Consider the following 68,802-nt stretch of genomic DNA (forward strand, 5'->3'; position numbering starts at 1 on the left):
CTTAAAGAAAAATCCAATAAAACTAACTTTTAATAATCCTGAGGTTGGTTTTTGAAACAATAGATACAATCATTTACTCTAAGCATCTGGTTATGACTTTGAATCAGTAATACATACTGTCTCGACCCTTTTTTTTTTCATGGAAACAGACGTTTCACCTAGAAAACCCCAAAACAGTGACTTTTTTTTTTTAAGACAGGGTGTCGCTCTGTCACCCAGGCTGCAGTGGAGTGGTGGATCTCAGCTCACTGCAGCCTCGACCTCCCACCTCAGCCTCCCGAGTAGCTGGGACAACAGGCACCACCGTGCCTGGCTAATTATTGTATTTTTTGTACAGATGCTATTTTGCCATGTTGCCCAGGGTGGTCTCAAACTTCTAGGCTCAAGCCATTCACCCACTTCAGCCTCCCAAAATGCTGTGTCCACAGGTGCAAGCCACTGTGCCCAACCTGTAGTGACTTTTTGTAACATAAGTTCGAGCATCTCTTCTTAACTCTTTTAATTGGAGGTATCTCTTCTCTCATTCTCCTCATCTTTGGTGTTCCCCCAGAGTTCACTGCTGTCTGGGTGTACAACATATGTTTCAAAGTCAAGCCTGGGTGTGGTGGCTCATGCCTATAATCCTAGCACTTTGGGAGACCAGGGCTCCAGATCACTTGAGTCCAGGAGTTCCAGACCAGCGTGGGCAACACGGCGAAACCCTGCTTATATTAAAAATACAAAAAACTGGGCGTTTCCGGGAGTGCCGCATGGAGTTGGTGTCAGCCACTTTTGGCATGGTGGCCTTTTCCAGCCTGGGTGGGCCTATCCTGTCACTGAACCCGCAGGTAGTTGCTGAGTTTCAGAAGGAGGTGGCACGGGTTTGCAAGCGCATAGCCCGATGAAAAAAAGAAGAACAACTGGCTGGTCGCGGTGGCTCACGCTTGTAATCCCAGCACTTTGGGAGGCTGAGGCAAGCAGATCACCTGAGGTTAAGAGTTTGAGACAAGCCTGACCAACATGGAGAAACCCCGTCTCTCCTAAAAATACAAAAATTAGCCAGGTGTGGTGGCACATGCCTGTAATCTCAGCTGCTCAGGAGGCTGAGGCAGGAGAATCGCTTGAACCCAGGAGGCAGAGGTTGAGGTGAGTTGAGATCTTGCCATTGCACTCCAGCCTGGGCAACAAGAGTGAAACTCTGTCTTAAAAAAAAAAAAAAAAAAAAAGAACAACTGTCTCCTGGAGTAGCCTATGTGCGCCACCTACCTAACCTACTGAATGAAACCCAGATCCTTTCCTATTTCTCCCAGTGTGGCACTGTTACAAGGTTCAGACTATCCAGAAAGAAAAGGACTGGAAATAGCAAAGGCTATGCATTTGTGGAGTTTGAGTCTGAGGATGCTGCCAAGATAGTTGCTGAAACAACGAACAACTACCTGTTTGGTGAAAGACTCTTGGAGAGTCATTTTATGCCACCTGAAAAAGTACAGAAAGAACTCTTTCAAGACTAGAATATTCCATTTAAACAGCAATCATATCCATCAGTGAAACGTATAATCAGAATCGGCACTTACACAAGAGCTACGGATGGAAGAGTGGTTTAAAAAGAAAGAAGGATTACTCGGGAAGAAATTAGCTTAAAAAGGAATTGATTATGATTTTCCTTCTTTGATTTTACAGAAAATGGAAAGTATTTCAAAAACAAATCATCAGACGTCTACAAAAGGCCAGGTTTTATGTAAGAAGAAGAAAAAGGTTTTAGGCACTCCTGACACTCCTGAGAAGACCATGGATACCCAGGGCCCCACACCGGTTTGTACATCAACATTTTTAAAGAGACGAAAATCTGAAGTGGTTGAAATGAATGATGATGATGAAGATAATGAAATAGTTTTCAAACAGCCCATATCCTGTTTGATAAGAAGACATACAAGAGACTCAAACACCTACACATTCACAGAAAAGAAGACGAAGAAAAGGCAATCAGTGATTTTCAATGTATTATATATAAGATTTCTTCTGGACAACATTTTTATGAGAAAAATACAAAAAATTAGCTGGGCATGGTGGCTCATGCCTGTAGTCCCAGCTACTCGGGAGGCTGAAGTGGATCACCTGAGCCCAGGAAGTTGAGGCTACAGTGAACCGTGATCGCGCCACTGCACTCCAGCCAAGTCAAGTCATTACATTTATCTTAACCTATTCTAGGCTGGCTTAAGTGGGATTTGTATTAAGAATAAAATAGGCAACCTCACAGACATCTAAGTACAGAACTCAAAATAGGACCACACCATGGAAGGACTGGGCTGGGCGGTGATTTTTCTCTCCTGCATGCCTTCACTCTGGACTTCTGCTCCATGCTTGTGCTTTGCTCTGCAGATGAACGTTCGGCATGTGCTCCAGGCTCCTCCAGCCTCTGAGACTTTGGCTTGCCCTCCCAGTACCCCTGGTCCCAGTGTTACTGGACTTTCCATACAGATGCTCCTCTGCAAAAAATCTATCGAACACTCTGTGTGTCATTTCCAATGAGCAGGATAGAGAATCTGATCTGCCTGGCAGTGGGGGTGGGAGTTCCCTAGTTGTCCCTGGATTTGTAGTGCTGCCCTTTCCAGAGACTCGAGGAGGGGCCGGATATCCAAAAAGAGGGTGTGGGTGGGAATCAGTAATACAGTCTACTTCAACAAGAAAGTATAAAGTAGAGGCGGCGGCTCATACCTGTAATGCCAGCACTTTAGGAGGCTGAGGCAGGCAGATCACTTAAGCTCAGGAGTTTGAGACCAGACTGGGCAACATGGTAAAACCCCATTTCTACTAATAATACAAAAAATTAGCTGGGCATGGTGGCACATGCCTGTAGTCCCAGGTAGTTAGGAGGCTGAAGTGGGCATATTGCTTGAGCCCAGGAAGTAGAGGCTGCAGTGAGCCAAGATCATGATGTCACTGCACTCCAGCCTGGGCAACAGAGTGGGACTCTGTCTCGAAAAAAAAAAAGTATAAAGTGGCAGCATCTGTATGCATGATTGAAGTCATGCTTTCCATCTATTTTCTTCCACCTTTCCTGTTTTCTCTCTCAAACACAATATCTTAAGATTTTCGTCATGTTTTCAAGTACTCATAAGCATTATTTGAATGGCTGTATCATAATCCATTATCTGGACTCATTGTCATTTATCCATCTGCAGTTGCTGGAGATACTGCCCTTTCTGCCACTGTCAGTCACCCTTCTGACCTTGCACTGTGTCCAGTTATCTACTAATACACATACCGGTCATTTAGGACTTAAAGTTAAGAATAAATAGTTACCATGGTTTCTAACACTTCAAAAAGAATGTATCTTCCTAAAAATAGAAAGGCTTTGTGGTTATGATAATTTTAAAGCAAAATAGACAAATCGATGTTGAAATTAATGTTTTGTTTTATTCTTGTATCTATTTTTCACTTCTCTGTCATTTTGATGGATAAAGTTTCAATTGGAAGGATTTTTACTTCAAAATGGAAATAGCATATGACATGAGAATGGGAACTCTGAAAGGTTCAACTTTCTAGTTTACTAAGATTGTCACAAAAGCTACTGACAGTCGATCATGATTGGTCTGTATTGAAAGTGAGTTAACATTATGTACAACTTAAGCCGTATACTTTCTATCAGATATAGAGAAATAGGTGGTGTGTTTGGAAAAGTATTGGGCTAGGAGTCAGGAAGCTTGACTGTTAGTCCCAATCCTGCTTCTTCAGCTGAGCACCCCGAGGCAATAATTCAGCAGCTATTTCTTAAATACCTAATGAATTTCAGGCTTTGTAGTCGGGCTGGGAATATAGACATAGATACTGCATTCATGATTCTCCAAGGCTCCCTTCCTCACCCCGGCTCACAGTGAGCTTTCTTATGCATTGTGTAAATTTGTCTCCTAACCGGCCCCAACTCTCTCTCCAACCTGCTTTCCAGGGCAGTTGTGAGGATCAAATGAGAGAGAATATGTGTGAAAGCAAATTCTAAATGATTTTAAAATGTAATAGAAGTATGACCCATGGAAAATTATTTAAAGATCCTTAGAATTTTAGATAAACAGTACGTTAACCTGAGTTCTCTATGGTTTTTATTTTAAATGGGTATGAAAGTTTTACAATGGACCACTGATATGGTTGAAAATCTTGGCTTGATTTTTCTCTAAGAAAATGACAGTGTGATTAATTGTCTAAAATTGCCAGCCAAAAAAAACCAAAACCTTTTTTGAGTTGATTGACTGGATCAGTCAAAGGAACGTTGACTGTATAATGGAGAAATGTTTTCTGTGTTCACTAAAAGCTTGCCTTTGTTTGATTCCAGCTGCAGCACATCGTGAGTGATGAGATCTGTGTGCAGGTGACTGATCTTTACCTGGCAGAAAATAATAATGGGGCCACGAGAGGCCAGCTGAACACACAGAACTCAAGGAGCCTCCTGGAGTCAATGTATCAGTGGAAAGCTGAGCAGCTAATGTCAGATGAGAATTGCTTTGAGGTGAGAGTTGCTCAGGTAGTCAAAGACCTTGCTGGTGACAATGTCAGTTGTTAGGATTCTCTGAACCAGAAGTTAAAGCCAGGGTACTTTGACCCGTGATTCTACTCCTGGACCTTTTAATGAGTTCACCAGAGAAATACAAAGTGGAAGTAACTATCTTCCTGGACAATCTACTTTCTTTCTTGCCTTTAAAACAAACAAACAAACAAACAAAAAACCAAACTAGTTATATATGGTTTTTACAATTTTGTATTCTTCTTTTTCTCTGAACATTTTTCATAGTATGCTTTGTAAATATTACTGTTAGAAAAATGGTGGTACATGAAATCCATGGTCATGATCATTATAGAAAAGAAGACAGGCCCAGCACACATGGCTCACACTTGTAATCCCAGCACACTGGGAGGCTGAGGTGGGCGGATCACGTGAAACCAGCTTGGGCAACATGGCAAAACTCCATCTTTGCAAAAAATACAATAATACAAAACTTAGCCAGGTGTGGTAGTGTGCACCTGTAGTCCCAGCTACTCAGGAGACTGAGGTGGGAGGATCGCTTAAGCCTGGGAGGTCAAGACTGCAGTTAGCTCTGATCACGTCACTGCACTCCAGCCTGGGTGACAGAGGTGACCCTATGTCAAAAAAATAAAAGAAAAAAAATGCAGATAACCAAAAAAAGTCACCTTAGAATTCTTTCCTGAAATCACCATTGACATTTCTAGACTTTTCTATGCTTGAGTATATAATTTGAAAGAATTTATACTGTACAGACAGTCTTTAACTTTTTCATTTTTTGAGACAGGGTCATGCTTTGTTGCACAGGCTGGAGTGCGGTGGTGCAATCTTAACTCACTGCAACCTCTGCCTCCTGGGTTCAAGCGATCATCGTGCCTCAGCCACCCTAGTGGCTGGAATTACAGGCATGTGCCACCACATCAGCTAATTTTTGTATTTTTGGTAGAGATGTGTGTCAGATCCCGGGGTCCAGGTCCAGCCCAGGCTGAAGTCTGAGGAAAGTGGGTGGGTGAGCGGCAAGAACACTCAAGGGGCCGTAGGCAGGTGAAAGATAGTTTTATTCAGCAGCAGCTCTCATTAACAGCTTTCTTACACTATCCTTCTTATTAGCAGCTTACCGTTCACCCTGTCTTGGCGGCTTGAGCCAGCTGCCCCCACACACAGCTGCGCAGCCGGCTCTCCCTCACCTTCAGGGTCAGCGGCTTAACTCTTTCTCTCTCTGGGCATGAGCAAGCCCAGCTGCGTCCTGGCTCCCTCCCATCCGTCGGCAAGATGGACAGTTTTGGCGCGCTCTCTCTTTCCCTGGGCGCCAGTGCGCCTGCCATGTCAAGCCATGTTGAGCCGAGACCAGCCAAGCCCCCAAGAGCCCTGTCCCTTATGCACAACGTCAACAGGGCAGTTATACCTTTTACAGACAATAGCGGCATAAAGCCAAGTATGAACTTACACAAACAGGTTATATTACAAGTGGAGGTGTGCGTTTGCACACCAAACTCCTGAGTCACGCAGGCCTGGATATCCGCCTCAGCCTATTCCTTGACCAAAGCACATCCATGTACCTTACAATGTGGTTTTGCCATGTTGGCCAGGCTTGTCTCAAACTCCTGGCCTCAAGTGATCTGCCCGCCTTAGCCTCCCAAAGTGCTGGGATTACAGGTATGAGCCTCTGCATCTGAACTGAAATGGTCTTTAATGTATTTTTGCTCAATTAGCAACACTTCTGGGTCTTTAATGTCCCTTTAACGGCTATTTGACATTCACTTTTTAGAGAATTAATGCCTGTATTGTTGGACATTTAGGTTGTTTCCAATTTTTCACCATTATAATGGATAATTATAAAAGCAAATAGTTGGAAACAACCTAGACGTCCAACCCACTATGGGGAATGGTTGATGACATCCTGTTATGAATATTGGAGACAGATTTTGCAATTCTCAAATTATAAATTGTGAAAAGGCAGAGTCTGCCACACCCCAACCCCAAGATCTATTTTGGAAATAACTGTATTTGTGTGTATATGTTATTGTCAGGTTGTAAGCTTTACTAGCAGAGAGCAATTTTTAAAGCTTTAAAAGAAAAGAACACTGAGCTAGATCTAGCTTCTGGCTCTGCGTGTTTATTGATTAGTGGTATGCCTTGAGCAACCAGAACTCTCTGAATTTCAGTTTTGTCTCTGTGTAAAATGAAGAAGGTTGAAATAAAAATTCTCAGGTTTCCTTCCAGTCTCTGGTCCTCTCCATGTGATTCTGATAGTTACCTTGTTTGCAGAAAGCCCTTAGGAGACTGAGAATCTCAGGGTTCTGAAAGGGGAGTTCCACGTGCCATCACCATTGATGGTTGTTTTGTGCAAAACATGGTTTGCTTGCCTCTATTGGTGTGTTGCTTTTAAGTATGGAATTTTTTTTAATCACACAAATAATATTAGTGGAAGTCAGAATTTCAGGAACTTCATATACAATTGGTGCCATTATAGCAACACTTTTTTTGTTTTGTTTTTGAGACAGGGTCTCACTGTGTTGCCCAGGCTGGAGTGCAGCGGTATGCATGAATGCCATCAGTTTTTAGCTAACACAACAGATCCCTGGAGGTCAAGGCATCCTGGCTATCACTCTAGCCTTCCTACCAATTAAGTTAATTACATCCACCTTGTTGATGATGGTGAAGTGCCACCACCTGGCATCCGCTGTTTTCGCCTTCCACCATTCCCAATGACACCATGAAGCCTGGTCTCATGGCAGCATCTCCTCTTGTCGATCCTGGCCTACCAAGGATAGTGCCACTGGGTCTCTCAAATATTCAGGTGCCCTTCTCACTAGTGCCTTCCTTGTTAGCCTAGAGAGAGGAGTTCCTGTGAGCCCTCCAAGGGCACATAGTCAAGTGGTGGATTCCGAATCTGCTGGCATGTAACGAACCATTCCAACATTCCTACCTCCCTGTACCTTCCGGCTTCTTTGATGCTGTGCGAATGCAGTTCTATAATCTCCTCCTAATTCACTGCAGCAACTGTTCCATCCACATTTGAAGGAGCCACTCCAGCAGCGTGTTGGAGCCCCAGGTGTCCTTGCCAAGCCATTAAATCCTGAGACTGCTCCCAGGTGAGTGTATATTCTTGTGTATACAGCCTTTACTCTCCCCCTGATCCAACACCCTTATGTCCACTCCTCCACCTCCTCTCCCAGATTCTGCCAGTACTCACTCGGCAGATCCTGCAACATTTTTGGCAAAAAAAAAAAAAAAAAAAAATCATTCTCCCAGAGCAGATTGTGCTTGTGACCTTGGGCCATGATGAGGAATGACCATAGCCTGGTGTCAATGTGGGGCAGCAATGACGACACACCTCATCCTGCTGTAAGGCCTTGTTGGAGGCTCTTTGCCCAGTCTCCAGGCAAGAGGCAGCTGCCCTTCTCTTAGCAGGGAAAGGGGGCTACTTCTTTTAGCCCAGAGCAGTTAGTGGAAACTGGTGGTTCAAAGTTCTCAGATGTATCCACTTAAGTTTCTCCATATCGGATATCAGGATCCCTTTTCTTTTCTTTTCTTTTCTTTATTTTGAGACGGGATCTCACTCTGTCACCCAAGCTGGAGTGCAGTGGCGTGTTCTCAACTGACTACAACCTCCACCTCCCAGACTCAAGCGATCCTCCCACCTCAGCCTCTTGAATAGCTGGGACCACAGGTGCACAACATCATGCCTGGCTAATTTTTTGTATTTTTGGTAGAGATGGGGTTTTGCCATGTTGCCCAGTCTGGCCTCAAACTCCTGAACTCAAGAGATCCACCCACCTTGGCCTCCCAAAGTGTTGGGTTACCAGTGTGAGCCACTGTGCCCAGCCCTTTCTTTGTCTTCTTCTTTTTTTTTTTTTTTGGACATGAGGTCTCTCTCTGTTACCCCGGCTGGAATGTAGTGGCGTGATCATGGCTTGCTGCAGCCTCAACCTCCTGGGCTCAAGCAATCCTCCCACCTCAGCCTCCTGAGTAGCTGGAACGACAGGCATGTGCCACCACACCTAGCTAATTTTTAAATATTTTGTGGACAGGGTCTACCTATGTTGCCCAGGCTGGTCTCCAATGCCAGGTCTCAAGTGATTCTCCCACCTTGGCATCCTCAAAATGTTGAGATTATAGGCATAAGCCACCATGCCTGGCCCCAGTACTTTTCTATCAGAGGCCCTGAATTTAGCATAAGTGGCCCATTACACTTGACCCTTTGCAGTTCTACCATCCTTACAGTTCAATTCCATGTCTGATTTTCAGCCTGTTCTGCTCTGGGCAGAAGAAGAGCGTTTCTGGCTTCCATAACATGCTCTGAGCTGACGGGTTTAAGCCTGTCATTCCCTTTCTTCAAGGTGTCTAAAGAAATCAACGTAAGTCAACAATTCCACAATCCTTATAATTACAGTTGCCTCCATACTGTTCAAGTGTGAGCACAGTGTTTTTCAAATTTTAGCATGTGTAAGAATAATGTTGAGGGCTTGTTAAGACACAAATTGATGGCCTCACTCCTAGAATCTCTGATTGTAAGTCTAAGGTGGTGTTTGAGAATTTGCATTTCTAAGTTGATATGAAGTGCCAGCAGTGCTGCTGCTGATGATCCAGGAACCGGATTTGGAGAACTTTGTTCTAGTGCTACTGCATCAGCCATGCCTGCCCTTCCACCTGTACCATATCCCAATCCACAGTAGGTGAGTTTCCTAGTGATGGTATTGCTATAGCACACCAGCACATCACTACCCCACTTACCACCAGCAATGGATCCTGTTGTCACCTGTTTGGTGAGTTCCAGAATCCTGTTCTAAAAGTCTACTCTCTAGGGCTACTTTTTAAATTTTTTAAAGATTTTTATTTTATTTTTATTATTATTTTTGAGATGGAGTCTCACTCTGTCACCCAGGCTGGAGTACAGTGGCATGATCTCAGCTCACTGCAACCTCCACCTCCCAGGTTCAAGTGATTCTCCTGCCTCAGCCTTCCGAGTAGCTGGGACTACACCACATGCCACCATGGCTGGCTAATTTTTGTATTTTTAGTAGAGATGGGGTTTCACCATATTGGTCAGGCTGGTCTCGAACTCCTGACATCAGGCGATTCACCCACCTCAGCCTCCCAAAGTGCTGGGATTACAGGCATGAGCCACCACACCTAGCCCGAATATCTTTGTCTTCTTATCTGACAGATGTTTTCACTAAGAATGGAACTTGAGGCTCGCAGTTATTTTCTTTTGGCACATTGAAGGTGTCATTCCATGGTCTTCTGGTTCCTGAGGTTTCTGTTGACTGTCAGCCTAATTGTTGCTCCTTTGAAGGTAATCTGAATTTTTTCTCAGATACTTTTTTTTGGTAGGGGACCAAAAAAAGGGGTTATGCACTCCCAAAGTGCTGGATTACAGGGTCTCACTTTGTCAGCCAGGTTGAAGTGCAGTGGTGCAATCTCAGCTCACTGCAGCCCAGACCTCCTGGGCTCAAGCAATCCTTCAACCCCAGCACTTCAAGTAGCTGGGACTCCAGGCATACACCACCATACCTGACTAATTTTTTGTATTTTTTGTAGAGACAGGGTTTCACCATGTTACCTAGGCCGGCCTTTAACTCCTGAGCTCAAGCAAACCACCCACTTCAGCCTCTCAAAGTGCTGGCATTACAGGCATGAGCCAGCATGCCTGGCTCAGATACTTTTAAGATTACAAAATGTTTTTGCCTTTAGTTTTCTGCAATTCTACCGTAATGTGTCTACGTGTACTATTATTTTTATTTGTCCTGCTTGGCGTTCATGAGGCTTCTTAAATCTGTGAACTATTGTTTTTCATAATTTAAAAAGTATTCTCTGTCATTATTTAAAAAAAAATATTGCTTCTGCCTCATTATCTTTTCCATTCCTTTATTTTATTTATTTATTTATTTTGAGACAGGGTCTTGCTCTGTTGCCCAGGCTGGAGTGCTCACTGCAGCCTAGAGCTCCCAGGCCCAAGTGATGCTCCCAGATCAGCCTCTCTAGTAGCTGGGACCACAGGAGTGCCACACCTGGCTAATTTTCATATTTTTTGTAGAGTCGGGGTTACACCATGTTGCCCAGGCTAGTATTGAACTCCTGTGCTCAGGCGATCTGCCTGCTTTGGCCTCCCAAAGTGCTGGGATTGTGTGAGCCACTGTGCTTGGCCCCTCTTTCCTTTTTTTCTGGGATGCTGATTAAAGGTATATTTGGCCTAGTCAAATATGTGGTGGTGTGCACCTGGAGTCCCAGCTACTTGAAGGGCTAAGGTGGAAGCATTGCTTCGGCCCAGGAGATCCAGGTTGCAGTGAGCCGAGATCGCACCACTACACTCCAGCCTGGGTGACAAAGTGAGACCCTGTAATCCAGCACTCTGGGAGTGTATGACCCCTTTTTTGTCCCCCCCACCCCCACCCCAGAAGTATCTGAGAAAAAATTCAGGTTGCCTTCAAAGGAGCAATAATTAGGCTGACAGTCAACTTCTCAACAGAAACCTCAGGAACCAGAAGACCATGGAATGACACCTTCAATGTACCAAAAGAAAATAACTGCCAGCCTCAAGTTCTATTCTTAGCGAAAATATCTGTCAGATAAAAAGACAAAATAAAGATATTTGGACCATGTGTGATGGCTCATGCCTGTAATCTTAGTACTATTTTTTTTAAAATAATGACAGAATATTTTTTAAATTATGAAAATATACCTATAGAGGATCCCTAGTGTATCCTCTGTATCACTTACTTTCTCTTCTGTGTGTTTTATTTTTTTTTTTTTGTCACTTCATGTTTCATTCTGAATATTTTCTTCTGAATTACTAGGTTGGTGCAAAAGTAATTGCGGTTTTTGCCATTACTTTTATTCTTTTTTTTTTTTTTTTTTTGAGATAGAGTTTTACTCTGTTGCCCAGGCTGGAGTGCAGTGGCACAATCTCGGCTCACTGCAACCTCCACCTCCCGGGTTCGAGCGATTCTCCTGCCTCAGTCTCCTGAGTAGCTGTGAGTACAGGCTTGTGCCACCACTACTGGCTAATTTTTGTATTTTTAGTAGAGATGGGGTTTCACCATGTTGGCCAGGCTGGTCTTGAACTTCCGACCTCAGGTGATCTGCCCACCTCTGTCTCCCAAACTGCTGGGATTACAGGCATGAGCCACAATGCCTGGCCAGCCATTACTTTTAATATCTTCCAGTTCATTAATTCTCTCTCAACTGTGTCTAACTGGCTCTGGAAATCGTGAATGGAATTATTAATTTTGGTTATTGTATTTTGTCTTTCTTTCTTTTTCTAACAGACAGTCTTCTTACCACCCAGGATGGAGTATAGTGGTACGATCATAGCTCAATGTAACCTCAAACTTCTGGTCTTAGGTGATCCTCCCACCTCACCCTCCTGAGTGTCCATACCTATAGGCAGACCACCAAACCTGACTAAGTCTTTGACTTTTGTAGAGATGGGGCCTCGCTGTGTTGCCCAGGCTGGTCTCAAATTCCTGGGCCTCAAGCAGTACCCCTGCCTCGGCCTCCCAAAGTATTGGAATTATAGGCATGAGCCACTGCGCCCCAAGTTAATGCTATTGTACTTTTCAATTTAGAATTTACTTTTTAAATACCTGTGGTGCTATTTTTTTTTTGTAGTTTTCTAAACTCTTGCATCTTATATTTTACTTCCTTGAACATATTAACTATAGTTATTTTGTAGCCTGTGTCTGATTCCAATATCTGGAATCTCCGAGTATGTTTCTATCATTGCTTCTTTCTGATAGTTCTTGGTTCATGTTGTGTTGTGTCCTACTGAGTCTAGCTACCTTAGTTGTTTGCCAAACATTTTTAAAAAATCAGTTCGTAATGTTTTGAGGCTTACGATAATATCTTCCTCCAGAGACAATTCTGTTTTCCCATTCCACATACCTGAATGCACTAGCAATCCAAAAATTTTAAATTCAGTTTTGGGGATTGAGGCCGGGTGCAGTGGCTCACACCTGTAATCTCAGCACTTTGGGAGGCTGAGGCAGGTGGATCACCTGAGGTCAGGAGTTCGAGACCAGTCTGGCCAATATGGTGAAACCCTGTCTCTACTAAAAATACCAAAAAATTAGCTGGGCATGGTGGCAGGTGCCTGTAGTCCCAGCTACTCGGGAGGCTGACGCAGGAGCATCACTTGAACTTGGGAGGTGGAGGTTGCAGTGAGCTGAGATTGTGTCACTACACTCCAGCCTGGGCAATAGAGTGAGACTCTGTCTCAAAAATAATAATAAAATAAACATAAAAAATTGGGGGAATTGAGACTCAAAGCTGGACTGCAGTCTCTGTGATGTTCAGTTTACTTTCAGAATACCCTAACTCTCAAGGTACAGCCTTTCATTGTCCCCACCTAATGGTCTGTGGGTTTATGAGAGCTACACACAATACCCCACCCCAGGGTTTGGCAGTCCCTGGACTCGAACTTTTGTCCCCGTTGCACCTAGAGGCTGTTCAACGTGTACTGCCCAGCTTCTCAGCCACCTTTTTAGAGGTGGGAAACATCCGCATGTGAAAAGTAGCTCCGAGTGCTGAGTTACCTCTCTGGATTGCTGTCTCTTCCTGTGTCTTAGTCTAGAAATTCTTCACTATTGTGTTAACTCTTTGATGTCTTCAAACAGATTTTGGGGTTTTTTTGTAGCCAGTTTTTATTAAAGGTAAAAATTGCATAGCTTTTCCCATTTTTTTCCTTGGTTAAGTCTATTCATACTGCCTGCTCCTTGAGTCAGAAGCAAAAGCATGGAGGTTGGAATGAGCCTGGGAAGAATGAGGGGTCCCCTCGTCTGGCGTGAAGGGTGTTCACTCCAGACATGGAGAAGGGTAAAGAAAAGAAAATCATGAAAGGCCAAGAAGGCTTGGAAGGGTAGGCTGACTGGAAGGGACTGCCTGCCCACTGACTGCCCTCTGCCTCCACTGAGTGAGTCCTACTTGCGTCGGCTGAGTTGGGTGCTGCCAAGCTGGGGCAGGGGTGTGCGTCAGGCATGACTTCTGCCCTGCATGGATGTATAAATCAGGCGAGGACAGGGAAGAACAGAAAGCCCCAAATAATAGTGGCTCAAATGAGAGAGAAGTTTATTTCTCTCTCACATCAAAACAAGTCTGAAGGTGGCAGTTCACAATTGGTAAGGTGACTTAACAACGATGTCTAGTGCACTTACAGCCTCATGACACTTTATCCTATTGGCCAGAACTGCGTCACACAGGCACACCCACCTACAAGGGAGGCTGGGGAATATAGTCTTTATTCTAGAGCACCATGTGCCCAGTTAAATGCAGGAACACTGTTACTAACTAAGGATGTGTTAAAAGATAAACATGGCCAGGCGCAGTGGCTCATGCCTATAATCCCAGCACTTTGGGAGGCCAAGGCAGGCAGATCACTTTGAGGTCAGGAGTTCAAGACCAGCCTGGCCAACATGGCGAAACCCCGCCTCTACTGAAAATATAAAAATTAGCTGGGCGTGGTGGCACATGCATGTAATCTCAGCTACTTGGGAGGCTGAGACAGGAGAATCGCTTGAACTGGGGAGGTGGAAGTTGCAGCGAGCCAAGATCGTGCCATTGCACTCCAGCCTGGGGGACAAGAGTGAAATTCTGTCTCAAAAAAAAAAAAAGAAAGAAAGATAAACTTAAGCACTTAGAATTTTAGGAGTTTGAGCAGACAGTGATTCAAGAATCAGGCAGTGCCAGACGGCAAGTGGTTTGGAGCTCAAGGGGAAAGCTTGTCTAAGGTGCACACAAAAGCAAGGCAAAGAAAACATTTGATTAATTAAAGTGGAGCAGTGGCCTTAATGTCCTTAGAAGTCAGTAGGTGGTTTCTGATTGGTGAAGTCCTTAATGATTAGTGGGTGATTTCTGATTGGTGAACTCCCCAGTTAGAGGTTAGTTGGTGGTTTCTGATTGGTAAAATCCCTAGAGGATAGTTGGTGTTTGCTGATTGGTGAAGACCCTAGTGAGAGGTTAGTTGGCAGTTTCTGATTGGTGAAGTCCCTAGTTAGAGGTTAGTTGGTGGTTTCTGATTGGTGAAGTCCCTTGTTAGAGGTTAGTTGGTGGTTTCTGATTGGTGAAGTCCCTAGATAGAGGTTAGTTGGCAGTTTCTGATTTTGTAAAATTTTGTTTCCTAGGATATGGCGTTCATGATGAGTGGGGATTCAGTTTGCTTACAAAAGAACCTAGAGTATGGCCAGGCATGGTGGCTCATACCTGTAATCCTAGCACTTTGGAAAGCTGAGGCAGGAGGATCACTTGAGGCCAGGAGTTCAAGACCATCCTGGGCGACAGAGTGAGACCCTGTTTCAATTTTTTTTAATAATAAAAAAAAGAACTCAGAGTACTAGAGCCACCTTAGTCATGCTCTCAATTAATTATTTTAATGAACAAGAGGATTACTTGGGGACAATTAGTGATTCTGCTAGTCCCTCTCCTCTCCTCCCTTATCTTCTCTTCCTCGAGGAAGCCTGCCCTGACATCTCCAATACTTCCTAAGTCCCTCTTCCTCTGCCCCACAGCTCAGAGAGACAGACCACTGTAAGAAAATTTGGAATAAGAAAAAAAATTATTGGATGTCTCCAATGGAAAACTGTGTTGTTTTGATTAGAGCACACCCTTCTGACTAATGATTCTAGCCCTTCATTGCCTACAACTCTGTACCTTGCAGATGACAGATCGCAATGCAAAATAATTCATCTCTATAATCATGCAAAGAAATGGTCCAGTGGAGGTTAAATTGACTCCCTCCCCCAAGTAAAAAAGCCAGCTTTACATCTATTTGTAAATTTATTTCAACATTTCTTGACTCCATATAAATATATGCTTCTTTGACTTCTCCTTTGAACCTGTTGTAACATCTCCAGGTTCCCTCATTAATAATGAGTTAAATACAATCTTTTACATACGTTCAATTTTTATCTATATGAGATAAAGGGAAAGTCTTGGTTTTGAGGCCGGGTTTCCTGCCTGGGACACCATTATTCCCAGGGAGAAGGGACAGGCAGCCAGTGGGACTAAGGCTGGGCAGGGAGGCAGGTCGTCTGCCTAGTTCAGCAGGGACATCCACTCATCTTGCCCCCCACAGCGGCTCACAGAACAATTCTGACCTTGTCAACCTGCCTGGAAGATGTGTGTGACATCCCTTCTGGATATCTGGGTGATGAGGAAGTGAGCAGAGCTGTAAACCCAAGACCCTTCCCAGGCCCTCAGAAGCCTTGGCTGGGTCCCTGGGTTAGGGAGGGAACTGGAGGGTCTGGCATGTGACCAGAGGGATGGGGCAGGGATGGGACTGTGAGCACTTCCTGGTCCACCCAGCCCCAGGACTGAGGTCAGCAAGGCAGGCTGCAGCTGAAGCACCGAGGCCTTGAATGCCACATGGAGAATTCAGAATTTGCAGACGATGTGCAGGGTCCCAGGTTCCCCAACTCTTTCCTCTCTGTTCTTCCTGTGAGCCCCAAGTTCTGTCCTGATCAAGGGGAGGGGGGCCTGGGCCCCCAGACCTTCACAGCACTTCTTTCTGATGAGTAAGGTAACAGATAGGAGATTAAGGTCTGGATCTGGCAGGCACTTGCCAAGGGCCACACGGGAGAGTAAGATGGCATGCTGCGCCACCTCCACCGGAGCTGGGGCTGGGAGGCAGGAAAGAGCAGGCCAGCTTGGCCCCCCATCCCTGCAGCTAGGGAAGCCTGCCCTGGAAGGTACACAGGCAAAGTGTATCATCCGCTGGCCCCACTGCCCGTTTGTCTAGGCAAATGTCTTCCTGGCTCAGCCCCCGAGTGACCTGCCTCTGTCCTGCCCCTCCCCTTGGGGCCCCACCTTGCCCGCTGCCACCCCACTCTCCAGGACAATTTAGAGTTCCACACAGCCCCTCCTCCGGACCTGGAGGAGGGACACAGGATGACCCTCAGTGCAGCTCCCTCCTCCTGCCCCAGGGAGCCAAGTGGAATGGAGCAGCTGGGAAGCCAAGGCCCTGAACGGTCAGTGGAAGAAGGGTCCCCTCTGTGCTCAGCTGTGCAGGGAGGCACATGGAGGGGTGTGGAGAGGGGCAGGACTCTAGCATGGAACAGCAGGGTGTAACTGCAGCTGGACTGCAGGCCTGGCAAGGCTCTGGAGCTCAGAGGAGAAGGGGAATGCTGTCATGGACTAGAGGGCCAGGGAGGTCCTGGCCCAGGGGGCTGAAGCTGGCTCATGACAGGAGGAATATCACCCAACCCTCGCGGCCCAACCCCCATCCTGTCCTGGACACTGCGGCTGTTTTCAAAGTATTATTGTTGAAACATTTATCGATGTGAGGCCAGAGTTCCCATCCAATTCATTTCAGGTATCAGGATGGGTTATTTCAGGTCTTTAGATGCCCTCTGATGAGAGGCTAGGGCAGGGGAAGAACAGTGTGAGAGAGAGCCTAGGTCTAGCCTGGCACGCATTCAAATTCCAGACTTGCCTACCCCTGACCCCACACTGAGCCCTGACACTTGTCACAGACTCAGCCCTGATCCTGGCCGTTCTCTGAGCCCTGATCTTAGACATAGACTGAACCCTGACCCTGGCCCACAGAGAGCCCGGATCTCCAGTTCTTGGTTGAGTTTTCTCCAAAATTGTCCTTGGTCAGGAGAGGGTGTTGGTGGGGACAGGGAGCATGTGCCTGGCTTCCTGCATCACCTCCCCACTCCTGGAGCCTGAGCCCTCTGCCTGATGGCATGGAATGGCCTTCAGGTGTGTTTCTGTCCCTTATTGCTCATCATGTCCCAGGGAGCTGCTGCTTTCCCCACTGTTGCCAGGCAGGCCTCAGCACCGACAGACTCTCAGCAGAGGCCCAGCAATGCCAGAGCCCTGCCCCCTAGCTTTGGCTCCAGCCAGCCTGACCTGGAGGGGACAGGAGATGAGGACCCAGTGTCCTAGGGTGTGGGCAGAGCCATCAGAGAGCAGATCTTCCTGGCCCTGAGTGTTCCAGGGAAAGGGGTGGCCTTTCCAGGCCCAGCAGGGGTTGGGCAGAGGGTGCTGATGCTGCTTTCACCCCTCCTCTGTGGGACACCAGCGCCTCCACAGACAGAGGCTTCTCAGCAGCACCAGGTCCACCAGGTGAGACCTGGGCATCCTAGGGGCACAGGGAAGGGAGGCAGAATGGGGGTGCTAGAGTGGGTTGGCTGGCCTGGAGATGGGGTCACGGGCCACTAGATGGGTGGCCCGTGGAAGGGCTTGGAAGAGAATAGGGGCCAATGAAACCAGGACTCGAGGTAGAAGTTGCCAAAGGCCCAAGCCTCCCTCCCTGTCCTTGGGAAGCCATCTGTCCGCACCCCGACCTGGCCAAGCTGGCCCCTTAACAGCTTCTCCCAGAGGAGCCAGGAAACAGCAGAGGATGCAAGGTTTCCAAACAGATGAGTTGTGGTGAACTGGGAGGATGAAAGGCTGCTTTGGGAGGTGTGTACAGCCTGGGTTACAGGCCTTGCAGGAGAGGGGTGGGTTGTGGAGGATTGCTTTCCCCCATCCTTGGAAAATAGCTCCAACGGGGAGGTGAGACAGCCCTGCCCCCCAGCTTTGGCTCCAGCCAGCCTGATCTGGAGGGGACAGGAGGTGAGGACCCAGGAGATGAGGGAAGGGGTATCCAGGTAGAAGGAGCTGGGTGGGGAGGATGGGAGTCTGGCCAAAGCCCTCTCCAGGTCTGATTTCGTACTGAAGGTTTCCAGCCATTATCTTCCCACCAGAGGAGGCCCTGGTGACCTTGGACAAATCATGGCAGGGTCACACAGATGCCAGGAGCCTGGTGGGAGAGGCTTTGGAAACTTCCCAGGACCCCAGCAGGTGGGGTGGGAGGCTAGGTCTGAGACCTGAGCCATCCCACGAGGCGCCAGCCTCCTGCCCTGCCTGTCCTTTTTTTTTTTTTTTTTTTTTTTTTTTTTTGAGACGGAGTCTCGCTCTGTCGCCCAGGCTGGAGTGCAGTGGCGCAATCTCGGCTCACTGCAAGCTCCGCCTCCCGGGTTCACGCCATTCTCCTGCCTCAGCCTCTCCGAGTAGCTGGGACTACAGGCGCCCGCCACCACGCCCGGCTAATTTTTTTGTATTTTTAGTAGAGACGGGGTTTCACCGTGGTCTCGATCTCCTGACCTCGTGATCCGCCTGCCTCGGCCTCCCAAAGTGCTGGGATTACAAGCGTGAGCCACCGCGCCCGGCCTCCTGCCTGTCCTTTGGCAGCTCTCTAAGCCTCTTAGGGCTGCCATGGCCCTCCTGTGTCAGAGGCTGGGGAGGGGGCAGGGGCATGAGAGGAATGTGCAGGGGACCCGGGAAGGATAGCTCTACCCAGGCGCGCCCACCTCCACACTCACCCTGCCCAGTCCAGGGCTCTGATCAGGATTCCACATGGGAAAAGCGCTGTGGGAGGGGGACTGTTCTCTCCTGATCTTCCCCTCTCCAAACCCCCACACAGCCTGATGGAATAGGAGCAGGACCAAACTGGGACAGGAGCTGGCCAGGGGATGGGACATGGACCAACCCCTTCCCAGTGAGCTCCATGCCACCTGGATACAGAGCTCCCACCACAGCCACAATTAGCACCTCCGGCATCCCTGCAGCCACCATCCTCACAACTACACTCACCACAGTCATTCCACATCACACCCAAACCCACACTCATACCCCCAGCACCGGCATGGTCACCACCTCCATATGAAGACTGGATAGGACTCTGAACTCCTCCTCAATGTGTTTTCAGGCCCATAACCTCCCAGGCTGTGGGGCAGGCACAGGCCGCCCCCATTCAAGACTCTGCAGCCCCAGAGGTCAAGGGCTTTGCTGGAGACCACCTGGCGAGTTAGGGCAGCCAGGCTTGCACCCCCAGCCACAGGGGTGGAAATGTGGAAAAGGCTGGGCAACATCAGTCCTTTCTTGAAGGGAAATTCGAGAGTGTCTTCGTGTTTGCCACCTGCTTCTGAAGCCTTAGAAGCCTAGAGAGCCTTCAGCATGGGTGTGCAGTGGCTTCTGGCTGCTGGGATTCTCCTGGCTGGTAAGGGAGTAGGGTGGGGCGGGCTGGGCCTGGGCCAGGCATCCTCCTTCTCAATCAATTTCCACATCTGGGTTGACCTTCATTGTCCTCATGTGGGTCTGGCCATGAACAGCCTGGGGGATACCAAGACATGGCCAGGGTCCACTCCTCAGTCCCCCAGGCTTGGAGCTCCCAGAGGGCACTTGGGGTGACCAGCTTCGGGGAGCCTGGCGCAGGGCAGACCCCGCATGGGTCTCAGTGTACACTTGTAGGTAGGTGTGGAATTAGCTCCCAAGACTTTCAGAGATGCCCCCCGCCCTCCCCACAAAATATTTTTAGGTCCAGCTGTCAGCCTCCTGTGTTCTGAGGATGTGATAAGGCAACAGCCTTGTCCTATGATGAGGATTGGGCAGCACTTCCTGGCACCCTCAGGCTGGCCTGGACCTCACGGGTCATTCAAACAGAACAGTCCAGGGTCCTCAGCCTGGAGACAGCATCACCCTGGGGAGCTCTTAGGCCCTTGGGAAGGGACCCTGTGATGGGTGGTGTTGGGGTGGGAGGCACAGGGAGGGGTCCTTGAGGAGTGTCAGGCTCCCCTCCTGCTTCCCTCAGCTCTGGTGGGTTAGGATCAGCATGTTTTCCTGGGGTAGCTCAGTGGTTTGGGGCTGGAGCCGGGCCAGGGTTTGGATCTCCGCAGGCCACTTCCCAAACGAGGGAGGCGGCAGGGAGGGTGTGGCGTCGGACAGGCTGTGGGCAGTCCCACCCCCCAGCCCCCTGGGTGGCAGGCAGAACAGGCCTCTCCTGTTTGCAGCTCTCTGGATGGTCTCGGCTTCGGCCTTGAACCTTCCTTCTGCTCACAAAGACCCCGGCTGGCCTCCCTCAGCCCCTGGCACATCTGCTTTGCAAGGCAACAGCAAGAAGACACTCCTGTCACTGAACATCCTGCCAGCCATCGTTGATGTAGTCTCTCTCTCAGTGGAGAGGAAAGGGGAGGCACCTAGCACACGGGCAGAAGCCCTCTCTCCCGAGGTATCTGGGGACCAGGAAGCTCCTCTCGCCTTGTCTTTGGATTCCTCCTTGGACCAGCCTGTCCCTTCAGGAACTGCTGGGGTCCCGGGCAGCGCCCCACCTGGACCAGCCCCATCAGCACTGGCTTGGCCTACGGCCCACAGAACCCCTGAATCCCAGCCAGTGTCCTCTGTGGCTGGACTCGTGGCTGGACCTGTGGCTGGACCTGCAGAGGAGACGTTGGTCCCTGGATCTCCAGAGATTGCTGCCACATTACCACCACCAGCCTCTCTTGGCCCAAGGCATCTCGGGTCTGCGCAAAAGTCCAGCGGGGCCCCTGGGTTGTCTGTGACAATTCATGCTCCTGCCCCTGCAAACCTGAGGACCTCTGGCACCCCCAGACCCACCCAGCAGCCAGCTGGAACATCCTCTGCCCCCACAACCTCTGCACCCATATCGGGATCCCCACCGCGGATGCCCTGGCTCCCAAGCAGGCACACCTTCAGTCCCCATGCCTGGATGCTGTCTGCGTCAGGGGCTAGCAGCTTTGGCCCAGAAGCCTCCTCATCGCTGACATTGGCTCCAGGGACCACGGGGAAGGCTGTGTCCCCAGAACCCCGCAGCCCATTTGTGCTTGTGTCGATCGTTAACACATTGGCTGTCACAGAGCCTCTTACCCCTGTAGGTCCAGGGTGGTCAGGGTTGGCCATGACCTCCCCAGTCCTCATAGGGGATTCAGGGTCACCCAGAGAGTCTGTGGCTTCCAGCCGGGGCCCGGGGCCCAGTGTTCCTTTGACGTTGCCATCGCCCTCAGCAGCAGCACCTTCACAGCCATCACTGTCCCTCTCCCCACACCTCTCACCTGTGTTGGCCCCATCCTCATCCCCACTACCCATTGTTCCATCTTTGTCGCTGTCACTGTCACTTTCCCCACCACAATGGCCATTTCAGTCACCAACTGCATCACTATCCCCAATCCTGGCCCCAGTTTCCCCTGTAAGTACTAGAGCCAGAACCTCTGCAGACCCTTCTGTGTCTGTTCCCATGCACAAGCACACATTATCCCACTGATACCTCCAGCCTCCCACTCACCCTACCATCCTTGATGGTTGCAGAGCCAGCCACTCTTCAGGGGACAGTCCAACCTGGGCCAGGGGTCCCTGCCAGCCCAGCCACCACAGCCACCCTCCCTCTCAGATGTTCCTCCAGCCTTCCCTCTGCCCCACCCAGCCCCAGCTCCCCAAGGGTCCCTGGGGGTGCTGACCCCACCCAGTCATCTGCCCTGCCTCATTGCAGCCAGACCTTCTCATTCCAGGACTCAGTCTCCTCTAGCCCAGGACCCAGTCACATGGCCCGCTCCGTGACCTTCACAATCACCAATGAAGCCTTCTCGGCTGCACTCTTGAATCCTGCCTCCTGGAAGCACCAGCTGCTGCGTAAGATCATCCGCCACCAGGTGAGGGCCCCTCCTCCAGAGCGCAGGTGGCCAGTGAGGCAAAGTGAGGCAGAGTTCCTGCAGCCAAAACCAAATCCGTCTCCGCCTTGGTTCTGGAACCATGGGTGCCCTAGCCAGCAAGTACCATTTCTTGCCTGTCATCCAGGGGGAACTCTGAGTCTCTGCCCATTAATTTATTGGTTCATCCCTTCATTTATTCAACTAACTCATTTCTTCCTACCACTAACTGAGCACCTACTGTACCAGGTATGGTGCTAAGTGCTGGGAACACCACAGTAAGCAAAGTAAGCATGGCCCCTGCCCTCAGGGAGCTTGCAGTCTGGAGGAGAGGACAGCCCTACAAGAAGTGATCAAATGAATCCAGATGTCATCGTAGTTGTGATAAGCTATGGAAAGGGGAAGTGCAGACAGGATAGGCAGAGAGAGGGGGCTGCTGGGGAGAGGGGGCTGCCCAGACAACACCTTTCTGAGAACTGGGAATTTTAACTGGGACACAGAAGGTGGCCAGATAAAACACAGAGGGGCTTTCTAGGCAGAGAACAGCACCTGTGATGACCCTGAGGTGAAGAGGTGGTCAGAGGCAGCAGAGGCAGAGGGACACTGGGGACAGGGGCTGTAAGGAGAAGCATTTGGAACAGGGGTGGGAGAGGGAGAAGGAGAGGCCTGTTAGGAGCAGGGCAGTCGTCCAGGTGAGAGAGGTCTGGATGGCAGGCCAACATGGCAGCTGTCCAATGCAGAGCTGAGAATGACTGCATTGGAGAGCGATTTTCAAGAAAACGGCAGAGAGGAAAAAGCCTAGGAAGGCTGGGTGTTTGCTGCAGCCTCTGCCTCCTGGGCTCAAACCATCCTCCCACCTCAGCTTCCTGAGTAGCTGGGACTACAGGCACACACTACCATGCCTGGCTAATTTTGGTATTTTTGGTAGAGAAGGGATTTCGTCATGTTGCCCAGGCTGGTCTTGAACTCCTGGGCTCAAGCAATCCTCCCGCCTCAGCCTCCCAAAGTGTTGGGATTACAGGCATTAGCCACGACACCCAGACAGACCTTGAGGCTTTCAGCAGAGGATGACTGGCAGGTTATCTCTGGCCACTGTGTGAGGAACAGCTTGGGCGGGGCCTGGGAATCCCAGGTGGTCCATAAGGGACCATTGCAGGGACCATGCCAAGATGATGGAGGGTGGATGAGGGTGGATGGTAGGGTCAGAGAGGGGGTGGGTTAGGGCAGGAGGGAAGGTGGGGAGTGACACGTGCCAGCCTTCCATGCCTCTGCCCATCCTCAGCTCCAGCCCCTCTACCACGAGGCCTTCCCCGGCTTCCAGGGCATCGGTGTCCTGGTCTTCAGGTGAGTGCACGTGGCTCTCAGGGCCCACCCATCACCCACCAGCTGCTCTGACCCTTCTCAGCCACAAGGGCACTGTCCCAGATGCCTAGCTCTGCCTGTCCCACCCCCTGTTCAGGAGCACCTGGGGGCAGAGGCAGGAAGAGCCCTGGACAGGCAGGGAGGAGGCCCACGTCTGATTCTGCCACTGGCTATGCTGTGTGACCTCAGATGCCCTTTGGCCTGCCCTGAGCCCTGATTCCAGCTGCAGGATTTGGGCAGGAACGTCAGGCATTGTCTGAGTGCAGTGGGGAAGGCAGGGGCAGCAAGGGCAGCAGGCGTGTAAATGACATGCAAAGGGATGCAAATCCCTTGGGCAGGGTCCTCCACTCTAAGCCTCTGGGGAAGAGGAGACCCGAGACCATATTTGCCAGCGGAGACCAGCCTTGCCATGTCATGAGAAAGGCTGAGAAGGTCCAAATCGCTGCACCCCTACTTGAGTGGTGAGCTCAGTGTGGGCTTTGAATCCTGTAAGTAATTTAAAGGCTCAAATGCTCCCAGTGACAGCAAGCTCACTCTCTCTCCAGGCCATGCTCCTGAGCTGCTCAGACAGTTTTCCCTTTTAATAAATGGAAGCCTTCTATGACTTCCCTGCCCTGGGCCTGAAGAGAAGTTTTCTCTACCCACTCCCAAGATGCACAGCACGCAAGTGCTCAGGGGAAGGACAAAATTTATTCTGCATTCTTATTTGTTCCCTGCCCTCCCCTCAAAAGCTCCTTCAGCGCCCTACTGAGGCCAGGCTACCTCCTCAGGCCATGGGCAATTGGTCCATCTCCCACTGGCTTTCAGAGATTCTTCAGGCCTGTCACCTCCCTCTCTCCAGAGCCCCTGCTCCTTGTGATACAGCCAAAGATGTTTTTCTCAGTGTGACCCAGATTATCATCCTGAGAGCTCACAGCCAGCTGCAGCCTGGCTGAGTAACCCCGCCCTGGGCGCTCCCTGGGTGGGATTCATGGTATTCCCATGACAGCTGGCTTGTTGGGGTGTCCAAGGGAACTCCGTTTCACTGAGTGCCTGCTTTGGATGCTGGTGGCTGAGTCATTCAGGCCTCACAGCAATCCACTGGGAAAGGGATCATTATCCCCCTTTTACTGAGGAGGCAGCCGAGGCCCAGAGGGGTGAGGTGACTTGCCTTGAGTTACACAGAGAGGCTTTTCTCTGCCTGGCCCATGACTTCCCCTGTGGACTTCTCTCCCTTGGGATGCCAACTCGTGCACCAGCCAAGACCCCACCGGGTGCACAGGACCCCTCATGCCCCCACTGGCCCTGGCTGAGGACGTGGCTCTGCCCCCACAGGCCTGGCTCTGTAGCAGTGAATGCCTCCCTTGTATTTGGGGGCCGTGCCCCAGGCCCCTCTCCCTGTGAAGTCCTCTGGGCTTTGTATCACAAAGTGAAGACCTCAGGGCACATGCTGGGGAACCTCTCATTGGCTGAGAACAGCCTCACCTCTGATGGTGAGTCCTATCCCCAGCTGCCCCTACCGCAGTGCCTTTTCACCTACCCAGGGGGACCACTGGGTGGACTTTCTAGAGGGATCCAACTCCTGCCCTGACCCCAAAGCACCTGGTGGTGCAGTGGGTGAGGAGGGTCCTCGCGCCTCTAGAACTCCCACCCATGGCTCTACAGGGGCCGACCTGATCACCCTGGCCTGGGAGACCATCAGCATCCACTTCACAGCCATGACGCCCTTCCTGCCGCAGCTCCTCGTACCAGGTTCTGTTTCCTTCGTCCTGCTGGAAAGGCAGATCCTCCAACAGGTGAGGTGGCATAGTGAGTGTCCTCACTATGCCTCCCTTGAAAGCAGGCCGCCCAGCATGGAGGCAGCACCCAGCCATGGCACTATGGGGGAAGGCAGTCATAGAGGGCACCACACCCTGGGGGAGAGGGTTCTCTGAAGGAGGAGGTGACTCTGTCCTAATGGGAACACAGCCAGGCTCTGTAAGCAGACACTCCTACCCAGGACGCCGTGTTTAAGGGTGGGCTCCCTCCCAGGTCCTGCCTCCCACCTCACCTGGTCCCCATCCCACACTGGGTCTCAGGAGAGACAGCCCCCAGGCCCGCCCCAACCTCCAGAGTTTCCCACAGGTCACACCTGTGGTGTCAGGATTCTACAAGGCAAGTCCCCAGGAGAGGCCCCTGCTCCTCTTCAGGTGGGTCGAGTCCCCCTCCCGTCCACCCAGCCTGCCTTGCTGCTCTCTTGGGGGCTGCCCTGGGGCAGAAGGAGGCAGGTCTGTGACCCAGAACCAGGATGTAGGGGTGTAGGTTTGGGGCTAGCTGGGAAAGGACTTTGCCCCAGGTAGCTGTAGCTTGGCTGTGTAAGCTAGCTCTGCCTAGGAGGTAGGGAGCCCCCAGGCCAGAGGGTGCGCATTTCGGGGGACTCTACCTGCTTCTAGAAATGTGCTGGCAAAGAGCTTGTGACCCCTGCACTCTCCCCTTGTGCTTCTCTAGCAATGCGGACCAGTGGGTGGGTGTTTATATCGAATACAAGTTCCAGACTCCCATCGCTACCCACCTCCAAGGCCTGGCTAATCACTTGGCCCAAAACATAACAGATCCCATCCCCAGAAATCCAGCATCGTGGCCAATGGTGAGTCGGGGCTGCAATCCCTGTGTGTTTCTGGGCCAGCAGCCTCTTTCCCTCTCTAAACCTTGGTGTTGCCCTTCTAGAGAATGGGCAGAATTTCCTTCAGACAATACTTGCTCATGTGTTGGGGCCACAGAGAGGAATGGGGCATAGAGCTTTAGCAAGGAGCTGGACAGAGGTGAGAAGCAGTCAAGATCAGAGGGATGAGAGGGTCCCGTCACCTCCCTGATTGCCCAGGACCTCACTGAGTCCTCACATGCATGACAAGATCTGTCCCACCAAGTCAGGGGCAAAAGCCCTCAGCTCTGCCCCAGTGCAGGGCCTGTAAGAAGCCCATATCTCCTCTTGGGGCCTCCTGATAGGATGACTTCTGCAAGCTCGTGCCATTCAAACAGGGAGAGCCGTTCCACACCCAAGTTAGGAGAGCGCTGGGCCAAATCCGTCCCCTCCGGCCGCACACAGCCCGGAGCTGCTCTCCGAGGACCCCTCAGCCACAGAAGGCGCTGGTCCTCCTACAGTGCTGCCCCATCCCCACCACCACAGCCTCCTGGGGGTACAGTCAGGGGTGCCCTCCTTCGGGGTCTGCCCTCACACCCACTCCTTCCTACACAGCTACTCTCCCCGCCAGCAGCCCCAGAGGCCAGATTGGTTTGGGGCTCCGCCTCCACAGGCCTGAACCACCATCTCTTCTGCTCCCCAGAAAGCCAGCTCCCAGCAGTCAGGCAGCGTTCCCTCTTCATTCCTCAACACAGAGGGCCCATCACAACCCTCTCAGCAGATGGTAGAGCTCCCCACACATCCTCTTAAAGAGGCTTCACCGTTGATGGCCGCCAGCCCCATGACCTCCTCCCAGGGAGTGAATTTTCTTACATGTCTCCCCCCAGAGCAGGGACAAAATGAAACATAAAAGCAGCAGCTGTTAAATTATCAGCGACATTTCCTACTAGGATCAACTCTCGGAGTGGGCGGTGTATTCCATTAGATGGATCAGTGCAGGGGTTAGCAAGCGTTTTCTGTAAAGGGCCACATGGGAACTCTTTAAGGCTCTGCAGGCTACTGGGTCTCTGTCACCACCGACTCAAACCCTCCCCTGTAGCAAGAAAGCAGCCCTAGGCAACATGTCAACAAATGAGCATGGCCACATTCCCAGAAACCTTTCTTTATGGACGTGGAAGTTTGCATCTCACATACTTCTAATGTGTCACAAGATACGATTCTACTTTCCATATTTTCAACCATTTAAACATGTAAAAGCCATTCTTAGCTCATGGGCCACACAAAAGCAGGCAGCAAGAAATGTGGTTTTTAGACCAGCAGTGGCTGACCCCTGGATGGAGCATTAGAGCTTGGGTGTGTGTCCCACTCCAGGGCTTCCAGGAGAGGGGATGCAGGCTGATGCCACCTCCACCCCCATTGCTCTAGGGGAGAAGCCAGAGCTGGTGCTGTATGAAGTTTGGCTGCAGATCCTGGGCCAGCCCTACACCAAGGCCTTGGAGGACAAAACCAGCCCTGAGTTCTGGGCACTTCAGGGGCAGCTGACGAGATGGGTGAAGTGGTGGGACGAAGTGGAGGGTCGGGAAAGAGGCCTCGGGAAGATGGGGGATGACTGGACAAGACTTTGGTAGAGCTGTGACCCTCTTCATCCTCTCCTGAGCCCCCAGCTGACCTTCATCCTCAGATCTCTGCAGAACTTTGACCAAGTGGTGGTGGAGGAATTCCGGTGGGTTCAGGGTGGCCCTGGGTGACCCAGGGATCAGACCTGGGTTCTGGGGTTGAGGGCAGGAGGCTGGAAGAGATGACCTCCCCTAGTCCCCCAAGCTGCCCAGGCCCCCTGAAGTCTGTGATGATCCTCCCACCAGGCCGGACCCACTGACCGCCAGAGTGGGTGCCACCTTCTTCAGGGCGGCGCCAGCCCAGGCTCTCGTGTGGGACTGTTTGCGCCAGGGTCTGCACACCCTGGGGGAGACAGAGGGCCTCTTGATAGAGATGGTCATCCCAGACCTTGGTCAGTACTTCCTTCCCTCTGCAGGCCCCCTCCCTCTGTCCCTCTGCCTCCTCCCTTGGGCTTGCTGCCTCCACATGCCCTGATCTGAAACCTGCCTCCCCTCCTCATGGAGCCCTCCAAGGTGCTCCTAGCCCCAGCTCTCTTGTCCCGCAGCACCTTCTGGGCCCAGATTCTGCCTTCTCAGAAGTCTGGGAGGCAGGGCCCCACCTGGCCATGGCCTTCTTGCTCTGCTCTAGGCACCCCCAGCCCCGAAGTCTCCAGCCCACTGGACGCCTCCATCCCCGGCTATGCCGTGGCTCTCCTCATCCGGGGCCTACTGCTCCTCACACTGGCCCTTGTCCTGGTGAGTGTCTGGCTGGGCCAGGGCTCCTTCCTGAGGGGCAGACTAAGCCTTTGACCTCTTGAGACTTTAAGCCAAGCTGAGGGGTGAGCAGGCCCCTTTACACCCCTGATTCCCTCACCCAAGCCCAGCATCTCCTCATCCTCCAGCTGGGGTTGCAGGGTTTGGGGCCAGGGGGCTGCGCCTGATCCCAGTGTCCCCACCCTTCTTGTCAAGGTGCTAAAGTGGAGGGCATGCCTCGGGGTGTTCAGCCTGGGTGTGTAGAAGCACACAGTGTGGTACAGAGGACCCTCTCCAGACAGGTAAGTGGAGGGCGGTTCTCCTTGACCCCACCCCAGGTGTTTGTTCTGGGTGGGGTCCACCACCGCCACCACCCACTACCCCGCCAAGGCCTTTTGCAAACATTCCCTGGGGGCTGTCATTGGCAGCGCCTGGGTGGTGCAGTCAGTGAGCCAGAAAAGCTCCCCACTACTGTGGGCAGTGGCCCAGGCAGTCAAGCAGCCTCCCCCAAGCAGGTCCCACCTACCCCTCGCCTGTTCCCAGCTGCCTCCCACCAACCCCAGAAATGATGCTGGGGGCTGACAGAGACTGAACTTAGGAGCACAGGAGGCCAGGAGACCTGGGACAGAGAACAGGAGGTGTGGGGAGGGAATCTTCCTTCCCCCACTTCCCACTGCATGAGGGCCAGACAGTGGCACCTCCAGGTCCTGGAAGGACATGTGTGGACCCAACTCAGTTGGCCCTTTGTCTCGTGGCCTTTCTTCTCCCTCCCCCGGGGCCAGGTGGATGTGGGAGGAGACGCAGCATCGTCCTGGGTGCACTCAGACTCATTCCTCACTCCTGGCCTTCACTCCCTTTCCTCTGCACACAGGTGACCCCTCACGCTGCTGTTCCCTCTGCTGAAACCCAAACTCCAAACCTCTCCTCTCCCCGCCTTCACCTTGCCCCATGGCTTCCACAGACAGTGCCTCAACCCTGAGGAATGAATCCGGAGTTCCAATGACACTGACTTTCCCCGGAACTCAGAGCCAGAGAGGGCCAGGGTCCAGCCCGAGGTCACACAGCCAGGGCTTCTTCCCTCCGAAGCCCCCAAGGACTGGACTTGCAGGGCTGGGACAGGTGGGGTGGGGGAAAGCAATGCCTTGTCAACCCACGCAGGGAGCCCCGCTGCCATCCCCAAGGTGCATAAAGTTGAGAAACACCCCTGCTCCCGCGTCCATGCTCACTCAGGGCCCTGCTCCAAGTGCTTGGCACTCACACCGGCCTCCCGCCCTCCATGCCACAGGTATCGGTCTCGTTTACGGAGGGGGAAATGGTGGCCAAGAGCCTCCCCCAGCACACACAGCTAGACCACACAGAGGACTTAGGCACAGCTCCGGGGTCCGCAGTCTCTGCTGCCCCTCCTGCCACTCGTGCTGCCAGGGACCACACTTTGGAGAGGGAGGAATGAGAGTGAGCTGGGTGCTCACACACAGGGCATGGGGTTGGGGCGGGGAGATAGGGAAGGGTCAGACAGGAGGAAAGGGCAAGGTGTGAGCCTGTACATACACATCACAGAGCCCACGGAGGTGGGCGCACTCAGGCCGGCTCTGGGCGTGGCCCAGCACGGCGGGCCTCAGACAGCAGAACACAGCAGCCCAGCAGCCCTCCCGTGGCGCTTTGCAGGGCACCTTCTTCCCCACAGAGCTGGATTAAGTTTCTCTCCCTGGGGCAGGAACTCAGCTGCAGAGGCAGCAGGAAGGGGACAGAAGCCCGCCCCAAAGAGGGCTGGGGCAGGGGCACCCTTACGCCCGCCTGGTCTGGCCCAGTAGGGCTGGAGGGACTGTCAGTCCTAAGAGAAACGCTGGCCCTTTGGGGGTATGGAAAAGTCAGGAAGCAATCCAAAGTTGGTATTTAAAATATTGATTTCTAGATACTTAGACAGTCATCTGGTGTGAGGAGCTGGGAGGGCCCCAGGGTAGAGTCCACAAGAGGAGGAAGACTGAAAAGGGGTCGGAGTGGGAATGGGGGCTGCTGAGGGCAAGGCCCACCCCCCTCCCTGAGCCCCCGAACCCAGCCACAGAACCAGTCAGCCTCAGGCCAGAGGGTGTGAGCAACGGGGGCCCTGGCTGCTCTACAGTGGATCAGAGCCACTGGGTGTGGGGGGTCTTCCAGGGCAGGTGTGGGGCCGCCAGGGCAAGGCAAGGCAGGCTCCCAGGGCAGAGACTGAGGCTGACCCCTGCAGCCCCCCTACTGCAGGGGGGAACACCGGGATAGGCAAGGGTCTTAATCTAGAAAGCCCCAGCAGCTCCTGTGCCCATTAGGACACCACTGAGGCTTGGCGGTGGTGGAACCCAGGAATGGTCTTTGAACCCATGACCTGGAAGGGGGAGCCAAGGATAGTCCTGGCCTGAAGCCTCCTCTACCTGCAGGCAGTGGGCAGGCCCAGTGAGGGGACCCCAGGAGCCCAGACCATGAGCTTAACCTGGTCAAAGACAGCAGCCAGCACCAAGACATCAAAGAGGGTGGGTAGAAAGATTATCACCTCGGGGTTGACTGCAGCCAGCACCAGGTTCCTCTGTACTTCTGGAACACACAGGCCTCTCCTTCCTATCCCTGAAGTGCCCCTGCCCCCACCCCAGCACCCCAAAAACCAGCCTAATGTATGCATTTGTCCTGGGTCAGCCCCACTCTCCAAGCAACTGCAATTTCTGACTAGAGAGCCAGGGCAGGGCAGGGTGTAGGAGGGGTCCCTGGAAGACGCCCCCGGCTCTGGGAGACCGTCACTCTGTCTTCAAGCTTTGGTCTCCTGGCCCTCTACAAGCCAGGCTGTTTCAGGCTTTGCATGAGGGCTTGCACACGGACAGAGTTCAAACACAGCCAGTGAACACAGCGGGCTTTAGGGAGGGGGCACATACCTGGGGGTGGGGGCTGGGTAATAGGGAAAGGGGGCCCTGAGGCTATCGTGGTCTGTCTTGTGGTGGCGCAATGGGACCTGCACCACGTGAGGAGAGAGGGTCCACCTGGAAGAGTGGACCAGCCAGATGGCCAACAAGCTGGATGGCCACTGCCAGAGACTGCAGGACAGCAGAGGGGGCTGGGAAGGGACAGAGGACAGCTGGGGGGCAGGGAATGTGGGTTCCTCCATACAGACACGTGCGTCTTCCCTAAGTGGGTCTTCCCCATGGGGGCAAGGGGGCATTCAAGACACACCTCCAGCCCACCTCAAATCATCTCAGGAGGCCACCACCAACTCACACAGGCCAGCTGAATTGTCACAGTGACCCCAGAACAGTACAGCCCTATCCTTCAGATGAATAAATGGAAAGAGCGATGCATATCACAGCCAGGAGCTGGGACTCAGACCCAGGTCCAGCTGCAGTGCTGCCTCGATGGCTCCACCTGCACCTCCTCCGGGACTCAGTTCCTGCTAACAAGTGAGCACTTGAGTATGGGTGAAATAGGTGCTATTATCCCCATCTGGCTGCTGGGGAAAGGGAAGCAAGGCACAGGTGACTTGCCCAAGGCCAAAGTGACAGGGTTGGTTCAACCCCATCTGTCTCAGCCAGCACATCCCCATGGCAGAGGCTTTACTGTGATCCAAACCTGGAAGGTGGAATCCTTCCAATGTCCCACCCAGGGCACAGAGCATGCAGCCCCATGTTTGGGGAGGTGACAGTGTGGGGAGGGAAACAATCTGGCTAGGCCAAGGCCTCATGGAGCCCAGGGTTCCCTAGGGCCAGGAGAGCTCTGGAGACCACCCAGACACCCATTGGAAACCTGGAATCTGCACCTGCAGGAGATTAGGAGTGGGGGGGGGGGGGGCAGGGTTCAGCCTCCAACGCACCTGCAGCAAGTTGAGACAGGCACAGGTGGGCGCCCTGCTTCCAACCAGCGTCACGTGGGCAGGAAGCAAATCTCCTGCCTGACCTTCCTCTCCTGCCTCCCACAAGCAGAGGGGAAGGGGCAGCCGCCCAACAGGCCATTGCCCAGATTGAAGCCGCTGAAGCCAGGTCCCAACAGGTGAGTGTGACCCCTGACTATCCCAGGCCCGGCCCAAGGCAGTCATGTCTCTGGTGAGGACCTTGTAGACAGATGTGATGTCCCCAAGTAGCTCTATAAACCTCTTATTGAGGATAATCAAGGAAACAGGCAAGACCATCACACTCAGCCAAGGACACGAGGGGTCCAGGGGCAGGCAAAAGTCAGTTTGGGCCTAGGCCTGGCCCCTGGAAGGATGGTGGATGAAGGGCCAGCCACGGTGAAGTGGAATGGGTGGCCACGGGTTGGGTCGTCAGGGCTGTCAACTCCTGCAGCCCCTGCGGAACGTCCGCCCAGGCCTAGCTCTGCACTCAGCCTTCTGCCTGGAGCCACAGGTGCCTGGACACCAGCCTCAAGTAGGGATGGTGGTAGGAAAGGCACTTGTGGCCACATGTGGGCACCTAAGCATGGGACAGAGGGGTATCATGCCCCAAAGAGACCACAGAGGCCAAGAATGTAAGCAGATGTGACACCATCAATAAACCCCCCTGTCCTGGGTCACATCAATTAAGTCAGAGCCTACCCTGACCCTGAAGCTGCAGCTCAGTCTGGTTGAGACTCACAAAGAGATGTTAGTCCTGGGCAGGGGGCCTGGCCCAGCCTGCAATGTCCAGCAAAGCTGTAGGCTGGACAAGAATCTCTGAAGCTTAGTCCAGGACAAGGACAGCTGTGTCTGGCAGGGAGTGGGGGCAATGCCCAGGGGGCAGGAGGCCTGAGGACCTTTAACTAGGTAGGGTGCCAGGTCAGGACGTGCAGAAGAGAAGATGCATGGCAGCATCCTGCCCGAGGCAAGGCTATAAACCTAGGGGCCACCTTGTCTAGCCTAAACCATGCTGCCACCCAGACGCCATCCTTCAAATGCAAGAGGCAGGGTTGGGAGAGCCCCCAGACCCCTCATCCCTCCCGCCCGAAGCTGGTTCCCATCCCTCACCAGAAGGAAAGTGAACTCTTCTATGGGGCACAGACTGCCAGGTTCTCTGTCACCTGGTGGAAGGGGCTGTGGGGCGGGCAGGGGGAGCTGCAGCTGGGTGAGAAAGAACTCAGGTCCCACTCTGTTCCTTCCTGTCAGGTGACCTTGGGCAAGCTGCTTTCTTTGCCTGGGGCCAAGGGGAGTCACAGGGGAGGGGCCAGGTTAAGAGGGCTCCACCCTGGAGCCCAGAGCTACCCACAGAGAAAACCCCCCATCCTTCCGATTCTGCTCCCAGCTCACGCTGCTGGGATAACATCCTCCCCATCAGAGAGGCCATGGGAGGCAGAGGCTGACCCCTGCTCCTTCGGGCTCCTCAGCGGGTTTGGGTCCACCTTCATCATGATCAGGGAGGGGGTCCCATCATGATCAGGGAGGGGGTCCCTGGGATCACAAAGGTGAGGGGCAGCTTCTCGGGCTCTAGGTGCTCCAAGGTAGACCCTGCAGGGCACCAGAGCTAGAAGGGCATTGGGGAAGATCTTGAACCAGGCCAGGACCTGACCTCTGCCTGGCCATGGTGACTCTGAGCCAGGTAACCCTACGTTAGTCTCAGTCTGTCACTGTGTTTCACGGGGGATGTCAGCATTGCCTTTGGAGTCAAAACTGGTAAGCCAGGGTAACCAGAGTTCCCAGTAGGGACCAAGACCAAAGGATGCAGGGGTCGGGCCTGTCCCAGAAGGTCAGGCCGGACAAGGGGCTGTGTCAAGCTGGGGCAGCCGAGGGCCTGCCCTTCAGGTTACAGGCATGTGGGTCCTGGTCTAGACCCTCATATGCCATCCAGAGACCCAACCCTAGGGACAATTCCTCCCAGGCTGGTAGCAGAGAGTCAATCCTTGTACTCACCTTCCCAAAAGCTGTGAAATAAGGGGGCCTGCCAGTGGGGAAAGACTCTTCAGGAAAAGGTTCTCAGGGTCAGGGAAGGTTTGAGCTGGGCCTTAGGGCAGCCAGAGAGGTAGGTGAAAGGCCCCCTCACAAAGCCTGCCAGAGAATGCAGGAGGAACACAGGTGTAGTGATGAGAATGTTCTGGAAGACAGCAAGCAGCCTCCCACTCACTGATGGGGCCGAGTGAGCTCAGGTCCACACACCAGGAGAAGCTGGTATCCACACACTGGTGCACTTTGTTTCTTGTTTTAGAGACAGGGTCTTGCTCTGTTGCCCAGGTTGGAGTGCGGTGGCACAATCATAGCTCACTGCAGCCTGGACCTCCTAGGTTCATGCGATCTTCCCACCTCAGCCTCCTGAGTAGCTGGTGAGGGAAGAGAGAGACCCTCTCATATTGTTTTATACTCAGTACCTGTTTTAAGAAAAAAACAAGGAACTGAAATCAAAGACAGGCAGCCCAGCACCAGGCCCAAAACCAGGCCTGGGCCTGCCTGGCCTAAACCTAGTAGTTAAAAATCAACTCATGATTTAGAACCCGATGTTACCCATAGATTTCAGGCATTGTATGGAAGAACATTGTGAAACTCCCTGCTCTGTTCTGTTTCACTCTGACCACCGGTGCATGCAGCCCCTGTCACGTACCCCTTGCTTGCTCAAATCAATCACGACCCTTTCACGTGAAATCTTTAGTGTTAAGAGCCCTTAAAAAGGACAGAAATTGTGCACTCAGCTCGGATTTTAAGGCAGTAGCTTGCCCATGCTCCCAGCTGAATAAAGCCCTTCCTTCTACAACTCGGTGCTAGGAAGTTTTGTCTGCGGCTTGTCCTGCTACACTGGGACTACAGGCACACGCCACCATGCCTAATTTTATTTTTTGTAGAGACAGGGTCTGGCTATGTTGCCTAGGCTGGTGTCAAGTGATCTTTCCACCTCAGCCTCCCCAAAACACTGGGATTACAGGGACAATCCAGCACTCCAGGTCATGCTGGTGCATTTTGGCTGCCATGGTGCACAGGAGGTATGAGCTGGGGGGCAGAATCTGCTCCTGGACCTCTACCCAGGCCTGCACCCAGACCTACCCCTGGGCTACAGGGAGCAGGTGTGGAGAGAACGCAGTGAGCAGAGCGGGCTAGCCAGTGATGGAGACCCAGGCTGGGACTAGGAGAGATAGGGCTCCAACCCTCGGCCTAGTGGCCCTGCCCAACCCCTTGGGGCCAAGATGACTTCCTGGGAGCCAGGCATGGAGGCCAGCAGGCACCTGAACTGAGGACAGACGATTCTGATGACAGGGAGGCCTCTGACATAGTTTGGATACTTGTCCCATCCACATCTTGTATTGAAATGTGATCCCCAATGCTGGAGGTGGGGCCTATAGTGTGAGGTGTTTGGGTCATGGTGGGAGATCCCTCACGAATGGCTTAGTGCCCTCCCCATGGTAATGAGTGAGTTTTCTAATTTCTTTTTTTCTCTTTCTTTCCTTCTTTTTTTTTTTTTTTTTTTTTTTTGAGACAGAGTCTCACTCACAGCCCGGGCTGGAGTGCAGTGGCGTGATCTTGGCTCACTGCAACCTCCACCTCCTGGGTTCGAGTGATTCAATGAGTGAGTTTTCTATTAGTTCACAGGAGAGCTTGATGCCTCCTCTCTCTTGCTTCCTCTCTCACCATGCGACATGCCTGCTCCCTCTTTGCCTCCCGCCAGGAGTAAAAGCTTCCAGAGGCTTCACCAGAAGCCTAGCAGATGCTTGTACAGCCTGCAGAACTGTGAGGCAAATAAAATTCTTTTATAAATTACCCAGTCTCAGGGCCAGGAGCAGTGCTCACGCCTGTAATCTCAGTACTTTGGGAGGCCAAGGCGAGTGAATTACTTGAGGTCAGGAGTTCAAGACTAGGCTGGCCAACCTGGTAAAACCCTGTCTCTACTAAAAATACAAAATTAGCCAGGCGTGGTGGTGCATGCCTATAATCCCAGCTACTTGGGGGGCTGAGGCATGAGAATTGCTTGAACCCGGGAGGTGGAGGTTGCAGTGAGCCGATATCGCACCATTGCACTGTAGCCTGGGCTACAAGAGCGAAACTCTATCTCAAAACCCTGTCTCTACTAAAAATACAAAAAATTAGCCAGGCATGGTGGTCCATGCCTGTAATCCCAGCTACTCGGCAGGATGAGGCAGGAGAATAGCCTGAACCCAGAGGTTGCAGTGACCTGAGATCGTACCACTGCACTCCAGCCTGGGCGAGAGAGCTAGAGTTCGTCTCATAAATAAATAAATAACCCAGTCTCAGGTATTCCTCTAGAGCAACACAAAAAGGGCTAATACAGCCTCCACGCTTGGTGTCCAGTGGACCTGGTGGTCCACTAGACACTCAGTGGTCTTGACTCTGCCATTAACAGCCAGACTGTGACAGAGTTGTTCCCCTGCTCTGCCTCAGTTTGTCCTCTCTCAGCTGAGCAGAGCAGGGATAACTGCTTCTCATGTGGGCCACAGGAAAAAACAAAGCCCTGAGTCCCACAGGAAGGTAGATGGGCTATGTCCAAGGGAAGACAGACCTGGGGCAGTATTTTATGTCCCCGGGGTGGCAGAGGGACATGGAGAAGATGCCTCCTTTGTGGGCAAGGGAGAAGGGAAGATAAGCAGAGAGGCACCAGGCACCTGCCTCACCCCCACCTCCCCCACCCCACACCAGGCCCATTCCCACTTAGCCCCCAACTCAGGCTGCACCGTTCTCCTTACTGTCAGCGTGACTTCCCAGCCAAGCTGATGGAAGCTAACAGCTTGGATTCATTAGGGACAGCATGTAGTGTAGGTGATGTGCAGGATGGAAGTTGAGGGGGGAGATGGGAGCCGTGGTGTCAGGTCTGGGGCTTCCAACATGGTACCTGCCCTGGCTGTGGGCAGACCATGCTGGTCCACCCTGCCAGATGTGGCCTCTAATTCTAAGGTCTCCGTGTTCCAGGCCAGGGCTGGAGCCAGACTCCCCTTGGGGACAGGGGACATGGTCCACACAGACATCACTTGTGCTTTGGGCAAAGCCAGCGGGACAAATGAATGGGAGAGGCCCTGCTGGAGGGTAAAACTGGGCCTGGACTACTCAGACCTGCCTCTGTGACAGGACGGTCCCATCCTTCCAGTAGACTCCTGAGCTGGAAGCCCACCCAGCCAGGGAGTGGGGAAGGGGTGGCCTGCAGTCTCCCTTGAGTCTGTAGCCCCTCCCACCCAAGGGAGCTCCATAAAAAAGATGCAGAGGCCGGGCACGGTGGCTCACGCCTGTAATCCCAGCACTTTGGGAGGCCGAGGCAGGCGGATCACGAGGTCAAGAGATCGAGACCATCCTGGCTAACACAGTGAAGCCCAGTCTCTACTAAAAATACAAAACCAAAATTAGCCGGGCATGGTGGCAGGAACCTGTAGTCCCAGCTACTCAGGAGGCCGAGGCGGAGCTTGCAGTGAGCTGAGATCGCGCCACTGCACTCCAGCCTGGGCGACGCAGAAACACCAGGTGCTTCTTCCAGCTGCCGGCTTCTTCCTGGCGTGGCCTCCAGGACCCTGGATGAGTCAAGGTGGGGCTGCCAGCAGCTGGGGGCAGGGGGAAAGCTGGGCAGATGTGGGAAAGCTGGGAAAGTGATGGGCCCTCAGGGCTGAGCCCCTTCTGCCCAGGGGGCCTTGGTGACATGCCTGCTGCTGAGCTCAGCCCAAGGAGTCAGGGCCTGGTGCCAAGTAGCCTCTCTGCTTGCGAAGACAGTCCTGGGATCGTTACCCCTCTGCCCGGGGCTCAAGTATCCGGGCTGTGGAAGGGCAAGCAGTCAGAAAGAAAGGGGCCATGGGTGTGGGTCCCCCAGCAGTCAGGGGCCTTGGTGGACAGGGCCCCCTATGAGTGGTGTGAGGGGGAAGGGAGACTGAGCTGTACTCCCCACCCCGCCGAAATCTGTGATGCCAAGCTCCAGAAGGGGACCCTGGGGGGAGACCAGCATGACAGGAACCGCTGCAGATGCCTTTGGGCACCTACTCTGCAGGGCTGGGCCAGCTGGAGGTTTAGGGGCCACATCAGAGGGGTGGGCTGGAAGCCACAAAGAATGAGGCTTCCTGCTGGGGTTGCAAGGAAAGCAAGTCTGGTGTGCAGAGGGGCACCCACTGAGCTGGCAGAGGTCTCCCCACCAGTCCCAGGAATGCTGGAAAATAGGCTGCCAGGGGATTAGGGCCAGAAGTGCCCAAGAGGCCAGGGGAGAGGTCTAAGCTAACTCCAAATGGGATAGCATTCACAGGTTTAGAAGAAAGCTCCAAGCTGGCAACACCCAGAAGGGGCTGGGCTACCAAGGGCTGGGGGCTGGGGATGCCCATTGGCCTCTGGGGAAGCACTGGGCAGATCTGGTGGGGACCAGTCCTTTAGTAGCTAGGGACTCTTGTGGCCTGCTGGGCTTAGAGATGCCAGGGTGGCAGCATGGCAGGGTGGGGCTGGGGAAGACCTGGCCTCAGGAAGCTGGGGTCCTGGTATGTCCACAGGGCCAGGAAGTGGCAAGCTGAAGGGTGGCAGCAAAGGCTGGACAGGGATGCCCCAGATCTAGCCCAAGGGAGGTACCAAGCCTTGTGGAAAGGCAGGCGGGCTCCCCAGGTCTGTTGGAGAACCCAGGCCTCCTTGAGTAGGGGCTGTCTCCAGGGTCTCTTGCCTACTTAAGGCAGCTGGGAGCCCAGGTTTCACTGAGGAGTCGTCAAGGCCTCAGCAGGAGGCAGAGAAGCCCTAGCTTTCTGTGTAGTAGGGCCCAAACTGAAGCCCCAGCCCCTCTTGAGGGTGTGGTGGGATTGGGTCTAAGAGGTTTACAGGGTTTGAGGAGGTGCAGCCACCAAGCTTGGGACCCCAAGTTCCAAATTATACATAGGAGAGGAGCTGGGGGATAGAAGAAGGGCCTGCCTGGTCCCATCCTCCAGACCTGAGGAGGAAAAGGGTCTGCAGATGACTTATCGGAGGCTCTTGGAGAAGCAAGGGATCCCCTGCCAAACCCAGTAATCATAGAAGAGGCCCCTTGAGGTCCTTCCAAGGGGCTCAGCACCCCTTCCTAGGACCCTGGGTTCCAATTGTCCCAAGAAATCACAGGGACCCGGAAGCTGGGCCCCTCTTGGACAAAGGCAGGGTGTGGGAGGAACAGTGGCCAGGCAGGCTGAGGCTAGGGGCTGTGGCAGGAGGGGTGGAGGGCTCATCGACACAGGCACCTCTGAGTGGGCCATAGCTAGAACATCCAGAGTTGGAGTCCCCATGGAGGCAGCAGTGTCCTCAAGAAGGCCCCCAGCTTCCCACCACCCTGGAAAAGGGGTCCATGTGCAGCAGGAAAGAGAGACAGGAGGGGCTCGGCAGCACTCCCCCATTCCCATCTCCGGGGCAGACAGGGCTCCGAAAGAGCTGCACTGGGCGCTCCCCACTGAGGGGGTATCTGGAGGTGGGGTCTTGGGGAGCTGCCCATGGAGAGAGCACAGCATAGAGCCAGCAGCAAGGCCGTGTCCACAGGCTAAAGCGCCCCCGCGGCCTGCCTCCCGCCACCAGCTGGGGCAGCAGGCTGGGATGGGGGTTCGGCCCTCCCATCTCCAGCACCGGAACTGCAGGGTGAGAAGAGTCACAGCCAGTCAGGTCAGAGTCGGGTCCTGCTCCCAGGATCCCCAAAGGAGGTTTGAGGGAAGACCCAGCTGGCTCAACTCAACCCCCTTAGTGAGAACAAACTCAGGGAAGAGGGACATCAATGAGGCCAGGAGTGACAGAGGGAAGGAGGCGTCTGGAGTCATGAATGGGCTTTGGGGTCTTGATAACACCCCCAGACGTGGGCGTTGCCAGCAGCGACAGGGCAGAACAAGGCCTCAGGACAAGCAGGGCTCAGCACCAGGGTCCCTGCTGAGGCCGGGCTGGGGTGGTGTAGTGCTGAGTCTGGTTGGAGGTGCTGTTCCCTATGAGACGACGCTGTCCAGGGAGCCCCTCTCCCTCTCCCAGCTCCTACTCTCCGAGTCCCCCAAGACAGGACTGTCGTCCTTCCCACTCACTACCTTGCTGGCTCCACTCCCATCAGCAAAGCCGGCTGCTCAGGCCCTTTGCCTTTTGTATTGGGCTAGGGTGCTAGGTGCGGGTGTGGGGAGGCTGGGCCTCACCTGAGCCCCATTCTTAGGTGGACCTGCTCGGGTCTCCTTTTTGTGGGGGCAGGGCCAGCACACTCCGCTGCCCTCACTCCTTCCTTGCCCTAGGGGTGGCAGCCCTAGGTAGGGCGCTGCCTCCCTCAGACTAGGGAGTCCTGGGCAGAGTCCGGTTCCTGCCCCCACCACCTCAGACCGGGGGTCCCTGGGACACTGTCGTATCTCCTCCCTTAGACTAGAACTCCCAAGTCTGGGTTAAGTCTCTCCCCTCAGACTGGAGCCGGAAGGGGAAGAGAGGGCCTCCCTGGATAGAGCTGTGTCGGAGAGCAGCACCTCACTACAGCCAGGCCTGGCTCTACACCACCCCGGCCGGGCTCTACACCACCCCGGCCTGGCCTCTGCGGCCACAGGGGAACCCAGGTGCTAAGCCCTGCCTGTCCCGAGCCCTCACTCTGTCTGGCCACCATTGGCAAGACGTGTGTCAGGCATGCAGCAGGGGCACAGGTGTGAATGGAGGGAGAGGAGAGGATGGAGGGAAGGGAGGACCAAAGGAAAAGGAATAAAGAGCTCACTCCATTAAGGTGCTGACGAGGTGCCCATGGCTGCCCAGGGCCTGGGGGCCCAGAGTTCAGAAAGTTCACCTCCACTGCAATTCTTTCCTCCCTGTACGAGTAGCCTCAAATGACTCCACGTAGCTCACACCCCCCATTCCTCAGGTTGTGGGACTGAGTCCCTGAGTTGCTGGATTTCTAGCCAGGCTTCCAAGCCCTACCCCTGCCCCTTCTGGTTCTGGGAGCTCCAGCCTCGCCTGGGGATTTTCCTGTTCCAGACTCACCAAGACTCTGCACGTGTGGTTCTCTCTACCCAAACCCCACTTTGCATGTGATTTCGTATTTGTCTTCAAGGTCCAATTCAGGTATCACCTCTTCTGGGACCCAAGGACCCTCCACCCAGGTTGTCACTGCAGCGGCCACAATATCCCAGCCTAGTGTAAAGGCCAGGCTGGCACAGGAGGGACAGCGCAGCTGGGCCCAGTGACCACCACCAGGATGCCACACAGGTCCAGCAAGCCCCAGTGGACTGGCCCCTGGCCCAGGGGGAGTGGGAAGACAGGCCCAGGAAGCCACCTTAGCTGCCCTGAGAACAAGCCTCTGGGGAAGCAGAGCCCAGTAGGGGCAGGGTCTCTAGAGGGTGGGCCCAGCACACTACCCCCCCACCCCCAAGCTAAGGTCAGTGGGATGCATGGTCACCAGCAATGCGGAGGCTGTAACAGTTCTACCCGGACCATGAAAGACATGTTTGGCCCTGGGAGAGGGGCACGTGCTGGGGTCTAATGACCAGCATTTCTCACCAGGCTACTAGTAGCCCACAGACCAACAACCACCAGGACCCACAGGGTCTCAGGAGAGAGAGCTTTCCTAGAGCAAGCAAGTATGTGTGTGAGAGGGGTCCACAGAGCCACAGCCATCTGCCTGAGGGTGCAGGAGCACCTTCTGGACTGGGAGCAGGGAGAGCAGCCTGTGAGCAAAGGCCTAGGCACACAGTGATGGAACATGAAACCCACCATCCCCAAACATACGGACAGGCCCCACTTCCAAAAACAAGCCAGATGCTTTAATGGGCTGCCTCCAGGGCCCACTGGCTCATCACAATCCCTTAAATAAGGCCCAGAACTTGCCAGCCTTTGGTTCAGCTCAGCACTCCGTAGGCACATGGCTCACAGCAGGCCTGGCTGATGGGCTCTGGCTTGGGGAGCAGCAGGGTCCTCAGTCCAGATCTTCAGAGACCTTCTAGGACTGAGCTGCCACTCAGCCTACCTGCACCAGTCCCTGAGTCCCAGCAGCTGCTTAGCTTCTAGAAAATGTAAGTTTCCTGGGATAATGCCAGGGGTGGGGGAGGCAGTTCAGGGAAGCACTGATGTCAATTCAGGACAGGCCTGGGGCCTCCTGGGGTGGCAGCAGCAGGCCCAGAACAAGGACGTCAGCTCCAGGCTGCATCCCTGCACCAATAGCGGGGATTGGGAGCAGGGAGTGCAGGCTCCCTCAGGGAGCTCCAGGCTGGAGTGGGGCCAACCCAACCCCAAGTGCTGGGGGGTGACTCTTGAAAGTGTGAGTCACATCCACTGCCTAAGGTACCACTCTACGATAGCCAAGTCCTAGGACACAAAAAGACTTTCTATAGGAAGGTTCTCTGCCTCCAATTCTAGGCCCTGTCCCAGAGAGGAAGCAGAGACCAAATGGTGACAGGGTATGTATCAGGCAGCATCCCCACAACAACCCTGTGAGGTAGGTTGCGTTGTCCCATTTTACACATGGGGAATGAGGGCTCAGCAGAGGTGTAGTTTCTTGCCCAGGTCCTGCAGCAAGAACACAAGTCGGGATTCAAGCCCAGGTCTGTCGGGCTCCAAAGCCCATGTGTGTTCTCTAGGCAAGAAATAGGGAGTAGTCCTATCCAATAAAGACCCTCACGTTAAAAGCTCAGGGGCTCTTCAGCCCACCCTGAGTGGGCCCCAGGGTCAGAGATGGAACCCCTCCAGGGGAGCAGCCACGGCCCCAGCATCCACTCATGGCCCCGGGGCAGGCAGAAGGGAAGGGTGGAGAGTGACTGCTATACACACAGCACCGGCAACCAGTGCTACAGGTGATGGCTCTGGCTGTCCAGCAGCTGTGGGCAGGGTGAGGGCCGGTCTGGTCTTGAGGACTTGTGGCCCCAGGTGGGCAGAGCCAGGCCATTGAGCCAGGCGGTCTCCAGCAGACTGCGGAAGCGGGCCTTCAGTGTGGGGCCAGGTGGGCTGGCACTGGCAGCAGGGGTAGGGGAGGCACCACAGGACTCTTCCCCAGCGGCTGCCTCTGCTTTCTCCAGGCCAGGGGTTGGTGGCTTCCTGATCTTGGGGGCCGGTGACTTCCGAGCCAGGGCTAGGCTCTCTGGCTCATCTCTGGCCACAGTGGGCTCTGAGGAGGACACAGCTCCAGCCTCAGTGTCAAAGTCACCTGGAAAACGAACACATAGTCAGCCTGTAAATCCCATACCCTCAGGTCCCACCTCCTGGCTTCCAAAGCCATCCAAACAGTGGTTCTGCTCTGCCACAAGTCAGGCTGGCATCACAACTCTTCCCCACACATGCCCACTGGCCAGACCATCCAAGCAAAAAAGATGTGCTTCTCCGCAGATGACACCAGAACTCTATCTGATGACGGCACCGCTCAGGAGAGGCTGTTTGGGTACAAGGATGAGAGCAAAGGGGCTCAGCAGGTCAGGAACCATTGGCCTGGTCCAATACCCACTGTCCAGATGGAAAACTGAGGCATGGGAACAGAGGACCCTGCCATATATAAGACAGCCATCATGTTTCTGCCATGCCAGCCCCAGAGACCAAGCCCAAGCCCGAGGCTGAGCCCACGTAGGGACTGCCCTAGGAGCCATGCTGGGGGGGCACAGGAACCCACTCACAAGAAAGGAAGGCAGGGATAACTGTCTAGGGGCACACAGAGAAAAACGGCCCCCAAGGTGGGAGGGAGTGAGGACAGGGGCAACAAAATTCAGCCAGAGGCCAGAAGCCTGGTCTCAATCACTTCCTTCCCAGGCCCCCCCCCCGATTGTTGCAAGCTTCAGTCAGAGCAGCCTCGGACTGTGTGGAGTGCCCAGACTCCACTGCCGATCAGGTAGCCCAGGAGAAACGGACCTGACCCTCTCTGGGCCCCAGACAGCCCAACTGTATGGGGAGAGGACTGAGCTGGGCAGCCCAGCCCTGAGTGATGTGGGACCCTCACTCAGTAACAGATCGCCTGAGTCTGGATTTCCTTTGCATCTCATTAAGGCATCTGCTCCAATTTTTAAGTATTCAGGGATCAGGGATTCTGGTCAGCCAGCCACTAAGCTCATCTGCACCTCACTGCCACAGGCAGGTAAGGGCCTGGGGCAAGGCTGCCACTATGGGGATGGAACTAGGAACAGTTTCTACAGGGAAGAGGCTGGGCGGTGGAAATGGGAGAGGGTGGAGTTGGAGGCAGCAGGGAGAGAAAAACTAGAGGGGGCCTCAGGCTGCCATGATGCCAGGTGTACTGACGCAGGAGGGGCAATGACAGAATCCACTTGGTCCCATCACCAGATCCCTAGCCGAAGAAGTATGGTCATACACGGCACACAACACTTCGGCAGTTGTGTGGTCCTCCAGGACATGAAAAGAAAAGCTGGAGAACAGCAGGCACGAGACATCATTTAGTAGAGGAAAAGCAAACCACAAAACAATGCGACATATGGGCACACTTCTGTGTATATAAGGGCCGGGGAGGACTGCAAAACTACACGTTCAAAAAAGCAACTGTGGCCCTCACCAGGTCTTGAGCATGAGGAGCTCTGTGAAAGGGGGTGCCCTTCACTGACATGGAAAAGAACTGGGGGTGGGAAGTGAGCTGAGGGGAAGGCTCGGGAGTGTGATTTGGGATGAGTTCAGTGTGGGAGACAGACCCAGGGGCTGAGGCCCAGCATGCAGTGCGTTATTTAGGGCTAGAGCTCACAAAGGGGAGGCTAGGCTGGAGATCAGGGAAATGATCTCAGCTAGAAAACAGGGCCTAACCAGAGCGCCGGAAACACTGCACCAAAGATGGAGAAGGCACAGGCAGAGGAGGAGGGAATCCAAGAAGATGCGGCACCAGGGGAGGCCGAGGAGTTTCCATGGGGACAGAGCAGCTGGCATGTTCAGAAGCCTACAAAGGAGGCTATGAAGGTGCTCACTGATGTCTGGAGGGTCAAGGGGTGGGGGGTACCTAGAGCCCACCCTAAACCCCCTACCCGGGCAGGAGTCCTTGGAATCACTCAGCCCCAGCTGTGACGCACTCACACAGCACACACACCTGTCTCTTGCTCACACAGCTCCGGTGGCCACTGGGGCTGCCCCATGCTCACCCAGCTGGCGGCGTACACAGTCGCGCCACTGCAGGCCGAGAAGGTCGGGGTAAATGTCGGGCAGCTGGCGCAGTGCCAGTAACTTCAGCATGCGTGACGTGCAGCCGGGCAGGGCGAGCTCCCGCAGTGCCCGCTCCTCCGACAGCGTGGTGGGCCGCAGCTCCACACGATGCTCCTGCAGCACATGGTCCACAGAAGCGGGTGGCAGCCGAGGGAAGAGCCGCTCCTTCACCAGGTGGATGGGTACGAAGATGGCGCCAGCTCGCACCACATGGGGGAAGGGGCACCGGTGGGTGCGATCGAAGCGCTGCAGCTGGGACAGCAGCTTGGCCAGCATCCCCTGCACACCCTGGCAGTCTTGCCACGCAGCCTGGCCCCAGGGCCCAGCCGTCTCTAGCCACTCGCGAAGCTTCTCTGGAGGAGAGTGGGCCACGGAGCCAGAAATAGCATCACACAGGGACGCGTGTAGTCCTGTAAAATGCTGCTCCGGGGAGTCCCCTGGGGCTGAAGTAGATGCCGGAGCAGGGCCTGCAACTGGAGCTGGAGCTGAAGTTGGAGCCGGATCCCGGGCCGAAGCTGGAGCCTGAGCTCCAGGGGCAGGGGAGGCCACAGCTACGGCTGGAGGGCTGGGCAGTGCCAGGCTGAAGCAGGTTACGGACAAGGGCTGTTGAGCGAGAATCCGCAGTCCAATGGGCCCAGATGTGGGGGTGGGTGCAGGCTGTGTGGGAGCAGGAGCTAAGGTGGGCGTGGACGGGACCACGGCTGCAGGCAAAGGTGCCGGACGGAGGATCTTGAACTTTCGGAACATGAAGGCCACAGAGCTGTGGAAGTTGGTCCTTGGCATGGCATCTGTGGTCACTGGCACCCCAGGCAAGCCTGGTGCTTCTGTGTCTATCTTTTTCAGGCCTGGCAGATCTGACACCATGTTGCCCACATCTGGCACATCCATGGCTGCAGTAGGCTTGGCATGCTCCACAGAACGGGAAGCCTTGACAGGGGAGGCCTCTGCCGTGGGCTTCCTCACACTCAAATCCAGGGCTACCTCCTCCTTAAGTGAGCCTCTTAGGGGCTTACTCCCTGAGGGGCCCTCCTGGGTGGGCAGGGTCCCCCTGCAGCCTTTGTCCTGACCTTCACTGGTGGCTGGGGCTGAGTCAGGCTCAGTTGTGGCCTCGGGTGCTGGCACATCCAGATAGTCACGGTAGGGGGCCAGGCTGAAGACATTGTCAATGACAGGCATTGGTGGAGAGCTGGGTGGCCTTGCGCCCTCCTTCTGTGGAAGAGACTGGCACTCCCGGGCACAGGGGGGCAGTGCTGGGGGGGTACAGGGAACTGGACTGTCTCGGATGACGATGGGCGGCCCAGAGTGCTCACTGAGCCGGGGCTGGAGCTTCTCTTTCCTGCAGCTGGGCAGCCAGGTCTTCTCTTCGGCTTCCTGTGCAGGCCTCACAGGCTCTGAGCAGGGCTGGCTTGCTGGCAAAGGCTGGCATGCCCTCTGGAAGGCACCAGGCTGTGGTACAGCCCGCACATTGTTCTGGGAAGGTGGTGTCCCTCCAAGCCCAGGGGATGCTCCATAGAGAGAGAGGTCATCCCGGGCATAAGGAAAACTCAGTGTCTGGGGGGCAAAGTCCAACGGGCACCGTGAAGCGAGAGGTGGCTCCAGCTTGAGGCCTGGAGAGGGTGCTGGGAGAGGGGCAGAGGGGTAGGGGTAAGCGTCCAGCCCCAGTGGGGGAATGTAAGGTGCCTGGGCTGCCTGCTGCCTCAGGTAGGGGCTGCCCAGCCCACCAGCCTGGTACCCAGTCCCCTTGTGGCCCCCCAGAGGCTGCAGTGGGAGTGCTGGGCTGTAGCTGCCCTGCTTCTCTGGGTGGCGACAGGCTGGAGGGCAAGGCAGGGCCTGTGGAGGATGGGATGGTGGGTGGTGGGGTGGTGGGTAGTGGGTGGGCCCGGTGTCCTGACAGGGTGGCCCCAGGGGCTGGGCCAGCTGGGTCCAAGGACTTGAGGGCCCCTCAGACATTGCTTGCTTGGAGTTCCTAGGGTAAGGACCTGTGTACCTGGAGGCCAGGAAGCCTGTGCTGTGGATGGTCTGATATTTCTCCAGGAAGGGCTGGCATGGGGAGAAGCTCCCCGAGGAATCTTTACTGGACCCCTCAGCTGGCATCGCCCGCAAGAAGGTGCCATCCAGGGTCTGGCCCTTGCTAGGAGCTGGGGCCAGAGAGCAGGGTGGGTCAGCTGAGGGCAACAGGGGCCCAGTCGCCAGAGTCCAGTCAACATCCAGTGGCCTCTTCACTGCTCCTTCCCCCAGGCAAGTTGAGAGCCCATAGCACAGAGGGTTGCGGTAGACAGGTTTGGGCGCTGCCAGTGGTGGGCCTGGGTAGGAGTGAGCCTGGGGACCGAAGGGCAGGAGCTCAACAGGGCTGGAGTCCTGCATCTTCTCAGGGCCTTCTGCTGGCGAGCGGTAGAACAGGCAGTTGGTCAGCAGGCTGTCCGCCTGAAGTGGGGGTCCTGCCATACCGGTAGAGTACAAGGGTGGGTATGGGGTCCAGGACGCCAACTGCTCAGCCTCGGCCTTGGGAGTACCCGCCATGGGGCAGGAGAAGTAGGACCCCTTGTAGGTGCAGGGATCCTGGTTACCAACAGAGTGGGGCAGGCTGTGCTCGGGCCCCGAGTCTGTCTCTAAGCGGGGCAGCTTGCCATACATCACAGGCCCCAGGGTTCTCAGGGGTCGCTTCTCTGCCATCGCTGTGAAGGCTTCGAGCCCTCCTAGGCCCCTGCTACTCAACTTCTGACCTGGGATAGAGGGAGAAAGGCAGGGGCTGTCAGGAAAACAGGCTACAGGCAAAGCAACAGAGGGCTGCTGCTCTCATCAGCTCACTGCTACACCTAAGAACCTGGCACTTAATTGATGCTCAGTTAAGACTGTGAATGCATGAGCCACATGACAGAGGTTTCCAATTCGTGTGTGTATTTCTTTCTTTTTTTTTTTTTTTTTTTTTTTTTTTTGAGACGGAGTCTTGCTCTGTCACCCAGGCTGGAGTGCAGTGGCACGATCTCGGCTCACTGCAAGCTCTGCCTCCCGGGTTCATGCCATTCTTCTGCCTCAGCCTCTCCGAGTAGCTGGGACTACAGGCGCCCGCCACCACGCCCGGCTAATTTTGTGTATTTTTGGTAGAGACGGGGTTTCACCGTGGTCTCGATCTCCTGACCTCGTGATCCGCCCGACTCGGCCTCCCAAAGTGCTGGGATTACAAGCGTGAGCCACCGCGCCCGGCCATATGTATTTTTTTGAGGCAGGATCTCACTCTGTTGCCCGGGCTGGAGTACAATGACATGAACTTGGCTCACCGCAGTCTCAACCTCCTGGGCTCAAGTGATTCTCCCAGCTCCCAAGGAGCTGGGACCACAGTCGCCTGCTACCACGCCCAGCTAATTTTAGTATTTTTTGTAGAAACAGGGTCTTACTATGTTGCCCAGGCTGGTCTTGAACTCCTGGACTCAAGTGATCCTCCCATCTTGGCCTCCCAAAGTGCTGAGATCACAGGCATGAACCACCTACTGCACCTGACCCCAACTCGTATATTTTAAGCTGCAGAACCCTTTGTTTAATGAATTATTCTACACAGAACCCCCACCCACCCCTACTCCAGGAGCCCCTTCTGTTCGATTTTCCTCCATACAACTCCCAAGACCCCCTCCTTCTTGGGATTTCAGAATTTGTAGGGGCACTGGGTCTGAGGGTCACTTGACATATCCTGCCGCCACCCCCTCATATACAGATGAGGAGATCCATTCATCCCAAAGTCACCAATGAAATAGACACAGCGAGAAGCAGGCCTCCTGCCTCCCACCACAGGGTCCTATTCCAAGACGCCACAGTGATGCCCACTGCAGCCAAAACATGGAATCTGAGTATCGTCTACGAATTCACAGATTTCTTGTGACACTCCTCTGACCTGCTGATCTTGTCAAAAATGGCAGAATCGGGCCTCCAGCCCAGGTCCCTAGGCCCAAAGCCAATGCTGAGATACTGGACTTGGCTCTGGAGAGCAGTCCCCTAGGAGAGGTAACTGGGGACATCAGTCTGCACAAGCCACACCCCTCTCGCCCCACTCCTCCCCCTCCGCAGGAGTCAGGGCAGCCCAGCAGATGGTGCTGCAGCACCAGTAGGAAGGTCCCAGAGCATGAGGAGCCCAGATCCACCCCCAGCCCCCAAGCTGCAGATGGCGATTCCTAGGCACATGGCGGGGTGGGGGCAAGACAGCGTCAGGGGCGTGTGTGAAAGTCCAGGGAGGTGACTAGGTGCTGTGGCTCACACCTGTAATCCCAGCACTTTGGGAGGCCGAGGTGGGCGGATCATTTGAGGTCAGGAGTTCGAGACCAACCTGACCAACATGGTGAAACGCTGTCTCTACTAAAAATACAAAAAAATTAGCCAGGCATGGTTGTGCATGCCTGTAATCCCAGCTACGCAGAAGGCTGAGGCAGGAGAATTGCTTGAACTCAGGAGGCAGAGGTTGCAGTGAGCCAAGATTGTGCTACTGCACTTCCAGCCTGGGCAACAGAGCGAGACTCCACCTCAAAAAAAAAAAAAAGAAAAGAAAAGAAAAAAGTCCAGGGAGGGAGGCCCCAGGGGCCACAGAGTGCTACTTCGCCACTACTCCCATTGTATTGATGGAAAAACTATGTGCTGAAAAAAAGACAAAGCTCTAAGACAAGACCAAGGAAGGATGGGGACTGAGGCCCCTCAGGGCAGCAGGCACCCAGTAACCCGTGAGGGGCTCATCTGAAGCCCGTCTGCTGGGGCCACACTGACCTACCTCTACCTCCCCCAGCCAGCACCCTGCTCCTGGAAACTCTCAGTAGCTTAGAAAGGACCACCTAGCTCAATCTTGCTATGATTAGGGCAAAGTGTCACAGGTTTCAGTGACTGGCAAGCAAGGACCAGCCCTCTCCTTGCCTCTTCTGGTTGGAGCCAATGACAGCCACAGGCTGAGTTAGACCGGCACATTTTGGGGCTAGGAAAGGCAAGGCTAGTGTGGGGGCCAATGCCCACTTCCACCAAGGCGGACTCAGCAAGCAAGCTGGTTCATCTCCTGGACAGAACCCCACACCTCAGGCCAGCCTAGAGAAGACATGGAGGGGCCATTAGGACACAGGTGACAGTCCCAACAGCAGTGTCCTATGGTAGAAACCTGCTATCGAGGGGTGAAAGCCCCCATCTCACTCCACAGCAATGCTGTGAGAAGGAACTGTAGGGTTTTGAAGTGTGGATCCTCCCCACCCCCTCCCTTGGGACACTCTGGGTTAAGTACTGACTTTGGTCTCACCTCCCCCACATGCTCCTTGGGGTCTGCTGGGTCCCCACCCCCACCCCAGGAGTCCCTCTCTCCTGGGTCTCAGCCCATGGAATACCCTTCGCTCTGGAGACTTCTTGAGGCCCCTATCTGGGACCCAGCCAATAGACAGGAGACCATCTGGGACCCTCACGAGTCTTTGTGGGAGGGGTGGTGGCTTCAGGGAGCCAACAGAGAACTCAGGGGTGTGGGAATGACCTGATCTCCTGCCAGTAGGAGGTGGAAAGCCCAGGATACACTCCCTCAAGGGAGACTCCTCGTCCACTCAAGACAGTTGCCAAAATGTAGGTGCCTCCTTCCCTGACCCATACTGAGGCAAGCAAGCTCTCGGACAGGGCAGGTGCCCAGGGAGCAGGCTCAGGTCATCCTTGAGAGGCAGCTCTGTTGATCCTCTGCCAAGCTCCAACTTCACTCAACCAGCACCCAGGCCAGGGTCCCGGAGAAGAGCCCACCACCGCAGCACCACCCCTGCCTTACGCAGTGGGAAAGGAAACAGCTCTCTGTTCCCACTTTCACCTCCTAGGAGCCTCGGTATGGCCGATGGCAAAGACCAGGAAGAAGAGCGCGATTCCTGCCCTATTGTGGGCAGCATCTGGATTCTCCTGGAGGGCTGGATCGGGCCTCGCCGAGTGTTCTCCCATCTCCCACCTTCCCTACCTGAGGCTCTGGGCCCTCCAGACGCTACAACCCAACCTGGGGCAGCCCAAAGTCTCCAGTGGAGGGGAAAGCGAACGGGATCGGACTCTATCCCCCTTCCCCTACCCGCCCTGAGCATAACTCTGGTGCCTAGGGCCCACAGCCGACTTCGCTTTGAGGCTGCCGCTGCACTCGACCTGGCGGGCTTCCGGGTGTCCCTAAGCCCCTCCCGGCGGCGCCGAGACGCACGTGCATCCAGCAGGCTGACACACAGGCCGCCGCCACGCACACAAACCCGTGCCTGCACGTACGTGCATGGCCCACATCTGCACACACGCCATTCCAGAATTGCGCTCTCCCCTCGCTCGGGCCCCGGGCACACGTGTGCACGCAGGCAGGCCCGCGCACCCAGCCCCACACCGACGCCCGGAGACCGGCGGGAGGTCCCGGAACAGGGGCGGCCCGGCCGCAGGGTCCGGGCAGCCTCCGCCTCAGGGCGATCCCGCCAGCCTGAGCTGAGGCCAGAGGGGTGAGTCAAGAGGTGGCGAGAAAACCGCAGGGCCGTCCCATCCCAGCAGGGCGCGTCCAGGGCCCCGCGGCGCCTCAGCGCCCGGCGCCCCCAGGCCGGGCCCTCCAGTGCCCCCTTGTCCCCATACCTCCCCCTCAACGCCCTCCCCCAGCAATCCACCTGAGCAGGGCCCTGCGGGAGGCCCGAGGGCTCGGCCTGAGTTCCTTCTCGCCAGATTAGGCGCCCGTTCTCCGCCGGAGACCCAGAGCGCTACCAGGCCCCGGGAGCCTCGAAGTCCGGGGAAAGTCGGAGCAGCAGCGCCACCCCTGCCCCGCAGCCCGTTCGCTGGGGGCCGGCGGCAGCCAGAAGCCGCAGCCCCTCGGCCCAGGCGCGGCGCGCTCCGTCCCCGGGCCGGCCGGTAGGGGCGCCCTGGGGCAGCGCCACCCGCCCCTTCCCCACGCGCCGCCCGCAAACTCGGCCCAAGTTTCCGCGCCCGCGGAGCGGGCGAGCTCCTACCTGCAGAGCGCCAGGACTCCCGCCGCCGCTACCCCAGGCCGCCTCCGCGTCCGCATCCTCCAGCGTCTCAGGCCGGGGGCCCTAGTCCAACCGGGCCCTGCGCGGGAAGTCGCACTAAGCACCAAGCCCGGAGCAAACCTCCTCGCTGCCGTTCGCGCCGCCGCCGGGCGCCGTCTGCGGTCCCGGGCGGGGTGGGCTGGGGGCGGGGCGGGGGCGGGGCGGCTCGCAGGGTTGGGGCAGAGCCCGGCCCCGCCTCTGGGAGCCTGCGCTCCTGTGGGCAGCGGGTGCGGAGGGCCCGCGTGGGGCCAGCTCGCCAGGAGCGGGCCGCGGGCGCTGTGCACCGCCCGTACCCGCCACGCTCCACGAACTAGTGCCCGGCGGGCCCGTCACGCGCCCTCAGTCGCTCCCTTAGATCATTCATTCACTGCCACTTGCTGCGATGTGACCTTGCGCCTGCCACTTGACCTCGCTGAGCTTCAGTTTCCTTATTTGCAAAAGTGGAATTCTGTCTTCCTCATAGCGGTGGCGGTGTAAGCTCGGAAAAGGGTGTTTGCAAATATCTGGCACACAGTAGGTGCCGGCATTCCCCTGTCCAGCACTAGTGTATTAGGGGGCTGGAGAAGGGCTCCTTGATCTGTCCCCTCATTTCGGTATATTCAGTGAGGGCAATTTCCAGACTCCTGCTAGGGCAGGGCAACTGTCTGAGGAAGCGGCGATCTCCCCATCCCTGGAAGGGCCGGGAATGAGGGTGCTGGGGGATTTGCAAACTAGCCTGGGTGAGGCTCCCTCCATGAGGCAGACTGGCGCGCAGCCTGTGAGGCGGGTGGAGTGAAGCACGCCCAGCCAGGAATGGTGTGTTGCAAAGAGAGGCTGGAGGGGGGGAAGGGGTGCCTCTCCCTGGGCCATCTGACTGTGGATGAGAGCCCCTCAGTGCTGCTACTTTATCTGAAGGAATCTGGTCCCTCGAAGCTCCTGGGCTGCCCGAGGACTGGGAACAGGTATGTGCAGTGGGGGAGGGGAAGGCAGGTGGACATGCCAAAGGTCAGAGTCAGTTCATGAAGCAAAACTATCCCCTCAGATCCCAAAGGTAAGTTCTGCCTGAGTCAGAGCAGAGCAGGCCTGAGGCTGCAGGTTCCAAGAATCACCAAGCAGCTGGAGCAGCTGGAGCTGAGGAGGAGGGGCTGGGTGCTGCAGGTAGGAAGAGGAAGAGGAAGTGAGGTAACCTGGGGAATGGGGGCGAGGGGTGGGGGGAGAGTGTCACTTCATTTAGAGCTGGAAGGACCTTAGAAATATAGTCTGGAACCATATAGGGAGGAGACACTCAGAGAGGGTTGGGGCTTTCCCCAGGTCACACAGCAGGCTGGGACAAAATCCCAGATCTCCTGGTTCCCAGCCTGGGGCTCTTCCTGCAGCCACACTTTAGCGACAGAAAAACACATCTGTGTGCGGACAGCTAGGGGTCACACAAAACATCATTCCCTTAACCCCAGCCTGCAGCCCCGCAGGTCACAGGCTATTCACTGCTGTTGCCCCTTACCAACTCTGCTCGCCCCTCCTCCTCCAGCACCGCGCCGGCGACCCTGTCCCTGCCCTGCTAGCGGGGTGGAAGGAGGGCTGTGTTCTTAGCCCTTGGGGTCTAGGACGCTCAGGTTGTGTGTTCAGATGTGCCCAGTGGTCTCTTCAATTTTCCTGAGTTGGAATGGGACCCAACCAGGCCACGATGAGCAGCCATCTGAAACAATGGGGGCTAGTTAAGATTTGCAGCACTGCTGAGCCTTGTGTTAATTCAGGGACACCTCACACAGACAGCAGCCCCACTCAACAGTATGTCTATTCCTTTTCGGCATCACTTAAACACCCTGGACTGCCAAAGAAAGGACGCAACACTGGGGGACTTGGGAGCTACTTTGTAACTTTCTGAGCCTCAAATTTCCTCATTGCCAAAAGGGAGCAGTGAGAGACCTGCCTTAGCAACTGTGGTGTCGGCCAACATCAGTGTGGGAAATTGCTTGTAAACTCTAGGAAGCTCATAGAGTGTCCCCAGACTATGAGCTCCTGAAGGCTCTGACCTTGCCATTTTCCTCCCTGTACCAATGGTCGTGTGTGGAGCCTATAGAGAATGAAGGCAATCGATACAAGATAACTGCCTTGGGAGCTCCACATGTTTTTAACAGGACTGTGGTCTTGCAGAGATGTGATATTCTAATCAGAAGGAATAGTGTGAATAAAATCAGAGAAGAGAACAGTCTGTCCTTATATGGCCTTCCTGGGTGGAGTTAACACAAAAAGAAAGTAGTGTAGAAAAGGAGGTTTCTTCTCACCCCACCCTACCCCCACCACCACCAGGTCTGCCCAGGTTCCACATGCAACACACACACTCCTCTTCCATCCCACCCCAGACACTGGTTACTTCTCCTGGCTCCCTGGGAATGCAAGGTAAAAGGTCAGCTCCTGAGCCTTGGCTCATTATGTTGTGGTTATTAGTAACAATGGTTCTCCCTCTAATGAGGCCACACCTGCTATTTACAAATCTCCTTCCTTGGAGGAGCTCCCTTACCCCAGAGGAGGGTGAGGTGGAGCTGGCAGCTACTCTACAGGCAGAGAAACAGAGAAGTGTGGCACCTTTCCCTAAGACACACAGCAATGCCCCCTTCCATCCTTGCAGACCCAGCTATAGACACTGCCTCCTCCAGAGAGGCCCCTCAGACTGCTTTTGCTGCCCTGTCTGCCCTCTACTTCCTCGTTGCTCCCTCTCCCCTCCCAGAAGAGGAATATCTCAGTGTCAGTGGTTGGGCATGGAGCTCCTACGTCTATCTATGAGATAACTGATATCTCATTTAATTCTTACAACCATATGAAGCAGGAGTTTGAAAAACAAGCACGCTGAGGTTTGATCTACTGACCTGTGTGGCTTAGGCAAGCCCCTTAGCTCTCAGCTCACTCATCGTTACAGGGACATGACTTGCTACAGGGCTCCAGTGACTTCACAGCTTGATTTGTAGTAAGCTTTCAACCAGTGGTAATGTTGCAGGAGAATAGGGTCTGGAGGCAGGGAACCTAAGGCCAACTGGTGCTGGATATCAGAGACTACTCTTCAACCCCTCCTTTTTCTAGGTGGCAGTTGCTGCATGGTAGTTGGAATCCCTCCTTTTGCTGTATGGCAGTTGCTGAGTGGCAGCTGGAAAGTGAAAGTGCCTCTGATTGGTCCCCTCCAGCAACCCATCAGACTGGTCGTGGGCCTACTCTTCAACCAATCAGACTGGTTGCGGGCCAATCAGAAGGTTGCAGGGTGAAACAATGGGAAACCTCTAGAGGGTATATAAACCCCAGAAAATTCTGTAACCAGTGCTCCTGAGCCTCTTGCTGGAGGTTTTGCTGCCTTGCTTGTGCCTTTTGTCCAATTCTTTGTTCAAAACACCAGGAACCTGGGCAACTACCCTCAACCAGTAACAGTAGCTCTAGAGGAGGAGGGGGAGGCCACTTGTCCACATAGCCAAGAAATGGAGAGCTAGGATTGTCCCTGGAGGACTGTGTGACTCCAGTGCCTTCTGAGGGAGGGCTCAGACACAATTGTTGTTCAGGAACCCACTGCCACTAAAGCAAGCAGAGCCTGAAGCTGGGCTGTGTCGGTGGCCATCAGCATGGACTCAGAGCATCGTAGGGATCTGGGTTGGATAGGACCTGGGCAGGAGGACAGGGCCATGGGGTCTTATTGGGGTGAGGTGAGCCACTTTCCAAAAGTGTACTGGGAAATCAGGGCATCCTTCTGCATGGGAGGCTGGGGGTGGGGGCAGCCTGCTGATTTGCCACAGTGAGCAGGGAGTGGGAGCCTCTCAAACTCCAAAGGAGCCCCCCTACTACCTCCAGAGAAAATCAGAGTTGCTCAGAGGGGAGGCCCTAAGACTGAGAAGTGGGGCAGGCTTTCACTGGGCCCCTCTGGAAAACTGTATCTGCTGGCCTGTTGGCTAGAAAAACAACAACAACAACAAAAAAAACATGCACAATAATTTAGGGACCCTGGCCAGGTGCAGTGGCTCATGGCTTTAATCCCAGCACTTGGGGAGGCTGAGGCAGACAGATCACTTAAGGTCAGGAGTTTGAGATCAGCCTGGCCAACGTGGGGAAACCCCATCTCTACTAAAAAACAAAAATTAGCCGGCGTGGTGCACAAGCCTGTAATCCCAGCTACTCAGGAGGCAGAGGCACTTGAACCCGGGAGGCAGAGGTTGCAGTGAGCTGAGGTCGTGCCTCTGCACTCTAGCCTGGGCAACAGAGTGAGACTGTATCTCAAAAAAAAAAGAAAAAAAAAAAAAAAAAAAAAATTTAGGGACTCCTGCAGAGGAGAGGAACATTCTTTAATTAACTAACAGCTAGGGTGGGCTGATTTTCCTTCTCTCCTTCCCATCCTTCCTTCTGTCACATATTGAAGATCTCCAGGTTTTATGCTGGCATTGAGGGTACAGCAGTAGATGGGTCCCAGTGCTGTCTCCCAGACTTCAAACAGACCATTGACCTCCAGTGAGATGGGTGCTTGTGTGGAGGTGGGTCTGCCACAGTGGGAGAGAGGCCTCAGGAACAGGACTGCTGGGCCTTGGACTCGGGGAGGGTGGGACTGTGATGTCTCACTCTGGCTGTGCCAAAGCCCAGCCATTGGAGGCTTGGTGCTGGAGGCAGCAGGAAATATTCCCTGCCTGCCTCCACAGAGAGCTTTCTTTTTTTTTTTTTTTTTTTGAGCCAGAGTCTCGCTGTGTCGCCCAGGCTGGAGTGCAGTGGCCTGATCTTGGCTCACTGCAGGCTCCGCCCCTCGGGGTTCACGCCATTCTCCTGCCTCAGCCTCCCGAGTAGCTGGGACTACAGGCGCCTGCCACCTTGCCCGGCTAATTTTTTGTATTTTTAGTAGAGACGGGGTTTCACTGTATTAGCCAGGATGGTCTCGATCTCCTGACCTCGTGATCCGCCCGCCTCGGCCTCCCAAAGTGCTGGGATTACAGGCGTGAGCCACCGCGCCCGGCCAGCACAGAGAGCTTTCTAATGCCTGTGTCTAACCGGTTACTCCTAGCTTGGAGTCTCCTGTGGTTCCTCGGTGCCCTCAGGTTCCAGTTCCCCACTCTTGCTTTGGCATGTCTCCTGATTGTCCCGATTGTCTCCCTAGCCAGCCAAGGTTCCTTTCAGGTCACACCTCCACGCTTTGGAATATGCGCTCCGTCTGCCTTGGCTGCTTGTCTGGCTTTCCTTGCTAATTCCTGTTGGCCTTTCAGACTCAGCTCAGAGGCTGGGCACGGTCGCTTATGCCTGAAATCCTCCCACACTTTGGAAGGCAGAGGCTGGAGGATCACTTGAGCCCAGGAGTTCAAGACTGACCTGGGCAACAGAGCAGGACAAATAAAAAAAATTTTCCAGGCATGGTGGCACGCACCTGTGTTCCCACCTACTCGGGAGGCTGAGGTGGGAGGATGACTTGAGCCCAGGAGGTTCAGGCTGCACTAAGCTGTGATCAGGCCACTGCACTTCAGGCTGGCCAACAAACCACGACCCTACACAGCCCCTGTCAAAAAAAATCAGCTTGGGACCCCTCCTCCAGGAAGCCTGCCCTGAGCTCCAGGCTGGGTTTGGTCATCTCTTCGGAGGTCCCAGAGCATTTTGAACTCACCTCCATTTTAGCCTCAGCTCCCTGTGCTGAAATTGCCTGGCTATAAGCCTGGCTTCTCTCTTATACTGGGGAGGGACCTCCTCCAGGATGGGGCCTGGGTCTGCCCTTGGGCTGTGACTCTAGTGCCCACCACAGGGCTGAGTCAGGCTGTAGTTATGGAGTGAAGGTTTAATGGTGAAGGAGGGCTATGCACATCTGAAAGGGAAGAAAGGCAGAAAAACCTACCCAGGCCCACAGATGAGAGCCTGAAGGAACCTCTGCTGCCCAAAGCTCCCCTAAAGCCCCTGGACTCCCCCTCTCAGCCACTTAGGACCCATGACACCAGCAGTAGCCTGTTTCTAGCCCCTATTTCAACATGGGGCAAATGAGACGCAGAGAGGGCCAGCTACCTACCTGGGGTCTCAGGCAGGCAGCTCCAGAACCCAGGTCTCCTGAAGGCCTGTCTAGTCCATACACCAGGCCTCCTCCTGGTTCTGCCACTGCCTCTCCATCCCCTCCTCCCCTCTCAGACCTAGGATGGAGAAACACCTGGCCGAGTTCCACCTGCCTGCCTCATGCTGCCTGCAGCCCCCTCCTTGGAGGCCATAAGCCTGGGGTAGGGGTGTGAGAAGAGGAGGGGGACCCCTGCAAAGAGGGGAGGGGCTGATGCATTTCCCCCTGTGCTGCAGGAGCTGCTCCCCTACCCAGAGCCTGGACTCCTGCCAGCTGCCCTCATCACCTCTTCTCCCCATCCAGGGCTTCTCCCTGGGGATCCCCTCCCCCGGCCTCGGCGCCCTGGGCAGAGCCATCACAGCTGTTTCCAGGGTGGAGGTTGGGGCCTGGGCCTGGGCCTGGGCGGGCCCTACCCACAGCCTTGACTCCAGCCCAGTGCCCGCCCCTCGCTTTGGTCAAGCCTTGGCGTTCATCAGGAATCACCTTCCCCCAGATCCCCAGTTCAAATGTTTTGGGGGGCCGCCAACCCAGCTCCTCCTTGCCCCACCATGCCCCCTCCCCCAGTGCTGGGGCACCCTCCCCTCCTACCGTGGGCAGGCCAGGTGGACTATCATGGAAGCCTTTCTAAGGCTGGCTGGGGCGGCTGGGTCTGGCCAGGTGGTTGGCTGCTGCCCCCTCATTAGCGGCCCACTGGGGTTTCCGTCACTTAGGGCTGGTTACCAGGCAACCGCGTCCAAGGAGGGCTTGGCTCTGGCTCAGGGCCGGCACAGCGGCGCTGCTGCTGAGACGGGAGGTGAGCAGCCAAGCAGGGAAGGAGACTGGGGTCACGGTCAGGAGGCCTCCGGCTCCCCAGAGTAGGGGGGCAGTGCTTCAGAAACTCCATATTATCATCTCACCTTAGACTCACAGCCTGGCCCCAGAAAAGGGGTTTTGGGTCCTCAACACAAACAGCCATACTCAGAGCCCTCAGGTTTCCTGGAGGTTGAGGGGAAGCTGAGTGGGAGCAGAGAAGGGCACCCTTCTCCCTTTTGCATCTGGGGGTGTGGCCCTGTGGCCTTCTTGCCCTGAGTAGAGGTGGGAGGGGTGCAAGGAGTCGGATTTTCCAGTGTGCAGGGCTTAGGCTTTGGATCTAAATCCTGCCCTAAACAAAAACAAATAAACAGAAAGAAAACTAAAAATAATAATGATAATAAACAATAAATCCTGCCCTGCCTCTCATGGTTGTGCTTTCTTGGACATGGTTTTTTTTGTTTTGTTTTTTGTTTTTTAAGATGGAGTCTGGCTCTGTCACTCAGGCTGGAGTGCAATGGTGCGATCTCAGTTCACTGCAACCTCCACCTCCTGGGCTCAAGTGATCCTCCCATCTCAGCCTCCCAAGTAGCTGGAACTACAGGTGTGCATCACCACGCCCACCTAATTTTTCTATTTTTTTGTAGAGATGGGGTTTTGCCATGTTGACCAGGCCGGTCTCAAATTCCTGGCCTCAAGCAAACCTCCTGACTTGGCCTCCCATAGTGCTAGGATTACAGGCATGAGCCACCGTGCCAGCTGTGGACATGTTGATTGCTTCTGTGAACCTTGACCACCTCCTCTGAAAAATGGGATGGTAACCCATCTCTTAAGACGGCTTGCAGGGCATGAATGCTCAGTGCAGTGCCTGGCACATACCCGTCCGTTCCCTCCCTCCACACCCCAAGCTTCCCACATTGCAGGGGGCAGGATTACAGATGCTGACCGCCCACACATGGGCCACCCACCATTGCCAAGTGACCCAGGAATATGCCATCTTTATGTCCAAGAATAGTTCTGGGCCCTATGTGGTACATTGTTCCCCTCATCCCTGCTGACTTGTTTTTTTAATTTAACAAACACTCCTAGTCTTTACTATGTACCAGGCACTGTTTAAAATGCTTCACAAATATTAGCTCATTTAATGTATTTAATCTATTTAATGGATGAAGTCACTTAGTCCATTTATTTTGTAATCCATTTACCGGACTAAATGAGGTGATGCCGAGGTGGATGCAGAGAGCTGTGTGGGAGGGAAGCCTGGCCACATCTCTTTGCTCTGCCGGGGCAGCTTCTGCTGCGCAGCTGGGTTGAACGCCAGTCCTGCCTCCTGCCTTCTGCCACAAGGCCAGCCTGGGATGGTGGAGCCATGGGCAGGTCAGAGTTTCAGGAAGAGCAGTGATGGCTAATTAAAACTTCAGCTCAGGGAGGCCCCCTTGGGGCAGGGATTGCCTCAGTCAGCTTCCGTGGGGGAAGTTCCCTAATTGGACCCCTGGGCTCTAGGAGTGATGCAAACTCACCAAACAGATGGTGGCAGGCAGGGAGGGAGGGGAAAGGGGGAAGTAAACAGGCTGGCCAAAAAATAACAACAACCCTCTTCCCATTGTGAGAGATGGTGACTTTGGAGTCCCCAGACTGTCACTTAGGAACTGTGTGACTTTGAATCAGTTGCTTGGCCTCTCTGAACCTCAGTTTCCTCATTGAGAAGTGGGGATAGGAAAACTTTCAGCCCTGGAGGGTTGCTATGAGGAGACCTGTGCAGAAAGTACATAGCACCATGGCTGGCTCAGAAATAAGCACTCATACAACTGTCACAGTTACTGCCACGGTCCTCTCTTATCCATCATTTCATTCAGTTCTCAGAGCATTCTGGGAGAGAGGAGAACAAGCCTTCAGAGCAGGTAGGGGGTTGGCTTCCCAGCTTTCATAACCAACAGTCTGGGTCCTGGGCCACGTGTGGAGTGTGGAGGGGCGGGGGCAGGGGATGCTGCAGAAGATCAGGCAGAAGGTCACTGAGCAGCCTGCAATGCAGATGGACCCAGAGCCTGCCTGTGGAGTGGAGAGGACTTGACTAGGCAGAAAGCAGCCCAGGGGGCAGAGCTGGAGGCAGCCAGACAAAGGTCTGAAGACCAGAGAAAGTGCAGAGTGTGCCAGGAGCCCTGGGGAGCCAATGGGGCTAGAGATGGGTGAGTGACAGCCACATGCTACCCTGCTGAGAGTTGGAGTCTGGCCCAATGTGGCCAAAGTCTTCTCTGGGTCCAGGGTGCTGAGAATGACTTGTGCCAGAAGGGTGAGCTGTGAAGAAGGGAGTCTCGGGGAGGGGAGAGGGTGCTAGGCTTTTCCTTTCTGGATGCAGCAAGGTAGACTCCCTAGCTCCCCTGTCCTCATTCCAGGGAGCAGACAGTGTCATCTCCAATTTGTGAGGCCTCTAGAGTCACTGGCCCCTTACCAGCTATTCACAGAGGGGCAGGAGCAGGCCAAGGTCCAAAAGAGCCAGGTGTGGGGTGAGCCCCAGAACCCTCCAAGGTGACCCAGCTCAGTGGTGTCACTCTGTTCTCACAGGCCCTCCCCAAGACCACCCAGTGCCACGTCTGCTGGCTGCAGCAGGCCTGGAATCCTCAGGACAGGCCGTGGGCCTCCCTCCGGCTCGGGTCACTCCCCAGAGCAGAACATTCTGCCCCCAAGTTCTTGATGAAACCCTCCCAACAAGCAGTGGCTTCAGAACACCGATCTTTTCCCAGAGAGAAACCCAGGGCCAGATGAGATATGGAGGAGACCAGAATGCATTTCAAAGAGCTGATCATTGCTAATAAATCAACAATTCCTGAACAAACACAGCCCACCCTGCACCAGCTCTGGGCTCCGTCAACCTCCCTCCAGACCCTATTCTGCAGCCCCCTTTGCTCCAGCAGCCCCCACCTCCTGTCAACCAGGCCATCTACAGAAATTAGCACCTCATTGGGCCTGTCTGCCTGTGAACAGCTCCCCTGTGGAGGGTTTCAGGAGGTCTCCATGACCTCAGGGCCCAGAACTGGGGCAAGTCCAGGCTGGCAAGGCCCCAGGTGGCCTCCCTGCACCTCAGCATAGGGAAGGGGAACCAAAGAATCCCCCAGGGAATTGGGTAAGGGGCAGGGAGAAGAGGGTCCACACCCAGAACAAGGCTTCTCCGGTAGTTCCGGGGCCCCTGTGTCAGCTCCACACACACCTCCCTCAGCCATCTCTGTCTAGTCAGTGTGCCCTGGCTGGCTGGGGAAGCCAGGAGGATGCCGGAATCCAGTCGAGGTCAGGTCAGTAAGGGAAAGTCTCCACGGGTGGCTTTGGCACAGCCAGGGATTTAGAAAGAAGCTTGGCTTATCCCTTCAGGCCTCCATCCAGGGCCTCCTGGCTCTCTCTGGCGTCACCGCCTGATGACCCCTCAGTCCCTGGCATCCATCTTTCACCTGACAGTCCTTCAGCTCTTGAAGAGAGTAGAATGCCCCCCAGCCCAGCCCATGGTTAGGCTGCAAGTGGCTGGATTATGGGCTCTGGCTGGAAAGGCTGCCAGAGCTGAGAGCAGGGCATAGGGGACAGCCTGTGTGGTGGAGTCAGAGAGAGCCTCCAGCCAAGAAAGGAAAGGAGAGGTGAGGTGCTGCCAGGGGACGTGTGGGCACCGTGTCACAGTGGAGTGGCTCAGGGGTAAGGGGAGGTCGAGGCTTCCTCTTGTTGAGCTCAGATTCCCCATCTTTAACATTGGAACAAGAATGGTCACAGCCCCCAGCTTCCGGAGATGATGGCAAGAGGTGGGTGGTGTGGTGAGCAACGGAGCAACGTGGTGGGAAGCCAGCAGCGGTGGCACAGGGCAGAAGGTGAGCATTCCAGGGAAGCCACCTGTTGTCTCCTTCCCTGACACAGAGCAGCACTGGCCAGGGAGAGAGGTCTTGATGGGGGGTGGGAGCCCACAGTGTATAGCTCGGGCTTGGTGAAGGGAACACAGATCAGGCCCAGGGAACCAGTGTGAACAGCGCAGGTGAGAGGTGCAGGTTACCCACACAGGCTGGAAGTCAGCCTTGACCTCAGCCCCCAGACTGAGAGGTGTCCTTGGGCTGACCCTGAGCCAAGGCCAGTCATGAGATTAGAACCCCAGCAGCAGGAGCCAGGCAAATGCCCTGCAGCTGTGGAGGAGGCTTGGCTGCAGCAGCGTTTGACCCCAGAATGGGCCTCCAGCTCCTTCCAGCAAAGTCCCACTGCTGGGAAACTGCTGCATCACTCTCCTGGTGCTGACACCCCCTGTTAGTGTCTCCTTGCTTGGATTAGTATTGCCTTCTTAGGGATACTCTGGTGACAAAACCAGCACCAGCCACCTAATCCAGGCCCAGATCCCAACTTGCCACTCTTGGCTGTGGGACTTGAAGCAAGCTTCTTAACCTCTCTGAGCTCCAGGGTCTTTGACTGTGGGATGATGAATTGTGCCCCCAGATTTGTGGTGGGGTCAGGTGCCCAGTGTTCTAATGCCACTGGATCAGGCCCAGCAGGCAGTGAGCCTCAGTGAACCCGTGTTCCTCCTTCCTCAGGCCAATTCCTAGGGAGCAGGCAGGACTCTGAGAAGATGTGATGCCAAGACCAGCTTGGTCGTGGAGACCCTAACCCAGAGGCGCTAGAGGAATTAAAGACTCACACAAAAAAATATAGAGTACAGAGTGGGAAATCAGGGGACTCACAGCCTTCAGAGCTGAGAGCCATGAACAGAGATTTACTCACATAGTTATTGACAGCAAGCCAGTGATAAGCATTGTTTCTATAGATTATAGATTAACTAAAAGTATTCCATATGGGAAACAAAGGGATGGGCCGTAATAAAAGGATAAGTCTGGCTAGTTATCTGCAGCAGGAGCATGTCCTTAAGGCACTGATGGCTCATGCTATTGTTTGTGGTTCAGGAATGCTTTAAGCGGTTTTCTGCTCTGGGTGGGCCAGATATTCCTTGCCCTCATTCCGGTAAACCAATAACCTTCAACATGGGCATCGTGGCCCATCATGAGCATGTCACAGTGCTGCAGATATTTTGTTTATGGCCAGTTTTGGGGCCTGTTTATGGCCAGATTTGGGGGCCTATTCCCAACAATGTGGGGCTGAAATCTGCTTTCCCTTCTCTAGGAAGAAGTTCTGTGAAGGCCAGAAAGCCAAAACCACCTCCTCAGTCTGCCATTTTTCCACAGGCTTGTGAAAGGAACTGGATCATCTGTTTGGGGCTTCTAAAAGTTATTAGGGGCCAGGTGCAGTGGCTCACACCTGTAATCCTAGCACTTTGGGAGACCAAACCTAGAGGATTGCTCAGGCCCAGAAGTTTGAGACCAGCCTGGGTAACATAATCAGACCTTGTCTATACCAAAAAAAGAAAGAAAGAAAAAAAAGCCAGGCGTGGTGATGCACACCTGTAGTTCCAGCTACTCAGGAGGCTGAGGTGGGAGGATTGTTGAGCCCAGGCCAGGAGGTTGGGGTTTCAGTGAGCCGTGATTGCGCCACTGCACCCCAGCCTGGGAGACAGAGCAAGGTCCTGTCTCAAAAACAAAAACAAAACAAACAAAACAACAAGAACAAAAATAACAGTTACTAGGCTCTGAGGAAGGTTGCCTTTGGAGACTGAGTCACAGAACTTGACCTCTTAATTACTGACCTTTTGTTATAAATTAATTTCCTTCCTTGTTGCTGGCTTAGACCAGATGGCCCTAAGATAGAAGACCCCTTGACTGAGATGAAAGACCCCTTAACTATTACATCCTTAATGTGGAATATCAAATATACTTTTCCCAGAAAAGAAACACTGTCTTTAACCAACCAATTGCTGTAACTATGTATGAAAAATGATGTAATCCTGTTTACATCCTTGCCTATATAAATGACCCTCAAATCTCTCCACTTCAGAGCACCTTGGACCCCATTTTTTTTGGAGCCTGTGCCTTCCTCAAACTTTGCACTCCAATAAACTCAGTATTTAATCATATTGCCTGAATCTCATCATTCAGGTTGACAGGCTCAATGCAGAGGGGGCAGGGGATAGACAGTCATTCCAATAAAGCCCTCTGCTTTCAAGCCTCCCACCCCCATCGCAAGCTGTGCCCAGCCCAGACTAGCCCATCTTCGTCCCAATCCCAGCCCATTCTAATCCCAGCTCCCAGGCCCAGTTCTGTCCCCATTCCTAACCTAATTCTGGGGCAGTAGCCAGGGAACACAACAGGACACTCCTAATGGGAACAAAAGGCCTGGAAAGGGGTTGTTCAATTTTTTTTTTTTTTTTTTTGAGAGAGTCTCACTCTTGTCTCCCAGCTTGGAGTGCAGTGGTGAGATCTCGGCTCACTGCAACCTCCGTCTCCCAGGTTCAAGCAATTCTCCTGTCTCAGCCTCCCAAGTAGCTGCCCGGCTAATTTTTTTTTATTTTTAGTAGAGACAGGGTTTCACCATATTGGTCAGGCTTGCCTCGAACTCCTGATCTCAGGTGATCCACCCGCCTCGGCCTCCCAAAGTACTGGGATTACAGGTGTGAGCCACCGTGTCCAGCTGAGGTTGTTCAGTTAAAAGGAAGGGACACAGAAACCTCCACAGCTCCCCATCTGTAACAGGCAATCGGAGGCACGACTGCGGCCCCTGCAGCCCCTGCACAGACCTCCTTGCCCATGATGTTTCTTCTGAGCAGAACCCTCCAGAGGCCCACAGGGCCTTCCTGTGACCCACACCCCCAGCGCTGTGTGCTGACATCTGACTGCAGCCAGTGGGAGGGCAGGAGTGGCAGCCTAGCCCCGCCTGGTATCATGGTCCCTGTTTGTTTCCAGAAGGTGCAGCATGCAACTCCTGGAGGCAAGAGGCCTGCGAAGGCATTCAGGGCAACTTGAGAGACTGCGCCCACTGCTCGGCTAGGCTGTGGGGCTGAGGGTGGTGGTAGGGAATGCTGACGAACCCAAGAAGTAGATCTGGGTTCAGACAAGAAAGGCCTGCTCAGGCTCTCTGGGGCCCAGCCGACCAGAACCATGTCTGCACTCATGAACAGCCTCTTTATTTCTCAGCAAGGGCCTACCGAAGGCTGAGCCACCTCTCATCCACTCCTACAAGCCCTCTGGCCCCCAGTGCACCAATGGATTGAGGGGCTCCATGACTGGCTGGCCCTGTGCTGCAGGTTCAGCGGGGTAGAGTGCTATCCCAACCCCCAGAGCTGTGGCTGGGAGTCTGTCCCTGGGAAGCCAGGACTCTGTCACTATGACCTGATGTGATTCCACCAGGGAGCTGGGCTCCCCATCCCATGACAAATTGATACAGGCCTCACAGAACAGAAGAAGGGCCCTCCCTGTACTTGTGAATGTGCTCCTGAGGCTGGGAGGGTAGGGTGGAGTAAAAGGCAGGGGACCCTCACTCTATGCTGAAGGGGCTGGGGGCTGAGATTGGTGCCCTGTCTTCCTGGGTTCAAATCCTGCTTCTGCTACTTCTTAGCTGTGCTGCCATAGGCAAGTCACTTCATCTCTCTGGGGCTCAGTTTACACAGATATAAAAAATGAGGGCCGGGCACGGTGGCTCACACCTATAATCCTAGCACTTTGGGAGGCCGAGGCGGGCAGATCAGGTGAGGTCAGGAGATGGAGACCATCCTGGCTAACACAGTGAAACCCTGTCTCTACTAAAAATACAAAAAATTAGCCAGGCATGTTGGCTCGTGCCTGTAGTCCCAGCACTTTGGGAGGCCAAAGTGGGTGGATTACCCGAGGTAGGAGTTCAAGACCAGCCTGGCCAACATGGTGAGTGCCCGTCTCTACTAAAAATATAAAAATTAGCCGGGCATGATGGTGCGTGCCTGTAGTCCCAGCTACTCCGGAGGCTAAGGCAGGAGAATCACTTGAAGCCAGGAGGTGGACGTTGCAGTGAGCTGAGATTGTGCCACTGCACTCCAGCCTGGGTAACAGAGGGAGACTCTGTCTCAAAAAAAAAAAAAAAAAAAAAAAAAGAGGGGCCCTTTCCTGTTAGGGGAGAGCTGTGCGAGGTAAGGGTCTCGGACACCGTTTCTTGTTTTCATCATATAGACAGAACAGCCGTGCTGCAAAGATGGTCAATGTACCTAAAACCGAAGAGCCTTCTGTAAGAAGTGTGGCAAGCATCAGCCTCACAAAGTGACACAGTATAAGAAAAGCAAGGATTCCTTGTATGCCCAGGGAAAGAGGCGCTATGATCGGAAGCAGAGTGGCTATGACGGGCAGACAAAGCCAATTTTCTGGAAGAAGGCTAAGACCACAAAGAGGATTGTGCTAAGGCTGGAATGTGTTGAGCCTAACTGCAGATCCAAGAAGATGCTGGCCATTAAGAGACACAAGCATTTTGAACTGGAAGGAGATAAGAGAAAAGGCCAAGTGATCCAGTTCTAAACTTTGGGAAATTTTTCTTTTGATTTGAAGAGAAAATGTTGAAGCCATAGAAAAATTACCTGTAGGAAAATAAATACAGTGATATTCTTTAAAAAAAAAAATGAGGATAACCATTAACCACATCCTGGGATAATCAGGCAGATCAACTGACTGTGAATATGAAGAACCCAGTGCAGAATGGGCACAGCAATGCCCAGTGCTTCTAGAGAAAGTAAGCCTAAGGGGTGGGGAAGGATCCCAGCTGGGCCGTGCAGCCTGGAGTACACATGCGTGTTGGGGACTGTCTGGCCAGGAACAACCAAGAGAGCCCCCCAGAGTACAGGCCTGCCTGGGGCATTCACTGCCCCTCCCAGCCACCCCAAGCCTGAAGGCTTCACCGCTCCTACCCCTCCCCATTGCCTTTCCAACCCTCCTGCCCACCCCCAATGCCTGTGGACAAGTCTAGGGCTGTTGACTGGGATCCCAATGCCATGCCTCAAATGGAGACTTCCTGGCCATGCAGGACTCACGGGAGCTTAGAGGACCAAGGAGAAAAAACTTGCACTCATACACACATGCACATGCGAACACATGCGTGCACACACACAGAGGGACACAGAACCAGCCAGGCACACACATGCAACCATGGCCGGCAACCAACCTTCCCTCCCTCCCTCCCTCCCCACTTCCTTCCTTCCCTCCCTCCCTCTTTCCTTCCTTCCTTACTTCCCTCCCTCCCCTCCCCCTCCCACCCCCTCCCCCTCCCTCCCTCCCTTCCTTCCCTCCTTCCCTCTCCCTTTCTCCATCTCCCCCTCAGTCCCTCCGCACACTTCCTTCCCCACCTTCTCTTCTACCCCCTCCCCACCTTCTCTTCTACCCCCTCCCCCATCCTCACTCCCTTCCCTCAGACCACTCTGCCTGGCCCACTATGCCAGAGTGTGCATAACCTCTGTGGTATCCACAGGATACCTAGAAATGCCCCCAGCCTCTCGTTCTGGGTCCAGAATAAGCAGATGCCTTGGGGGTAGTATTGGGGTGGGGGTATTCAATCACCCCTGCTCCCCTCATAGCCTTCAGTCCTGTGCCTGGCACCCACTGCTTTGGGGTTTCTATTTATACCTAGTTCTTTTACCAGACTAGCAAAGGCAAGTTTGCATCCTGGCCGCACTCCAGCCTAACTCTGTGACCTCAGGCAAGTCACTGGACATGGCTGGCCCCAGTTTTCTCAACTCAAAATGGGGCTGTCATGCCTTTTTTTTTTCTTTGGAGACAGGGTCTCATTCTGTCACCCAGGCTGGAGTGTGGTGGTGCCATCATGGCTCACTGCAGCCTTCAACTACTGGGCTCAAGTGATCCTCCCACTTCAGCCTCCCAAGTAACTGAAACTATAGGCATTGGCCAGGCGTGGTGGCTCACGCCTGTAATCCCAGCACTTTGGGAGGCCGAGGTGGGCAGGTC

The 68,802-nt window shown here is 54.4% G+C and overlaps 2 protein-coding genes, 1 long non-coding RNA gene and 2 pseudogenes across 6 annotated transcripts; 4 read left to right on the forward strand and 1 right to left on the reverse strand.

Moving 5' to 3' along the window:
• Nucleotides 1-749: 749 nt before the first annotated feature.
• On the forward strand, nt 750-1,969 carry LOC129481545 (MKI67 FHA domain-interacting nucleolar phosphoprotein-like; annotated as a pseudogene).
• Nucleotides 1,970-24,596: 22,627 nt separating this feature from the next.
• LOC129481752 (taste receptor cell protein 1-like) lies at nt 24,597-27,687 on the forward strand. Its single transcript, XM_055276910.2, has 5 exons — nt 24,597-24,749; nt 24,922-25,052; nt 25,381-25,445; nt 25,744-25,882; nt 27,302-27,687. Exons 1-5 carry the CDS (start codon nt 24,704-24,706, stop codon nt 27,416-27,418), a joined length of 498 nt encoding a protein of 165 aa, XP_055132885.2. The 5' UTR covers nt 24,597-24,703; the 3' UTR covers nt 27,419-27,687.
• Nucleotides 27,688-28,195: 508 nt separating this feature from the next.
• LOC129481753 (uncharacterized) lies at nt 28,196-29,278 on the forward strand. The gene is made up of 3 exons (XR_008657498.2): nt 28,196-28,227; nt 28,441-28,526; nt 29,096-29,278. It is a non-coding gene; the product is annotated as an uncharacterized lncRNA (long non-coding RNA).
• A 13,094-nt stretch (nt 29,279-42,372) lies between these two features.
• On the reverse strand, nt 42,373-58,881 carry C5H15orf39 (chromosome 5 C15orf39 homolog). Of its 4 annotated transcripts, XM_063638690.1 has the most exons (5): nt 58,784-58,881; nt 55,017-55,291; nt 52,114-52,210; nt 45,106-47,889; nt 42,373-43,190 (listed from the first exon to the last, which is right to left on the reverse strand). In XM_063638690.1, exons 4-5 carry the CDS (start codon nt 47,837-47,839, stop codon nt 42,835-42,837), a joined length of 3,090 nt encoding a protein of 1,029 aa, XP_063494760.1. In that variant the 5' UTR covers nt 47,840-47,889; nt 52,114-52,210; nt 55,017-55,291; nt 58,784-58,881; the 3' UTR covers nt 42,373-42,834. The 4 variants fall into 4 exon arrangements, with proteins under 4 accessions (XP_063494760.1, XP_055133714.2, XP_063494761.1 ...); XM_055277739.2 differs by lacking the exons at nt 55,017-55,291; nt 58,784-58,881 and having other exon boundaries at nt 52,114-53,291; XM_063638691.1 differs by lacking the exons at nt 52,114-52,210; nt 55,017-55,291; nt 58,784-58,881 and adding an exon at nt 51,778-52,022.
• An 8,167-nt stretch (nt 58,882-67,048) lies between these two features.
• Nucleotides 67,049-67,457, forward strand: LOC129482244 (large ribosomal subunit protein eL42-like; annotated as a pseudogene).
• Nucleotides 67,458-68,802: the final 1,345 nt, after the last annotated feature.

Source organism: Symphalangus syndactylus, chromosome 5, assembly GCF_028878055.3.
Source record: "Symphalangus syndactylus isolate Jambi chromosome 5, NHGRI_mSymSyn1-v2.1_pri, whole genome shotgun sequence".
Lineage (NCBI taxonomy): Eukaryota > Metazoa > Chordata > Mammalia > Primates > Hylobatidae > Symphalangus > Symphalangus syndactylus.

What these genes read in the sequence shown, in the direction of transcription:
- LOC129481752 (XM_055276910.2), top strand. Translation starts at nt 24,704, where the DNA reads ATGCTGGGGAACCTCTCATTGGCTGAGAACAGCCTCACCTCTGATG. An exon ending in GAACAGCCTCACCTCTGATG is followed by an intron (nt 24,750 to 24,921) that starts GTGAGTCCTATC and finishes ATGGCTCTACAG; the next exon opens with GGGCCGACCTGATCACCCTG. An exon ending in AAAGGCAGATCCTCCAACAG is followed by an intron (nt 25,053 to 25,380) that starts GTGAGGTGGCAT and finishes AGTTTCCCACAG; the next exon opens with GTCACACCTGTGGTGTCAGG.
- C5H15orf39 (XM_063638690.1), bottom strand. Translation starts at nt 47,839, where the DNA reads ATGGCAGAGAAGCGACCCCTGAGAACCCTGGGGCCTGTGATGTATGGC. An exon ending in CTGTGTACGCCGCCAGCTGG is followed by an intron (nt 43,191 to 45,105) that starts GTGAGCATGGGG and finishes TTCGTTTTCCAG; the next exon opens with GTGACTTTGACACTGAGGCT.